Raw genomic sequence first — 71,125 nt, 5'->3', positions numbered from 1 at the left:
AAAGATGGGACAGTCCCCGGCCATGGTTACAGGCCTGAGGAGAAAGCCAGTTTGAGAGAATGGAATGATGTAAAGAGAGAAGCAAAGATGGGAGAGAAAGACAGACACAAGCGCACGCCTCACAGCACGTGGGGTTTTGTCCAGGTCGTCCCTGAAGCGGAGCCTTACCCTGTCCACCTGCCCCGAGGTTTGATTCCAGGTTCCATGAATGGCTTCATTTCTCCTCTACCTAAGCTGGCAGGAGCTGGATTTCAGTCACTTGCAATTAAAAGAGGCCAGGGATGCAGCTGAGCTCGTGGAGCACACAGGCCGCCCAGCGTTCCTGGGCTGAAGGAGACATGCTCTGAAGACGGCCTAGCGACAGGATTAGGCTGCTGCCTTCCCTTCGTGAAAGAACAAGCAGCGGGAAATGCCGTCTTGAACAGTGGACGAAGAGCAAAGGAGAGCCGTCTGGTTTCTGCTCCCACCATTAATGTGCCATGTCATCTCGGATGAGCTACTTTCTAGTCCTCTTAAAATGAGGTGCTAGATAATACCATCCGAAGGGCACTTTCAGCCCTGATGTTATTTCAGATACGTAAGTGTCAATCTGATTCATGCTGCTGAGTCTTCTCTTGATTCTGATGCCAACTCTGCCTTCAGTACTTTGCTCAAGTCTTGCTCACTTCTTTAACGGGGTTTAACTTTGGTCTTCCTGAGTTGGCCAGAGGAGCCAAGACAGGGAAACAGCGGGTCCTCTATCTCCTCCGTTAAATTGAGCACTCAGATATCTAAAAAAGAAAAGATAGGAGCTGGCGTGGTGGTGCAGTGGTTAAGTTCAGACGTTCTGCTTCTGCGGCCTAGGGTTCACCAGTTTGGATCCCGGGTGCAGACCTATGCACTGCTTGGCAAGCCATGCTGTGGCGGGCGTCTCACATATAAAGTAGAGGAGGATGGGCACAGATGTTAGCTCAGGGCCAGTCTTCCTCAGCAAAAAGAAGAGGATTGGTAGCAGATGTTAGCTCAGGGCTAATCTTCCTCGAAAAAAAAGAAAAGAAAAGATACCTATTTATTGGCAGTATAGGGCATAAAGAAGGTAAAAGAAAGAAGAATCTCAAACTATCCTCAGCATCTTCTGGTCCCAGGTTGGATGCTGCTACTGGCTGATGTTTTACCGCAGGATGGAAGTGGCCAAAGATGGAAGGGACGTGTAGCCAGGAGTTGAGTCCTGCTTTTGGAAGAGTGGTTAGAGTTGATATTGTGGAAGACTCCTGGAAAAATTGTCTGTGTAGGTCTGAGTTCCTCCAATATAATCAGTAAGAGCCTTTTAACAGACTGGGAACTTCCAACAGAACTGGGACCACTGTTCTTAAGCAAAACACACTAAAGTGTATGCGTTCCTTTCAGGAACTATCTCGTCTATTGTGAGGAAGGAGAGGAATATTGTGGTGCCTCTTGAAAGGGCTAAGTCCCTCTGAAGAATTTGCTTGCTTTTTCCTTTGAAATATGTATGTGTGTATGTGTCCCCAAAAGAAGTTAAAGAAGACTGTGACGGGTTGACACCACGAACTTTTAGTTTTTGTGTTGGGAGCAATAACACAATGGGTCAGAGGATTTCCTGGAAAGGCTATGCTTTCAGAGGCTGGACTGAACTCAGCAAAACCCTTGGCTGGCTGCCTGCTAAGAAGGGAGCTTCACCAGCTCTGGACCCTGGGCCTGTCTGGACTGTTGAAAAGTCTCGCTCAGACAGATGGTGAGTTTTGTACTTGTGTTGACATTCTATTGATGGAGGATAAAGAAGAAGGCACCCATTCTTTAGTTTCTGTCTCTTGGTATGATGTGATGTCTGTTTCCTGGTGAGAAAAAGAATCAAATGGTAGAATCGCTCAAAGAAAAGAGGCATCCCCAGTTTGAGTTGGCCCTAAACGAGCTGGATCCCACCGTGTCTTCTGAACAAGCAAGACATGAATCTGAGCACTTCTGGCTTTTTGATGGGCTCACAAGCTATCAAACAGGATCTTCTCATCCAAAACTGTTACATCAGAAATGTACCATCAGGGACCAGCCCGGTGGCAGAGCGGTTAAGTTCACGCGTTCTGCTTCGGCGGCCTGGGGTTTGCCAGTTCGGATCCTGGGTGCAGACATGGCACCACTCAGCAAGCCATGCTGTGGTAGGCTTCCCACATATAAAGTAGAGGAAGATGGGCACGGATGTTAGCTCAGGGCCAGTCTTCCTCAGCAAAAAGAGGAGAATTGGCGGCAGAGGTTAGCTCAGGGCTGATCTTCCTCAAAAAAAAAGAAAAGAAATGTAACATCAGACCTACTCGTTAGTTTATTTCTGCTTAAGGCCTATGCAGAAGAATAGGCTGAACAATTATTGGCTCAACTAATTTATCCTGCTTCGTTATAACAGAAAAAGAAAAGTGTGAGTGTGTGCACATGCATGCGTGTGTGCATGCACATAAGTGAGTATGGCTTTTTATTTCTTTCCAGTCTAAATCAAAATTTGCTTACTATCTGTTACGTAGAATAAGTAAGTAAGCTGCCAAGCAGTGCACATAGTATGCTAGCTTTCGGGTAAAAGGGGAGGAGGGAATAAGTGTATATTTGCATTTGCTTATATTTGCTAAACAAACTCTGAAAAGATACAAAAGCAACTGAGAAAAGTGGCTACTAGCGGAGATGGGGTGGGACCTGGATGGGAGCAGGGCAGGGCAATTTTCACTGTGCATCTTTCTATGGCTGATTTTGAACCATGGAATCTATCACCAATTCAAAAAATACACTCAGGACCTAAACTAAAATCGTCCTAGACAGCTGGACATTCCCTATCTACATTCTGAATTTCTGTAATGTTTGAACATTTTGAAATGATCATGTGTTACATTTGCCTCAGGAAAACTTAAAAAAAGAGAAAACAACAAATACTATCAATGTTTTTCTATGTAAGCAGATCTGGGAAAACAAAGGCCAAGTATCCGATGGTTCTCCAGAGACCAAAATAGGGTACCAACACGCCAAGTCCAACAAGTAGGGCAGAAGAGAGGCTCTCCCAAACAATTGCTTTTCTATATACATGTCTCAAAATGTATATTGCAAATGGTTAGAAAGCTTCTCCTCTGAGCCACTCTCCCAAGGATGGATACAATGTTCCTATGGCCCTGAGCAATTGCAGGAAGACTGAAGACCAAGATAACAGGAACAGCTAAATTGGTGATGGATGAAGAGGTGAGAAGTGGCTTAGAACAAAAAGAGGCCATAGATCTACAGAGAAAAATGGAACATCTTAACCAAGGCTCCTGCTTAAGATTCCATGGATCAACTCTGGGGCTGCAGGACAGGGGAGCCTCACCAGTAAGGTCACAGGAACACTATATGAAGCCCTTGCTTGCTCTTTAGGGAGCACGCAGTGGTTTTTTGTTTTTTTTTTTTTTAGGAAGATTAGCCCTGAGCTAACATCCACTGCCAATCCTCCTCTTTTTGCTGAGGAAGACTGGCCCTGAGCTAACATCCGTGCCCATCTTCTTCTACTTTATATGTGGGACGCCTACCACAGCATGGCTTGCTGAGCGGTGCCATGTCCGGGCCTGGACTCAAACCAGCAGACCCCGGGCCGTCAAAGCAGAACGTGTGAACTTAACCGCTGTGCCACCTGGCCGGCCCCAACACGCAGTGTTCTGTTGAGGGAGTGGCAGCACGGCGAGGAGGGAAGGCAAGGCAGGGCACGCCCCATGCTTGTGCAACAGCTTCCCCTGCTCATGCCCTTCACCTCTGGATCTTGTCTACTGCTCTGGTTCAGCTTGTATTTCTCTGGCTTGCTCTCTTTTAGAAGAATTTAAATGACTTTACTCACGCCTTGAAATCATTTTAAAAAGCAGGGAGTGTGTATTCTACGAAGGGTTAATTCTCTGGAACAGGAGTGCAGTGGTTTGCTCCTTGCTTTGATTGATCAGATTCTTGGTAACCCAAGACGAATCCCTGACCTGGGTCTCAGCTTTCCCTTCTATGAAATGGGAAAAGAAGTTCCAAGCAGGGAACAGGAGATAACACCTGTGGGGCCGCACAGGGCAGGACTGGCCCAGCCGGGCAATGTCACTTACCTCCTTGGGCCACTTTCCTTGTCAGAAAGTGAAGGAGTTGCACTAAATTCCTGAGATCTGCATTCAATTCAATAACTAACACCCAGGGCCGGCCCAGTGGTGCAGCTTCTAAGTGTGCACGTTCTGCTTCGGTGGCCTGGGGTTGACCCATTTGGATCCCGGGTGTGGACATGGCACCGCTTGGCAAGCCATGCTGTGGCAGGCATCCCACATATAAAGTAGAGGAAGATGGGCACGGATGTTAGCTCAGGGCCAGTCTTCCTCAGCAAAAAGAGGAGGATTGACAGCAGTTAGCTCAAGGGCTAATCTTCCTAAAAAAATAAATAAATAACACCCAAAAATGTGTGTAAGTCACACTGAAGACTTCATGTTTTGATACTTGAGGATGATCCTGTGTGGTTTGAAAGACAGTGGGTGCTTTTGACGCTATTCTTCCCAAGCACACTTGGTCATGTTCCTCCATCGGTAACCTCAGAGTTTAAAATGCATACAGAGTTTCTTTTGACCCCCGAGTTCCGTGTAGTCAGTATACCTGGTTAGGGTTCATTAATCATCTTTAGTTGCCGAGGAAGTTTACTCACATTTAGAGATTTGAGACTCATGGGGCCAGCCTGGGCGCCAAGTTATTCTATGTTACCTGGGAGTTCCTTTCTTTTTCTTTTTTCTTTTTTTAAAGATTTTATTTTTTCCTTTTTCTCCCAAATCCCCCCAGTACATAGTTGTATACTTTAGTTGTGGGTCCTTCTAGTTGTGGCATGTGGGATGCCGCCTCAGCATGGCTTGATGAGTGATGCCATGTCCGCGCCCAGGATCCGAACTGGCGAAACCCTGGGCCGCCGAAGCTGAGCGTATGAACTTAACCACTCGGCCACGGGGTCGGCCCCTGGGAGTTGCTGTCTGATGATGCAAGTTAAGGGATGCTGGGATAGACTGTGTCAATATAAAGATGATGATGATTTTTCATCCTAGTACCCGGGCAGGCATCTAGGAACAGCCTCGTGCTGATTTTTAGAGGAAAGTAATTTCCTCACTGCCCCAGGACAATCCTGGGAGAAGCTGATTCTCAGAATGTGTGGGTAGATGATTCTAGATGACATTCCCGCGTTCCTTCCAGCTCTGTGAGGTTGAGAAACAAATGCACACTACCCCTTGGCCCTGCTCCTCTAACCACTTCTTTCCCTACGAAACACATCCCTTCAACAACTTGCCACTCCCCAAGGCCTGCCATGAAATTTGGGTAGTTGTGCAAAGTCAGAGAAGTACGACTGGATCCAGCGCCAGTTGGACAGAAGTGAGCGATTTGGTAATCTCCCACTTGCAGCCTCACTCATCAGTGAAAACACTGACCTAGAATTCTAAATGCACGGTGACATGTTAGTACTCGATGCAGCGACGAGCCATTCTGCCTTAGCAGAAACACCTTGAGGGAAGATGGGCCTCAGCAGTCACAGTCAAAAGCTGCGAAGTGGTGTCCCAGGATCACCAGGGCTTCTTGGTGATCCTACATGTATCCTAACCCCAGTCTTTAAAATAACCAACTTTATTTTTTTGGTGAGGAAGATTTGCTCTGAGCTAACATCTGTGCCAATCTTCCTCTGTTTTGTATGTGAGTAGCTGCCACAGTGTAGCTGATGAGTGGTATAGGTCCACGCCTGGGATCCGAACCCACGAACTCAGGCCGCTGAAGTGGAGCACACTGGACTTAACCACTATGCCACGGGGCTGTCCCCTAAAATAACCAAATTTTAAATAGATGATTATTAAGTTTTGAAAGTTCATTATAGAAAATTCTGGAGAAATAATAGATACCCACAATTTCTTTCTCCCAGCAACAAAGACTCTCAGCATTGTCTTTTATTTCCTTCTTCCTGCCCTGTTAATTCATTCAGGAAATATCTATCAAGCACATACCATGCCTGATGCTGGGGTACAGCTGTGAACAAGGCGGGCACAGTCTCAGCTCTCAGAGAACATACATTCGAGGGCAGACAATGTGTAAATACAGGAGTATTTCAGAGACTGGCCAGTTATGAGAAATAGCTGAGAAATGATGATGAGGAACTGGAGGGTGCTTTTGATAAGGTGGTAGGCAAGACATGAGGAGGTGGTGTCTGAACTGCTGACTGAGGACTGGGGAGAGCCAGCCTTGGGGAGGCCACAGGGAGAGAATGCCGGGGAGGGAAGGAGTTTGAGAGGGTCCTGGGGCTGATGGGTAGTTTGGAGGTTGGAAAGTCAGGGGCTGTGCCAAGACGTGACCAAGGACCAGGTCACATAGGGTGTTGTGGGCCCGTTAGGAGTTTGGTTGTTGTTCTAAATGTAATGGAAAGCCATAAGAGGGCTTTAAGCAGGTCAATTACACCATCTACTTCATGGATGTTTTTAAAAGATGGCTGTTGCTGCTGTTTGGAGAATGGATTCTAACGGGGCAGAGTGAATGCCCAGGTCCAGGAGTCTAGAAGAGACCCTGAGAGCTTGGACCAGGCAGGTGGAGACAGAGAGAAGTAGATGGACTGGAGAAAAGTGTGGAGGTAGAACAGACTTTCGAAGAGACTGAATATGACATTGAGGAAAGATAAAACCGCCTTTGAAAGCTTGCTGAACGGAGTGGGGGTAATTCATTGATAACGGCAAATGGTTTCCTGTCGCTAGAGGGGAAGACTCCAACTTTGGGACAGACCTCTCTGTGTTTGAGGAGAATGATCGCAGTAGGTCCAGTCTTTCTAAATTCACTCTTTCACTCAACACATCTTTATTGTGAACTTAGCCTGGGCTAAGCATTGTTCCAGCATATTAGCAAACCAAGTGGGAAAAAAGTCCTGTCCTCATAGAGCTCGCATTCCACCACACAGACAATACACATCATAAATGAATGAATGATAGAACATGCTAGAAGGTGATCCTTGCTTTGGACAAAAGAGAAATGTTCGCAGGGTAAGAGGAATCAGGAGCACCACATGTGGAGGGAAGGATTTGATATTAAACAGGGTAATCAGGGCCTGCCTCATTGAACAGATGACATTTGTGAAAAATAAAAGGATTCTATAGGGGCTGGCCTGTGGCATAGTGGTTAAGTTCCACAGGTTCAGCTTCGGCAGCTCGGGTTTGCAGGTTCGGATCCCAGGCATGGACATATACCTCTCATCAGCCATGCTGTAGTAGCAACCCACATACAAAATAGAGGAAGACTGACACAGATGTTAGCTCAGGGCTAATCTTCCTCATCAAAAAAAGAGGAAGAATGGCAACAAATGTTGGCTCAGGGTGAATCTTCCACAGCAAAAAAAATAAAAAAATAAAGGAGATTCTATATACACATACTAAACACCAGAAGGTGTGCTCCAGGAGGGCAGGGAGCATGCCCGCCTTCTTCACCGTATGTGGTAGGAATGAAGTATTTGTTGAATGAATGAATGAGTCTGAATGCATTTGTTAGTGTTCTGGTTTGGGACTATAAATTGTTGTCTAAGTTTGGGTAGGAATTGTGACCCTAAGGAGGTGTGCTTTTTTTTTTTTTTAGTCGGGGACTCATTGTTTGGCTGTGTGTGAATGGAGACAGTTAATTGTTGTGGTGATGGAGAGCGGCTTTTATTTTGACTTGGTTGTTCATACTGCGCATACTCCTGTGCCATTAAGACGGCTTCGTGTGCACCACTTTTCAGGACGGTACAGCACTTCACCACGTGCATAAACCATCGCATGTTGAACCAGTCTTCCCGTGATTCCCAGTCGCTCCCCTCCAGCTACATCCCCCACCTTGCTCATCCTCCATTTCACTCCCATAACTGCAGAAATAGCTTTCACCCATGGCAGCTTTGAATTTGAATTGTTGTTATTTTTTACTAGTCTTTGCTGCCTTTCTGTACCAAACATAAGGCAAAAAATAAATTAAATCACAATCACTGTTTATTTCGGAGGCAGTGTGTGTGGTCCTCTGGGGTTGGGACTTAGTTTGGGGTATGAGACAAGGAAGGGGCAGAGGCAGGAATTTCCACGTCCTGCACCGGCCCCACCTCAGGATCCCTGGCTTTGCTCTATCTCCTTCCTTTGTCTGAGTATTTGCTCTGGCTCCCATATGGCAAAGTAAAGAACAAAACCACCACTAGATTATTCACACTATGAAAGTCATTCTAGATCTGAGGCTTGATGGTCTCTATAGCAGGAACACGGAGACTCCAGACAGGTGACTAACTTTTCATGCTTCCACGTGGAACCCTGGAGCAAGGGAGCTGAGCCAAAAATGCATATGTACGTGACGGGGCCAGCCCCACTGGGCGTGGGGAATAGTGTGTCTACACACTAGAGAGATAGTGCCAGGAATTTTGTTCCTTTTCTCAAAAAAAAAAAAAAGTAGTAAAATAAGTACATTTTCAGGTTTAAAAAAGCCTGATGCTTCTTCCATATCAGAATCATTTTAGGATGTCAAGAGACAGAAGCAGTGTGCAGTGCCCTGGGTAATGTTGTCCACTGGTCCAGAGAGAGCGCTTCTCTTGAAACGACCCCTTTAGAGACTTTACTTGTGCAAAGCTTGCACTGAAATGCTCTTCGTACAATCATTTATTTTTTATTTTTATTATTTCTTTATTTTTAAGATTGGAACCTGAACTAACAACTGTTGCCAATCTTTTTTTTTTTATTTCTTTCTGCTTTTTCTCCCCAAATCCCCCCAAAACATAGTTGGACATTTTAGTTGTGGGTCCCTCTAGTTGTGGCATGTGGGATGCCACCTCAGCATGGCCTGATGAGTGGTGCCATGTCCGCGCCCAGGATCCGAACCAGCGAAACCCTGGGCTGCTGAAGCAGAGCGAGTGAACTTAATCACTTGGCCACGGGGCCGGCCCCTGTACAATCATTTAAAAATGAAGCAAAAGAAGGGAGGGAGGAGTGAATAGGTCACAGAAGAATTTTAGGGCCGTGAAACTATTCTGTATGATACTGTGATGATGGATACACGTCATTCCATATTTGTTCCAACCCATAGAATGTACAACACCAACAGTGAACCCTGATGTAAACTACAGTCTTTGGGTGACAATGACATGTCCATGTGGGTTCATTGACTGTAACAAATGCACCACTCAGGTGGGGGATGTTGATAATGGGGGAGGCTATGCGAGTATGTGGTGCAGGGGAGGTAGATGGGAAATCTCTGTAACCTCCTCTCAATTTTGCTATGAGCCTAAAACTGCTCTAAAATAAAGTCTCTTAAAAAAATGTTAGAAAAAAATAAAGCAAAATTGATGAACCTTGGAGACACTGTGCTAAGTAAAATAAGCCAGTCATAAAAGGACAAACTCTGTATGAGTCGTCAGAGGAGGTACTCAGAGGACCAGAGGCAGTTGCTGGGGGCTGGGAGGAGGGATTCGGACCAGTTGCTTACTGGGCACAGACAGAGTTTCAGTCTGGGAAGATGAAAAGGTTCCGGGGATGGATGGTGGCGGCAGTTGCACAACAATGCGAATGTACTAATGCCACTGAATTGCACACTTACAAATGGTTAAAATGGGGCCGGCCTGGTGGCACAGTGGTTAAGTTTGCATATTCCGCTTTGGTGGTCCAGGGTTCGCCGGTTCAGATCCTGGGTGTGGACATGGCACTGCTTGGCAAGCCATGCTGTGGTAGGTGTCCCACATAGAAAGTAGAGGAAGATGGTCATGGATGTTAGCTCAGGGCCAGTCTTCCTCAGCAAGAAGAAGAGGATTGGCAGCAGATGTTAGCTCAGGGCTGGTCTTCCTCAAAAAAAAAAAAAAGGAGCCAAGTAGGGTGAGGAAATACACTGAGGGAGTAAAGTGACTAGGATGGATATCTTTTCCTGCCTGTTGGGGTCAGAATGAAGACTGTAACAGGATTATGCCTTTTTTTTTTCTTTTTGGTGAGGAAGATTGGCCCTGACCTAACATCTGTTGCCAATCCTATTTTGTATGTGGGTCGCCACCACAGCATGGCTTGATGAGCGGTGTGTAGGTCTGTGCCTGGGATCCAAATTCATGAACCCCAGGCCACTGATGCAGAGCATGCAAACTTAACCACTACACTACTGGATCAGCCCCAGATTGTGACTTTTTGTTTCTTTTTTTTTTTTTTGAGGAAGATTAGTCCTGAGCTAACTGCTGCCAATCTTCCTCTTTTTGCTGAGGAACACTGGCCCTGAGGTAACATCCATGCCCATCTTCCTCTACTTTATATGTGGGACACCTACCACAGCATGGCGTGCCGAGCGGTGCCACGTCTGCACCCGGGATCTGAACCGGTGAACCCCAGGCTGCCGAAGCGGAACGTGCACACTTAACTGCTGCGCCACTGGGCTGGCCCCTGTTTCTTTTTGATATATACACTGTGATGACTCCTTCGCCTCGTTCCTCATTTTCTCTGGGAATAATGAATGATAAGGGAAAAGGATCTTCAGCTCCAACTACAAAAAGGGCAGCAGAAACAATCTTGCCTCATTCCAAACAGGTCTCTTCCCTGCTTAGTTGCCTTCTCTCACCCACCTCTAAACAGGACAGCCCATCTGTCTGGAGATGGCCGCAGGGCCCAGCGCGTGTCATACTTAGTAAGGGCTCCAGAAACAATACCTGTGAAAACGGACATTTACAAAATAGGCACTTCGTAAAGAAGCTTCTTTTGATCTGCTAAATGAGAATTTACTAAGATGGGAAGACCTTCCTGAAATGCAGGGCTTTCCTGGGCTGTCTTTATACGTCTGCACTGCAAAATAGGCAAGGGTGACAATAGCATTTTGAGATTAAATTCCATTTTCCGCAGTGTTTTCCCTTTTCCTGTTCCCTTATTCAAGCAGGTGGCGGAGTGTGTTCCCTATTGAATGAGGGGAAACATGTACAGAACACTAAGAAACAGTCCTTAGGAGAGCTGGTGCCCGGCAGGCTGAATCAGATCACAATATTGATCCGTATAGTGTTTTCTGAAATTAAATTGTGTAGACCTATAATAAATGGGGAAACTTCACACAAAAATCTGGGTGTCTGTTTTTTCTTTAAAAAGGAGACTAGAGCTTGAGCAACCTCACTTGCCCACATGGCAACCCGCTGGATCTGAGCAGCAGCTGTTGCATTTAGAACGGTGTATTAAATAGGATAATACAAGCCACTGGAACAGAGAGCACCTCAGACTTAGTGACGTAACACAAAAGAAGGCGGTTTCTCCCTTATGTCTAACAAGCCCAGAGCAGCGGATTCAGAGACCACAGCTCCTTCCTTCCTGTGTCTCCACCATCCCTGGGGGCCTTGGAGTCTTTGATTTCAGCCTGTGGAATGGGAAAAAGGAAGCTGAGAAGCACATCCTTTCTCAGCCACTTTGACCTGACAGTGACGTCCTCTGCTCTATTCCACGGGTGGGACCCCGTCACCTGACCTGCCTAGGTGCAAGGGCACCTGGGAAATGTGGAGCCTGGCTGGGGAGCCACTTCCTGGCCACGACTATTCCATGGCAGGGGAAGCAGGAACGTGTGGTTGGCTTATGCAGCTCCGCCACAAATGGGCGTGTGCACGCCAGTTCACCACGGTGCCCAACACGTGGCCTTTCTATCCCGGAGAGGCCCCTGAAAGCACGCGAGTTTGCAGCCCCGGCTTATGGTGTTTATGCACAGAGCGTGAGGAAAAAACATGGGAAGAGATGGATTCTTCCTAGAATGAAAAAGGGATTCCCTTGGGCTGGGAGGAAGAGAGGTCAGCGGGTCCCTGGGCAGAGGGTCTGTGTGTCTTATTTCCCTGTAATATCATCTAGGAAACTGGTGGACCCTAGGAGGGATGGCTGCATAGTGTAGGGGAGGAAGACATTTCCTTTTCCCAAATGTGGGTTTGTCTGGCCGGAGAACGAATTAAATTCACATGAGACAGAATAGTAAGAGAAAATTAAACAAAGCTTTATGAGGAACCATAGCCCGGGCGGGGCCTTTCTTCCCAAAGGAAGAAAGGGCACCGAAGAAGTGGGGTGCACATAGTGGTTATATACCCCCAAACAGGGTGTTTCACATATGATTGAAATGTCCCTCCCACAATAGTCACAAGATTGCCCTGTCGGCACAGTGCTTGATGGACACACCAGGTAGTGGGTCTGCTATCTTGGTGGGCGCAGCAGGAGGCAAGTCAATTGTCTGGAGCTGGGCGGTCACAGGTGAGCGTGGCAATCAGTTCCTAGCCTAAGGAAAGATGCTTAATCCTTAAGAAATGCCAGCGTCGGGAGGGGGAGGGAAGTTAGTTACAGGAGGTTACCAGACTAGCACAATAAAATGCAGATTTTAAGTCCTTGCCTTTGGTATTGATTAAGAGTTTTTAGAGAGAAGGTCATCTCCTTTCTTCTTCCTGGTACAGAGAGGGAGGCACCTTTTACAGATGGAGACTTACCTTACAAATGTAAACGCGTCCTAACAAAGGGCAAGTTCCATTCCTCAGAGCCTCCTTCCCTGTCCCAGTTTATCAAAAGCAATCAGCCTCAAATAATCCTGATGCCAAAGAGACATATCTTGGGGTGGCCAATTCCAGGTTCCCACAATAGCATGTCTTCACAGATGGGATGAAAGCCACCCCCAATTTGCCCAAACTTGCTGTGTGCGTTGTGGGACACAGAAGTGGTAGAGAACTAATCAACTGAACCAGCATATAAAGCTGGTCAGTGGAGACAACCCAGCCAGATTTTATGGGGATGGAGGACCAAATGGACGTGTGCTTCCCTCTCCATCCCACCCTGCAGGACTGTGTACCTCTCTGGGGTTAGGAAACGCAGGAAGGAAGAAGGCTGACGCCTCATCCCCCTTCCCCAGTAGCTGCTAGGGGGCTACAACTGTCATTACATAAAATAAAGGATACGTTCTCACACACCTGAGTTTATGGACTGCGATCCGTACCCTCAGTTTTGCAATTTTCTAAATGAACGTGCTGAGGAAGGCAGTGACCTTGCTCACTTCAGCTTTTTCTGGGAACTTTGCCCTCCAACTCCCAAACCCAAAGCAGTACTCTGCTCCCAGCTCCGTCCCGCCCACACACTCACCAGAAAAAGCAAACAAAAGCCCAAACCCCGCCAGTTTACAAGCCTTTTCAAGCCGGGGTAGTTGACACTGTGGCTAGTGTTCCAGAAAGCCCAGGATAGGCATTGTGTGTATTCCTGGTGCATCAATTTTGCTCAAAGATTTGAGAAAATATTTTTATATTAAAAGAAACTAGGTTAGGGGCTGGCCCCGTGGCCGAGTGGTTAAGTTCGCGCGCTCCGCTGCAGGCGGCCCAGTGTTTCGTTGGTTCGAATCCTGGGCGCGGACATGGCACTGCTCATCCACGCTGAGGCAGCGTCCCACATACCACAACTAGAAGAACCCACAACGAAGAATATACAACTATGTACCGGGGGCTTTGGGGAGAAAAAGGAAAAATAAAATCTTTAAAAAAAAAAAAAAAGAAACTAGGTTAAATTATGGAGTAGAAACGCAAAATTCACATTTAAAAAAAATGATGAAATTCCAGACTTCAAAGAAACTTCTTTCTCGCGGGGAAGGGGGCCTCCCTGTTCCAGAACCCCATGTGGGTCTCCAACGGAATTCTTTTGAGACGGGCACTTGGGCGGAAAAGTTTGAGGGGCGCTGGCCCTGCGCCCGGCCTGGCTCTGGGCCTACCCCCGGGCTGGGGCTGCGGCTTCCCAGGGTATCGCGTCCCTGTTAATATCTCCGCATTGCTAAACTCACAGCTTGTCAGCGCACGCGCAACCTGAGAGCTGGGACCAAGTTCCAGCTGGCTCTTTTCACAAGAGGAAATTGAGAATCAGTAACTTTAAAGGACTCGCCTGGGGGGCATCCCGGCTCCCTCGGCCAAGTGCTCCTCCCAGCGTCATTTGGCCGCCTACATCCTTTAATCCCGCAGGATCTCTTGGCTCCGGTGCACGTGCAAAAAACCTCATCCCCCACCTACCCACCCGGGGTCCATTCTCCACTCTGCAGCTCCATCCTTGGGAGCCTGGCCTCTCCAGTGGAGTATCTGGCGGCGGCGCTTAGAAAAGCTTGATAAATTAACGACTGTTGGTTCAGAGCCCAGCCCAGCGGCGGGTGGAGTAGAGGTGGCTGGCTGGGGGGGCGGGGGGTGTTTGCTCCGACTCTCTCGGGGCAGCCTAGAGAGAGGGGCTGGGGTCACGGCTGGAGGTCTGGAACCGGCCTCATCCAGGGCGCCGAAGCACGAACGCAGGGGCAGCCCCTTCCCGCCGCCCACGATGCCCGGACGAGCGCGCAGGCGAGCCCGCTGGCTGGTGCAATCTCCCGCGTGCCTTGCGCTGATCGAAGAGGGGGTTGAAACAGTAAACGCGAGGAGGAGCAACTGATCCCGGGCCCCGGCTGGTAAACACGACCAATGGGGATGCGAGCCCTGTCGCGCGAACCAATCAGCGCCAGGCCGGCGACAGCTCGGGCCAATGGGGACTCCGGCTAGGTGCTGGCAGAAGGCAGAGGGTCGGCGGCGGCCGCAGACTCGCACTGATCTTGCGATCAGTCCTCTCCCGCTGTGTTGTATCCCGCGCCGCTGCACCATGGACGCCCCGACACAGGTGGTCAACTTCGGGCCGGGGCCCGCCAAGCTGCCTCGCTCGGTGAGTGCCCGCGAGCGCGCGCCGGGAGTGCGGTCCGGGCAGGAGCATGCGCGCGGGTGGCCGTGCATCCCGGAGCTGGGCGCTCGGATCCCCCCCCTCCCCGCCCGGAGTCCCCCGCCCGCTTTGCACCAGCGTGCATGGCCGGTTCAGGAGCGCTCGCAGGTGGGCTTCTGGAAGAATGCGCTTCGGGAAGGAAGTGCGGCGAGGCAGGCTTGTGCAGCTGCGCCTGGCGCGGACTGCCCGTGCGAGGCATGCACGACTCGGCCCTCCGGGGCGGCGCACCTGCAGATTCCTCTGCCCGGCCGCGGCGGGGGCGCGGCGGGAAGGAACCGGCTCCTCTCTGCGTTGGCTTCGCCCGGCAGTGCTGCGTGGATGCATGAATGGACATTGTGAATAAATGGTGAATGAAGATTGCGTTCCTGGAGGGGACTGCAAACTGGAGGCCAGCGTATGGCCCCCGGTAAACAGTGTTTGGCGTAGCCAGTACTCGGGAACATTGGTTTTAAGTAATGTAAATTTGAAAACCTCAGTCCAGCCTTTCCCTCCTAGGCCCAAACAGAACCCACCCTACCCTAAAGCCTTTTTCTCCGCTCCGTTTCACGCGTAGATTTGTTTTAAACCCGCTTGTCCTCTAAAGGCATTCGAATATTCAAATTCTGGTAGGCTTTGGGCTGCTAGCCCAGTTCGCTTCTCTTTGTTCTAGAGCAAATCGAATGATTGAATTCTCCCCCGGGCCTCAACCAGACCTTTTCAAGTGCAAGAGGAACTCTCTCCCAGCCTTTGCAGCCCCTAGCCACGTTCCAGCTCCTCCTCCTCCACCCATCCCCCCCCCCCCCCCCCCCCGCGCCCATTCCCCAAGCCCCAGCTGTGAAGCAGGCAAAGTCTCTGATGAGGTGCCTTGAATGCGCTGACGTTAGCTGCAGCCGCTGCTGTTGTATTTTTATGTTTCTAACCAGGGTGACTCTGATGTATGTTGTAGTAACATGGGGCATAGCCAAGTCCTTTATAATTCTCTATTGTTTCACAGAGTAGAAATCTCCCCGGGACAGAGCCTTCTCTGTGCTGTGGTAAGAACAGAGAATCTTACAATTTTAAAAGGGAAAGCACATCTTGCTTATAGGGGCGGCGCTCACAAGAGCTGAAAGAACAGGGCAGACTTTTTTCTTAGTTTAGGCCAGATTTCCTGCTAGAGTCGTGCAAACCGCCTCACGATTTCTCCCCTCCGTGCTTTGGATTCTTGTGTAATTAGTTATGCATTTATTGTAAAGCCGATTGTCGTGAGTAACACAATTATTTATCAGTTATTTTCCTGAGCGGGTTTATCGCCTCACAGGCGCTCTCTAACCTGGGGGGCTGATGTTGCTTTTTATGTCTTCGTGATGCAGGTGCATTCTCAGGATTAGAGAAGCTTTTCAAACTTTTTTTGACTGTAACCACCATGAAAAATATATTTTACAAAATGCCCAAGTACATGCATATGATTATAATTAAAACAAAAGCCTTAGGAAATATTTAGGCTAATTTCCTACCACATACTTTTATATTCTGTTCCACTCTAGTCTTTTCTATTTCCTTGAAAAAATTGGTTGTGACCTACGAAAGCAATTGCATTCTGCAGTTTGAAAGAAATAAAACTCCACTGGATTAGAGGGGTGTGCTTTTTGAGTAGAAGTCTTTAAAACTCTTTGTGATGATTTTGGTTATAAACTTTTATAGATGTCTATTTAGGCGGTACTGTCTATAAGGGGAATACAGTCTTAAACAGAAGTTCAAAGATGATTCTTTCACGGTCTGATGTTTCTGTTTACTAAAGGAAAGGGTTCACTAAAGTCTCTGTGATCAGCCAGTGGTAATAAGCGTCCGACAGTTTGCAAAACAATGGCAAATTCTTGAACCCCCTTATCAGGGGATTTTTTTGGTCTGATTCTTTATTGTTCAAAAGTTGTCTTTTCAGCCAAGGCTCCATCCAGTTAAGATTATGTTTTAAGATGTCCTTTTTAGCCTGTTTGTTTTAAGGAAACCATCTCTAGTGGCAGGATGCTTCTAGACAGGGCTTATCTCACCTGTTTTGTGTACATTTTTAGAGCTTTTCTTTCACTTTGCTTGGTGGCAGTTCTCACATATACAAAGGTCAAGAGGGGATAATGCAAGGAAATCCAAGGACCCGTTTCTGAGATGTCACAGCTATGGACATTTTGCCAGTTTTGTTTCAGGACCCCCTCCCCGACACTGTCTTTCTCCCTCCTGCTTCTGGGTCATTTTAAAGCCAATCCCAGATATCAGGTCATTTCACACAAACACTTCAGAGTGTGTCTCTGATAGGGCTTTCTATCTTTTCTCCTTAACAAAAATAAAGGATAGATGTGTTTCTTTTTAGTTTGTAGTTATTTGCATTTTGCTTGCCTTTGGGGAAAAAACAGTGGGGCTTCTCCTAAGCCAGCAGCGCTTTGCAAGGGGAGGATGAGCCTTGCCTCCCCTCCCCGTTCCCTCCCCTCCCCTCTCTTTCCCTCCCCTCCCCTTCTCCTCCCTCTCCCGCCCCCACCTCTCCCCGCCCCCTCCCCCTCCCTCTCCCTCTCCCTCCCCCTCCCCTTCCTTTCCCTCCCCCTCCTTCCTTCCCCTCCCCTCCCTTCTTCTCCCCTCCCCTCTCTTTCCCTCCCCTCCCCTTCTCTTCCCCTCTCCTCCCCCACCCTTCCCCTCTCCTTCTCCTCCCCATTATCTGGCACTGTGGGATTGACCCTAAACTGGGTCCCGCTTTCGCAGTTGCCCCTGTAAGACAGAGCGTGATTTGGGACTGCAGTGATTTTCCAGGACGGGTCAAGGGGCTGGCCAAGGACATACATACAGTTAAGTCGCTGACTCTCAGAGCCTCAGCTGGGACTCCTCATCTGCAAACTGGGGATCAGAATACCATTCTAATGGCTCAGTGGGTGGGACCAAAGATCAATACATCAGTACCCCTGACCAATCTTTTTTTTTTTTTTTTTTAAGCATTGGCACCTGGGCTAACAACTGTTGCCAATCTTTTTTTTTTTTCTGCTTTATTTCCCAGCTCCCCGCCCCCCTACACAGTTGTATATCTTAGTTGCAGGTCCTTCTAGTTGTGGGATGTGGGACAGCGCCTCAACGAGGCCTGACGGGTGGTGCCATGTCCGCGCGGATCCTGGGCCGCTCAGCGGAGCGCGCCAACGCGAACTTAACCACTCTTAACCACTGGCCACGGAGCCGGCCCCCTGCGGACCAATCTTTATTCACAGCGGGCGCTTCCTTCCTGCCCCACCAGCCTGTCCCAGTAGAGCAATTTAGGCCAAAAGGATGGGAAATTGAGTTATCTGTTTAATTGGCGCCTAATTTTATTTTTCGTTGTTCCCTGAACCCAGAACTTGATGAATTTTGTACTTTTGCTTTAAGAGAGTGGCAAATGAGATTGTGGAGGGGACGTTTTCTAGGGAATCTGGTTTTTTCCAGAGCTTTTATCCTGACAGTTGAGTTGTCATCAGAAGAATTGTATAGTTGGTCATTTTAAAAAAAATCGAAGTGAATTTTTTTTAAAGGTTGACACCTGAGCTAACATCGGTTGGCAATCTTTTTGTCTTTTTGTTTTTTTCCTTCTCCCCAAAGCACCCCAGTCCGTAGTTGTATACTCTAGTAGTAGGGCCTTCTGGTTGTGCTAAGTGAACTTTTATGTCAAGTAAATTCATGCCTTTGGAAAAACCGTATCCTGGCATCAACCTCTTACGTAATTTCACACGCAACTTGTGTGTAAGTTGCATCAGCAGCCCTGTGGGAACGGTGGGAGGAAGGGACTTGGCCGGGACAGAAGCTTCTGGACCTCACAGGCCTTGTGGGTGCACTGTGGACCCCCTTCCCGGCCCTTCCACCTCCCCAGCTTTGTACATCCAGAGGAAGAGCTGTGTCCAGCATATTCAAATCATCTTTTCTCTTTTTTTTTCTAGGTATTGTTAGAGATACAAAAAGAATTGTTAGACTACAAAGGAGTTGGGATTAGTGTTCTTGGTAAGATTTGCTTTTGGATTCTGTGAATGTCCAGGTTTCAAAGGGAACTAATTGAAATGCAGCGAGCCTAGAATTTCTGCTGGGTCTTTCTAGAGGCCTTTGTTGATGTGTTTTCAAATTTTGATAACTTTGGTTGCCTGTTTGATAGAAGTAATTTTGAAAGCAACATAAATCCTGGTAAGAGGTTCATACATCTCAGCTCATTGTTTCGTAATTGGTGTTTGTTCCTCATATGATCTGAGACTAGATGCTGCACATTTGCATAATTGTGCCCCACACAGTTATAATATTGTTTCATGTTCATGTTATGATTTTTACTATACTTAAAAAGATGAATTTGTTAAAAATTTTAAAGTACACCAACCCTTTATGAAGACCTTGCACATTAATAATTTCATTAAGTTTCTTTCCCCTGTGCTATTGGGGAAGAGGACCATTGAGTTCTAAAATTTACGGGTTTTTTGGTGAGGAAGATTGGCCTTGAGCTAACATCTATTACCAATCTTCCTCTTTTTGCTTGAGGAAGATTGTTGCTGAGCCAACATCTGTGCCAAGCCTCCTCTGTTTTGTATGTGGGATGCCAACATGGCATGGCCTGATGAGCAGTGTGTAGGTCCGTGCCTGGGATCTGAACCTGCAAACCCCGGGCTGCTAAAGCAGAGTGCGTGAACTCAACCAGTGCACCACCAGGCTGGCCCTGAAAATTTACTTTTTTATATTTAATTTTCTTTTTCATTTGTGGTCATTCCAAAGGCTGCATAGTATTAAGAGACTGCAAAGTTAACTGTGTGCTCATTGCTATTAAATATTGTTCCTTTGGGTTTGGCACACGTACTTAGGTTTCTGTGAAATGAAGGCACAGTATGGAATTTTGTGCTGTTGTCCTAATGGACAGCCTTTGCACGCAGGCTCATTTGTGAGAAAGAAGTGAGAAATCATAGAAGCCTAAGGATGAATTAGCAAACGGCTCGTTGGATGCATGCACCACTTGAAAAGTCATTCTGCTGTGAATATAAGGCTATGGTGTTTGTAGTTTAAAAATCAATTTGAATATTCCCCTAAACTCAGTGAGCCTCGGCGCACAATTTGAATGCAAAATAACTGAAATTTTTCTTTATTATTTTACTCACAGATTTTGTGGTAACTTCTGTTTGTTTGGTTTTGAACTGGAACTCTTGTTATCTTTCCTTCCACAGAAATGAGCCACAGATCGTCAGATTTCGCTAAGATTGTTAACAACACAGAGAATCTTGTGCGGGAATTGTTGTAAGTTTAAAATTTTAAAGACCTAATTGCGTTCCTCTTGTTTGATAATCTATGCACCTGGGCGTCTGTTACATTATTTACTATACTCTGCTGTATGTTCAGAATATTCCATAATAAAAATAATCTTAGTAAGATTCTCCCAAATTCGCTAATTTAGTCCGTAATGCTTTTTACTTGTTCCCCATCCTGTGTTTGTCTGTTTTATTTTTGTTTTTATTTTATGTGGTGTTTCCTAAGATTTTTCAGCACTGTGGGAGTTGAACTGGCTTAAAACAGATTTAAATGACAAAGAAGTGGTCCTCTTTGTCAGCACAATTAACTGTCATCTAGGGCCACTGGTTCTTAAAGCATGGGCCTCATACCACCTGTCAGGATCAACTGGTTTTGGGGAAGTATTAAAAATTCAAGGGCTGGGCCCCCCCAGATCTGCTGAATTAGAACCTATTTAGAAACTTCATTTTTCACAGGCTCTTTGGGAAGTTCTAAGAGTTCCGAACTCCAGGAACTGCTGCTCACATGAACTTGAACTCTCCTGGGTTATCTCCACTGCTTTTCTTACCCAGAGGAAACCTATTTTTAACTAGATTGCCGTTAAAGGAGAGAGTGTATATATTATATAAATATGTTCACATAAACATGAATATGGTGACCTGGCAAACAAAACACTTTTTTTTCTGCTCACAAAACTATTGCACGTTTATGGTAGAAAGTTTAGAAAAAAACTGAAACTCACAAATTAAACTGGAATTATCTGTAACCCCATCAGTCGGGTAATTGGTGGCAACGTTTTAGTGTCCATTGTTGCATCATTAACAAAATTGGAATCATACGGATTGTTTCATAACTTTCCTTTTAAATTGCCTTGATAAAGTGCTTCCAAGGGGTCAGACTTGGTGACGTTTCGGTGAGGAGCACAAGAAGCTCATTGCAATGTGAGTGTGCAGAACTGGTCATCATCTGCTTGGCCTCATAGGCCGGGTCTGCCTGCTGGGTCCCATGTCACGTTCATAGAACAATCCTGTCCTTGAGGGGGATATTTAGAACATTGGCCTAGGAGATGTGGCGTTTGACCGACCTGGCTGTGAGCCTCTTTGGACCGGACTACCAGTCCAATTTATGGGCAGCTCCCTTGGTTGCCTAATGAAGTTCCTACCTTGTACCCCTGTACCCAGCCTCTCTTTGGCATCCTTCCATCCAGTTCTTGGCCTTATGAACTGCCCTGCATCTGAATAACATAAACCAGGAACCCTACCTCAGGCTTCCAGCTGCTGTGAACCTCATGGTTCCAGCCTCCTAAGGCCTGTATGGGTGCTTTGCTGTCCTCCTGAGCACGGGTGTAGGCAGGCACGGGTCAGAACCAGACATTGCATACCACCCATTCCCCAAGACGCTCTCACGATGCTCCACCGTCTGGTACTTTACTCATGCCTCTGCTGTAGCTTTGTCCGCCCGCCGTATACCCTCTGTATGCCTCTTCCCAAAGTCTGACCTTACTCAAAGGCAGGGTCCAGTCTCCATGGCCTGCCCGCTCTGGTGCTGACCTTATCCTACTGCCTGGAGCCATCCATCATCTTTGTGAGTTTTTTTTTTTTTTTTTTAAGGAAGAGTAGCCCTGAGCTAACATCAGCTGCCAATCCTCCTCTTTTTGCTTGAGGGAGACTGGCCCTGAGCTCACATCCGTGCCCATCTTCCTCTATTTTGTATGTGGGACGCCTACCACAGCATGGCTTGCCAAGCGGTGCCATGTCCGCACCTGGGATCTGAACTGGCGAACCCTGGGCCGCTGCGCAAGTGGAACGTGCGCACTTAACCACTGTGCCACTGGGCCGGCTCCCCTCCATCATCTTAATTTTCCATGCTGGTGTCAAAAAGTTTTGCTCTTAATCCCGATGTATGTAGGGTATGTGATTATGTGCTTAGGCCTAAACCTTTATCAGAGATCCTTTTCCAATGTGTAATTGGTTCATGGCATGGACCAGCACATACATCCTTTTAGGACTTTTGATTGCAAGTGATAGAAGCCCAACTCCTGGCTTAGCCATAAAAAGAGGGTGTATTACCTCACATAACAGAAGAGTGCAGAAGTGGTTTAGGAGCTCCGATGATGTCGAGAAAGCCCTTTTCTCCATCTTCTGGCTCTGCTTTTTCATATGTTAACTTCACCAGGTGGCCATCAGCGGTTGCAGGATTAGCTCCTACAAATTCATACTTTGCCTCAATAGAAACAGCTCCTGTTTCCCAAAAGTTGGATCAAAGATCTCAGAACCCAGCCCCGTTGGCCAGCTTGGGCCATGTGCTCATCCCCTGGAGCTGGGCTTGCCACTGGTGAAACCTGTGACCTGAGAGTGGCAGAGGGATGATTCCCCAAAGGAACAGCAGGGTGTTCCTAGCTTCAGCACAAACAGTAACCATCAGCTTCCACCAGGGGCCAAGAAATAGTTGTCCAAGGAGGGCATGGATAATTGGCTGGATTGGGAAGACAAGGTGGTGGTGGGACTTTACCATATTTCTTGCAGTATATCCACTCAAGGTAAAGCACTGATAGAGCATCACTCATTCTCGGGCTTGGGCCACGTGAATCTGCATTTACTGTCACCTGTGCTTCTGCCCAGAGCCGTTCCAGACAACTACAAGGTGATTTTTGTGCAAGGAGGTGGGTCCGGCCAGTTCAGTGCTGTCCCCTTAAACCTGATTGGCCTGAAAGCAGGAAGGTGTGCCGACTATGTGGTGACAGGAGCTTGGTCAGCTAAGGCTGCAGAAGAAGCCAAGAAGTTTGGGACTGTGACTATCGTCCACCCTAAACTTGGGAGTTATACGAGTAAGTGCGGGGAGCTGAGCTGGACAGGGAAATCCTGACTGGGCTGGAGGGAGGGGGAGTGGTCCCTCAGGTAACAGGTTTCCCTGCCCAGGGTAACCTGCACTTGTTAATTCTTTCCTTGTCAGTAGTTAGTTTGATACCGTTTAGACTGGATGGCTGTATCAGTTAAGAGTACTAGCTGGTTGCTGCAGAAAGAGTATTCATAAGCTTACTTAGCTGAAAAGCCCAGGGGTCTGTTTGGCTTTAGGTATGGCTTGATCAAGGGCCCCAACAATGTCTGCAGGTCCTGGTGTCTCCCTGTCTCCTCCGTGGTGGCTCCACAGTCAGGACAGCTGTCCCCTCTTTTTTGGAAGGTGGCTGCAGCCGCTCCTGACCTTATAGTCACCCAAGTTTCAATGCCTTTGCTCAAGCGTTCCCAGTGACAGTCTCATGTCTCATGTGTCCCATTCCAAATCAGTCGTGTGTGGCTGTGCCTGAGTCGCATTCTACCTTTGGGGCTGTGGGTAGAATTGGCTCCATTGTACTATACAGGCTGAGAGTGGCGGGGGGTGGGCTGGAGCCCCAAGAAGAGACTATGGGACCATCAATGGACATAGGATGACGAGGAAAAGCTCCAAATATCCACCACGCCATTCTTAAAAGATTATTTGCACCCGATAACAGTTAAGAGGGTAGGCTTGACCATCCTTTTAGGATGCTGGTGGCGATTACAATGCAAGGTGGATAGGATGCTTTCGTTTGTGGATGCTGTGGCAACAGTCTTTCACTGCTGGGGGAGGGGTCCTTGCTGGTCAACTCCCATCTCCATAAGGAGAGAGGGGGAGAAAAGTGCGGAGTCTCCAACTTGTCTTCTGTGATAGAAATTCCGGATCCCAGCACCTGGAACCTCAGCCCGGACGCCTCCTATGTGTATTACTGCGCCAATGAGACCGTGCACGGAGTGGAGTTTGACTTTATACCTGACGTCAAGGGGGCGGTGCTGGTTTGCGACATGTCCTCGAACTTCCTATCCAAGCCAGTGGATGTTTCCAAGGTGGAGTGTAAAAGAGGCTGGGGTGGGGGGGGGGGTGGCAATTCTTCAAGGGCATTTTCATATATACTAGAACTGGGAAGGGCATGGGAGTCTTGGGCCAGCAGAGACCCCGAAGCCAGGGCAGCTCTCAGTGAGCAGGCCGAGTGTTGCTTGTTTATTATGGGTTGTTAGAATGGTTAAGTCTTGCTTTCCCAGCCCTGTCTCAATGATGGCCTCACAGAGTCACACTGGGGTCCTTGGGGAATTTATCTGCCTTTGAGAGTGGCACTTAGAAAACTTTTTTGGTCACTACATTGGGAGTAGCTTGCTGTCTTCAAAGGAAGATGCAGAATATCCAGGCTCAGGGCGCCTATGAAGGATCCCCACCTTGCCTGGTACCCACCTAACTCCAAGAGCATTGACAGGACAGTAGGCTTTACGAGTAGCACCAAGGTGGGCATGGGAGCAGTGCACCCAGGTGCATGCAGCGATAGGGTGTTGTAAGGGCTGTAAAGAATTTAAAACAAACTGACTGTGTGGTACTCTGCCTCTTGAAAAAGATTGTGCTAAAATATACTTAACATAGAATTTACCATTTTAATGTTTGTTTTTTTTTTGAGGAAGATTAGCTCTGAGCTACCGTCTGCTGCCAATCTTCCTCTTTTTGCTGAGGAAGACTGGCCCTGAGCTAACATCCATGCCCATCTTCCTCTACTTTATATGTGGGATGTCTGCCACTGCATGGCTTGATAAGTGGTGTGTAGGTCCACACCCAGGATCCGAACTGGCGACCCCAGGCCACCGAAGCAGAATGTGTGAACTTAACCACTGTGCCACCAGGCCGGCCCCACCATTTTAACTGTTTTTAAGCATACAGTTCAGTGGCATTAAGTACATTTACATTGTTGTGCAATCATTGCCACCATCCCTCCCCAGAACTTTTTATCTTTCTGAACGGAAACTGCCTAATAAGTAATAACTCCCTCCAGGCCCTGGCAACCACCAATCTTTTCTGTCTCTGAATTCTCCCACTCTTGGTACCTCCTATAGGTGGAATCATGCAATATTTGCCCTTTCGTGTCTAGCATATTTCACTTAGCAGAATGTCCTCAAGGTTCATCAATGTGGTAGCATGTGTCAGAATTTCCTTCCTTTTTAAGGCTGAGTGATATTCCATTTTGTGGATATACCACATTTTGTTGATAGACTGCTTTTTATTATCAGTCATCATGCACTGGCAATTCTAAACAATGTCACCTATAAAATGCTCCTCCCTGCTGGGCCAGGCTATCCCTGCTCCTTCCACTTGGGATATCACTTGATTTCCCGAAGGGTTTCATGGGGAGACATTGGAGAGATTCTGTGCCTTACATGACAAAATTTCCTGAAGTACCTTTAAACATGTTTTCTAAAATTTCTTCTCTCTCAGGCAGCTCGCCTCATTATTTCTGAGCATCTTCCAATTGTCCCTTTATACATATATAAATGGATTAAAACTTCTGTTTCTTTTGGTTACCAAGGACAGTTTGTAGGCTGGTTTTTTTTTCCTAATGTAACAAAATGTATACTTCCTCTTGATAGCCATTTTTTTTCATTGCACAGAATAGCATAGGGAACCTAAATATTGGCAGAAATTTGGTTATAACTGCTATGTCCCTTTACTCTAGGAAAGGGGGAAGGGAAACCTTGAACTGTAGATGAAAGTTATTCTGCATGTTAAAGAGGAAAATAGAATTTGAGTTGTGCAGTTTTTCAAAAAATTTTTATTGGGGTGGTAATAGTTTATAACATTGTGAAATTTCAGTTGTACATTATTTGTCAATCATCATATAAATGCACCCCTTCACCCCTTGTGCCCACCCCCCAACTCCTTTCCTGCCCAGCAACCACTGAACTGTTCTCTTTGTGTGTTTGTTTATCTTCCACATGTGAGTGAAATCATGCAGTGTTTGTCTTTCTCTGTTTGGCTTATTTCACTTAACATAATGCCCTCAAGAGCCATCCATGTTGTTGCAAATGGGATGATTTTGTCCTTTTTTATGGCTGAGTAGTATTCCACTGTGTGTGTGTGTGTGTGTGTGTGTGTGTGTGTGTGTGTGTATATACACACACACACACATGATCTTTATCCAATCATCTGTAGAAGGGCACTTGGGTTGCTTCCACGTCTGGGCTATCGTGAATAGTGAGCAGCCCATTTTAGGGACTTGCTTGCTTATACAGAGGTGTGCTGAGTGCGTGTGATTATGTGTAAGATCTTCACAGCCTTGGGCTTGGCTCAACCCTCGCTGGGAGAAGGACCAGCGACGTGTCATCTGCAGGCCATGTGTTTGCTGTCGGGCTGGAGATGCCTTTAGAGAACCGTGTGCACTCTCAGCAGGAATAGAAGAGTCACTTTCTCGTAAAAGTTGCGCTTTGGAAAGAAGTTGGGAGGTTGGAATACGTTTATGAGACATGCCCCTGTGCTTCTAAACCCGCCCGTCTCCTCTTCCAGTTCGGAGTGATTTTCGCGGGCGCGCAGAAGAACGTGGGCTCCGCGGGGGTCACGGTGGTGATCGTGCGCGAGGACCTGCTGGGCTTCGCCCTCAGAGAGTGCCCCTCGATCCTCGACTACAAAGTGCAGGCCGGGAACAACTCGCTCTACAACACGCCTTCGTGCTTCAGGTACCTGCGGGCTGCGGCCTCTGGGCCCGTTGAGGGGGTCCCACTGTTCCATCGAGGTCGGGGGGACCTTTTAAAGGAGAGCCGATGGCCGTGCACCGGGGCCCTCATAGCCCAGGTGCCTGTGAGGACTCTTGGCCCGCTTGCCTCTCCCTCGTCCCCCTCTGAGCACTGATGAGTTTTTCTTGTCCTTCATTTTTGGGGCATTTTTATGCGATCTCGGTAGCCTCGGTCGTTCCCTGTTAACCCGGAAGCCCTCCGCAGAGGAGTCCAGCCTGCGTGTCGCACCCCCAGAGCAGCTGGCAGAAGGCCTTTCAGTGGCTGGGCCTCCCCGGCTGTCTTTTCCTTCCCTGCTGGGCCTGCATGAAGCTGGTCGCCTGGCAGCGAGCAGATGGGCTTGGGCCAAACACCTGCTAGTTTTCTGATTTCTCACCTGGTCTGCGGGGCTCCTGTTAGCTTGGCTCCTCGTTGGCTGAATGAGAAAAGGGCATTGCAGCACTTTAGGGGAGAGAAGGCTGCCTCCCCATGATCCTCTCACTCCCACACTCAGGTATTTTGTGAACATCTTTGTGACTCAGGATTTAGTGGTTGCCTGGGAGAGTTTACTACTTACCAGCTGTGTGACTTTGGGCAAGTCGCTTAACCTATCTGTGCAGCCAGGTATACTAATAACACCCTCCTCATTGGGTTGCTGGGAGGATTAAATGAGTTGAGAGGTGTATATAAAATGCACGTAGTGAGCGCCTGGCACTTGGTGATCTATAAATGTAAACTGCTGTATTATGATTGTGGTTTCTGTTGTTGTTAGCTTCCAGAGGCTTATCAGGGGAGGGAAGAGCCAGAGTTTATGGCTTTGTCTTTCGAGGGTGCTGTGATTTAAATAGTGACGTGTTATGTGTGTGACTCTTGGTCTCCCGAGCCCCCTCGGAGGTGGATACTTTTATTCTTCCCACTTTGCAAGTGAAGACGCTGAGGCCATGCTGCTAGAAGAGGCACAGCTGGGATTCGAACCCAGGTAGCCTGGCTCCAGAGCCTGCGGACGTGCCCCCTGCCCCTTGGTGCTCCTCACAAGCAGACTTACAGCGTGGATTTGTTTGTGTTTGAAGGATTCCATCTGAGGAGAAGAGGTGGTGTTGGAGTCCAGCTCTTCCCCTCGACTGGATTCTTCTGTGATGGGTGGAAGTTCTCTTAGAAGAGCATGAAAAAGAGGCGGCTCGGGCTGGGGCAGGCAGCGGGTCCATCGGAGGTCCCCCCGCCAGGTGCTGCCTGTAGGAAATTTCTTCCTCGTGACTTACCGTAGGAAAGAAAGGAGTTTATTCCAAAGTTAGAATTCTGATGGAAATTTCTGCTGGTTTTCTGCACGCTCACATGAGGCAGCTCCGCATTTTGTGTCTCCAGCTTTCCTCCAGGAATGGGGTGTTCTGGTGCTTCCTCTCTTGGTCACCTGGGAACCCCACTCCCTTTCTCCCAGAATGCCTGTTAAGGCTGGGCGGGGTTGAGTCTCTCTCACCCTTCTTACCTCTTGGTTGGGGGGGGGGGTGGGTAGTGGGAAAACAGTGATTGCTGGCCAAGTGGGGAGTGAGAACTGGGCGTGCTGAGGGCTGAAGACACTGTTGGGAGCCCTCAAGGACAGGGCTCCCGGAGAAGGGGCTTTGGTCCCAGGCTGCACAGAGGCGGGGGATGGGCTCCTTATGTTAGTAGCTGGGCCCGGGGCCTGGCTCATGGTCAGGTGAGCCTTTCAGGGCGAGGCAAAGGCGGCCACTGGCTTTGGGAAGGTGGCAGGAGGCAGGCAGAGCACTTGCCCTGAAATGGCGCCTGAAGGCTGATCAGAGCACGGCCTGGAGGAGCAGGGAGCTGACACACTCTCTGGCACCTTCTCCAAGAGGTAACGTGATGCAAATTTTAAGAAAATGTAATGAATACATTAATATGCTATTTGTTAATGTTAGGGTGAAAAATAGTGGAAACCGTGAGAAAGCTGGTCAGTCTGTCTGGTGGGAGATGAAAGTGTCTGGACACGCAGAGAGAAAGTCCTCCTGGGATAGCGGCTTTCTTAGAGGACGGCTTCTCTACCTGCCCCTGTGCGGGCCTTGACCTGGCCTTGACTAGTCGGGTCAGCTGGTCACCTGGCCGGCTGGGGGAGGCTACAGGGTGGGAGAAGGGCAGGAACTCCCTCCCCAGAGCTTTCCTGCCCTAGGAGGGGACTGAGCTAGAGACAAGGGCAGAAAAGGGGCGAAGTGTCTTCCCCAGACACATCAGAATAGTGACCATGAGACCCTCTCAGGGCAGGACTGTTAATATTTGATTAGAGTCGTGTAAATGTAGAAGGCGAGAGACTGGGTTAAATGTATTCTGAGCCAAGACACCCCCTGGAAGTTGCTTGGCTTTCTTTTATCCCAAAAGAAGAGAAGAGGAAAAAAGTCTAATTCTGTTTAATTGTGCAGTTACCCTAAATCTAAGACTTGAAAAACTTAGAGGTCATTTGCCGTACTTAAACATTCAAGATTAGAAAATTGTAGCTCGCCCAGTGAGAGCCAGCTCCAAATGGAGTTGGGAAGATTTGTCCCTCCCATCCTTGTACGAGGCTGATAAAGCCCCCAGAACACGTTGGAACTTTGTATCACATAGGAACCTTGGAAAGGACCCAAGTTTGAACACAAGCCTTTTTTTCTGTTTTAAAATCAGAGCCAAATGACCATCGGCCCTGGGCACTTGGTTTGAACTGTGCTGGATACTGGCCTTCAGAGTTGCCTGTAGCCCTGAGCGGTGAATTGGGGTGGAATAAAGGGCCTCGTGGTCAGGCTGTTTAACCCTTTAGGAGAAGACAGTAAGCCCAGCAAGTGGGTAAGCAAAAAGCCGCCCAAACTTTCCTTCTAGCCCCATGACACAGTTCTTACTTACCATGACTAACTGAACCCTAAGTAATAATTTGTTTTATCTGTAGTATGAGGTAAAGTAACTAATAAGAAAGAAAATAACCCCACTACCCTAGCCACCTTTCTTACCAGAAAACCCCCGGGGGGCTTAGCCTTACCCATCATCAACTCTAGAAACTTCTGCTGAGGTAGAGTCTTCAGCCAGGGCGAGTTTTCTGGGCACTTTATGGTGTGTTGTCTAGGCCCTAGTGCACAGAGTACTCTATGGCTTTAAAAGATTTATAAAAGGATCCTGTGTTTTTAGCCAGCCCAGGGGTCTCGTGGTTAAGATTCGGCTCTCTCACCGCCGTGGCCTGGGTTCGTTTCCTGGTCAGGCAACCACACCACCCGTCTGTCGGTTGTCACACTGTGGCAGCTGCGTGTTGCTGTGATGCTGAAAGCTGTGCCGCTGGGATTTCAAATCCCAGCAGAGTCACCCATGGTGGACAGGGATCGGCGGAGCTTCCAGACCAAGACAGACTAGGAAGAAGGACCTGGCCACCCACTTAGGAAGAAATTGTCCGTGAAAAGCCTATGAAGAGGGGAGCATTGTCTGATAGAGTAACGGAGGGTGAAAGGATGGTGCAGAAGGACCGGGCAGGGTTCTGCTCTGCTGTGCACAGGGGCGCTAGGGGTCGGAGTTGACTAACAACAAAACAGGTGCTCTTAGTAAAGATTTCTGAAGCGAGCAGAGCCTGCCAGGTAACCACTGTTAATTGCTTACTGTGTATCCTAACAGACCCTTAAGCGGGCATATGCAGATCTACAGAACCATGTATTTTAATTGTGTGCATGGAACTTTACCATACAGACTATTCTGTGAATTCCTTTTTTTCCATCCAACAATATACTGTGAATGCCGTTATCTTAGCTCAAATGCTTGCCTTTTTTTCCTTCGAATTGCTGTATGATATTCATAGAATGGCTGTGCTGTGGTTTATTGAGTCATTTAACAGGCAGGCTCAGATGGTAAACCTGTGCTGTGTGTTTGGAGGTGGCATTTCAGAAGTAAAGGCATAAATCGGTTACAAGTATTATACTGGTAGAGGGGAGAATTGAGACCCAGTTGCAAAGCTGCTTAACCATTTTAGGGCCCTTAGATTTTGAAAATTTTGCATTGTATGGGGGTAGAAGCCTGATTTAATAATGAATGGAAAGCCACAGGAGAATCACAGAGGCTAGACATCCTTCCACTCCAGGGATGTCTTCTGGTCTCCAGGACAGCCATCTGCCTCTTGCTGAGGCTTCATACACCTAGCCTGAGGGGGCTGGCTCTGGGCAACGTGTAAATGGGTGGGCTTTCTGCTGACTGCCTGCTCAGATTGCATTAAAATTTCTCAGAGGGCATGGGCAGTGGGTCTGAGCATGACAGTGTTGGTGCTGAGGTCTGTCTAGGACTGTGGACCTGGCCTGGGCCCTTGCTACAACTTGGGAACCCTGAGATAACAGAGTTGCAGGTAAAAGCAAAGCTTGGCCTCCGAAAAGTACTGTCAGTAGACGGGCTCGAGGGTGGCGCTGCTCGGATCGTGTGGCAGGGTGTGTTTCTGTGGTTCGTCGGGGAGTGAGCAGTTCTGGGTTAGATGGGAATTCTAGAGCATCTTATGGAACAGAGGGGCGGATGGACAGCATCTTATCTGGAACACACACATGTCCACATGCACATGTGTGCTGTGATGCCCCTGTAGCAGCTGGACTTGGCGGCTGTGTCTGTGACGCTTGGTGCCAGCCTGGCTGCCCCACTAGCAGGTGAGATAGTGGTTGAGGGTCCTGGATCCCCTAGTAAACCAGAGGCCTTTGTTACTAGTGAAAAGAACTTGGGCTTTGGAGTCAAACTGACTGGGGTTGGAATCCTGGCTTTATCAACCACCCGCTGGGTGACTTTCGCCAAGTTAAGCACTCTGAGTGTGTTTCCTCATCTGTAAAATAGGATAATGGTGGCTCTGACCTCAGGATTATTGTGATAAATAAAAGAGAGAGCAACTAGCAGGCAGGATGCCTGGCCCGCCATAGACCTCAGCAGTATTCATTCCCTTCTCATTTCTTTCTCCTTGTCCCTTTGATTTCTCAGTCTTTATCCAGAGAGCTACAGCTAAGGCTGTAAATCACCCAGGGGCCGTTTTCTGCTCTGCCCTCCCTTCTCTTTCTATTTGCTGCTTTTTCTCTGCTCCCAGGGCTGTCGGGGAGCTGGGCTGGGGAAGCTTCCAGAGAAGGTTTCGCATGCTTCTGGGTGCTGGCTGTTGTCTGCCCAGTGCCCGCTGGGCGGGCAGCCTGGCCTTGGTTTGTGCTGCCTTCTGGGGGTGAAAGCGCCTGGGTCCTCCACCCACCCGGCTGAGACAGTGAGTGAGCCAGGCAGTGTCTTGGGCTTCCCAGGGGCAAGCCTCTTGCTATTAGAGCCTTTTACCCAGAGTAGCTTTCAGCAGATCCCCGGGGAAACCATCCGACGGGCTTCGACATCCTGTGGTTTTGGCTTAGTTTTGAGCACTTAATAGTAAAGGGTTTGTTTGGCCACACAGAGACAGTGGGACAGAGGAGAGCCCGACAAGTAGGCTTTTCTACATTCTTCCCTGTCTACCACCGAGCTCATGCTAAGGTGACAGCTCCCTTCCTGAGACAGGTTTCCTATCTGAATTCTTTTAGGTAGTCAAGGGGGAGGAAACAAGAAAAACTTGGTCTTTTGTTTCTTAAAAATAGTCAGCTTAAAAAAAATAACCAGGGGGCCCGCCCGGTGGCGCAGCGGTTAAGTGTGCATGTTTCGCTTCTCGGCGGCTCGGGGTTTGCCGGCTCGGATCCTGGGTGTGGACATGGCACTGCTTGGCAAAAGCCATGCTGTTGTAAGCATCCCACATATAAAGTAGAGGAAGATGGGCACGGTTGTTAGCTCAGGGCCAGTCTTCTCTTCCTCAGCAAAAAAGAGGAAGATTGGCAGCAGTTAGCTCAGGGCTAATCTTCCCCCCCAAAAAAATCAGCTTATTAAGTGCTAATGAAACGCTTAATGGTGAAGTGCTTTATTAGTAAAGCACTAAATAGTGAGTAGTGGCACTAACTGCCTGCTTGTGTGGCCCACCTGCCACATGCCAGGCCCGGGGCCAAGCACTTCCCCCAGCCCATCTCCTGTCGTCACCACAGGAGCCCTGAGGTCTCACAGGTGACAGATTGAAATATGGGCTAGAAAAGGACGGTCCCAAGCTGCAGGAAGGACCGAGGAGCAGCAGGGCCTCTTAGAACCTGGGACACACCTTGGTTCTCTCTGTTGGAGTGCTGGCTTCGGTTTTTCAGATGTTCCTTAGGGCCCTTAGCTCATAGCCCACAGTTTCACCAACACACCATTCTGCCCCTTTCTCCTAACTCCCGATTCAGAAAATCCCCTGGAGGGCTCTGATGCTCCAGTTAGCTCCCGTGCCCCACTCTGAGACCAGGGAGCAGGGGACCCTACTGCATCTGCCTGTTGGGTGGGAGGGTGGGGTTGGAGGCCTCCCTGGTTCCGGATGGGAAGGCCAAGGTTTGGATTCCTGAGGTGACTAATCCTGGGTGATCTGTTAGTAAGAGGCAGCAGTGGGACTAGAGTCCGGACTACTATGTCATACTGCCTCCTGCCAGGGGGAGAGCCCTGTGTCAGGGCTGTGGGCTGGAAAAGGTGAACACTGTGTGCTTCCAGCTTTCCTAGACTGTGGAAGCCAAAACACGGGCACATAGAAATAGAAAATAGAGGTGTGAATGGAAAAAACTGTATGGGAAGCATGAGCAGAGGGCTCTGGGAGTTCAGCAAGTAAAGGGTTAACTGGGTGGGGTGGGAGTGGGGAGCCGGGGTCTGAAGATGCTCGTAGGGGGATAAAATGTCAGCAGCCTGAGATAGGCAAGTATGGTCCACGTGCTGCGAGGAGTTCGCATTAGGACTTGGGCTGGACAGATTGGACCGATGTGATGTCCAATGAGGAGTCTAATGAAACTTTGCTTCTGAATGGCCCTCAGGGGCCTAGAATTGAGTTGATGCTAGTTCTTGATTCATGACACGCTCCCTCCTTGGTCTATACTTGTCTGCTTTCATCTTGTCTTAGTGATGTCTTTAAGTCTGTTTTAGTACAACTTAAACAGGTTTGGTTGAATGTCTTTCCACTGGTGCAAAGCTGAACTGAAGGGTTTCTTTTTCAATCTTTGTTTTAGCATCTACGTCATGGGCCTGGTCCTGGAGTGGATTAAGAACAACGGTGGTGCAGCAGCCATGGAGAAGCTTAGCTCCATCAAATCTCAGATGATTTACGATATTATTGATAATTCTCAAGGCTTCTATGTGTAAGTCGGTGGATTTTATCTCACATTTTACCTCTTGTGGATTTAAAAATGTGCATGCCATGTAGCTTTGACCAGTAGATGCCTTCGCCTTTCTCTGAGACACTGAAGTGCTGGTGAGCTGGGTGGGCATGAGCTGGGCCCAGGAACGGGGGCAGGTGAGCTCTTCCCTCTGCATCCCTGTCCAGGAACCCCAGGCTTTGGCACCTGCCTCCCAGTGGGTGTCTTTCTCACACCCAAGACAAAGATATCGCCTGGGGGAAGAGTCTCATTTCACCCCCTGAGTGGACCCCTTCTCCCACTGCCTGTGTCCTCTGTATGTCCCTGGGAACAAAGCATGCAGACTTGCTGGAAGCTCTCCACTTTACCTAGAGACTCTGCTGGAGCCCCTTGGTGTAACCACTCACTCCTGGCCCCACCTCCGGGTTATTTACCCTTTTAGGAACATTCACTGCTTCCCTTATTACAAGAGGAATGCTCCCATCCCAGGCCTGCAGTCTGTGAATGGAATTGCCTGTGCTTATGAGTTGACTGCTAGTTAAACATTTTTGTGACCACTTGATTCATGAATGTGTGTTGACCACTGGACCGGCACCATGGGCCTTGTATTAGTCTCCTAGGGCTTCTGGAACAAACTATAGTCATGTGCTGCATAATAATGTTTTGGTTAACAACGGACCACATAGTGGTCCCATAAGATTAGTACCATATAGCCTGGGTGTGTCGTGGGGCTGTGCCATCTAGGTTTGTGTAAGCACTATAGGGGAGGAAGAAATTTTCTTCTACTTTTCTAGGTTCTTCTGGCTGATCTAAGAATTAATTTGACATGAGACAGATTAACAGGAGAAAAACAAAAGTTTAATAACATGTATACATGGGAGAAACCCAGGAAAACTGAGTAACTCGCCAAAAGCCCTCACCTTAAGTACCATCCTCGGCTAAAGACAAAAGAAGATGTTGGAAGTGTAGTGAGTCAGGGACTTCAAAGGGAAGGAAGACAATTCACAGGCAGGTGACAAGGAGCAACAGTTTGGAAAACAGGTGTTTGGCCACACAGAAACGGAAGAACACAGAGGGGAGCCCAACAAACAGGCTTTTCTAGGTTCCTCCCTGTCTGCCACCTTGTTCATGTGATGCTAAGGTGACAGCTCGCTTCCTGAGACAGGTTATCTGAATTCTTTTAGGCAGTGAAGGGGGGACATAACAGGAAAAACTTTAAGTCTTTTGTTTCTTAAAAATAATCAGCCTGAAATAATCCTCATGTTAAGGAGACACAGTTTGGGGTGGCAAGTTTTGTTCCCCATCAGTACACTCTGAGGTTCACACAATGATGAAGTCGCCTAACGATGCATTTGTCAGACCGTATCCCCGTCTTTAAGCAATGCATGACTGTACTAGAAACTGGGTGGCTTTCAAGGTGTCAGCAAGGCTCTGCTCCCTCCAGAGACTCTGGGGAAGAATCCATTTGCGTCTCTTCAGCTTCTGGTGGCTCCCAGTGTCCTTGGCTTGTGGCTGCGTCACCCCTTTCTCTGCCTCTGCCTTCACGTGGGCTTCTCCTTTCTTGTGTGTCTACTTTTCTGCCTCTTAGAAGGAGGGGTCATTGGATTTAGGGCCTGCCCACGTAACCCAGGATGAACTCTCTCATCCAGAGAGCCTTAACATAACTGCACCAGCAAAGACCCTTTTCCCAAATAGGTCACATTCACAGATTCTGGGGTTAGGACATGGAGATACCTTTCTGGGGGCCACCATTCAACACTCTATGACAGACCTCAGCAAAATGCCAGATGTGAAGCACCTAGTACACTGCCCGGCATACGAGGAGCTTAACAGTTGACTTCTTCGTGTGCTTTTGCCCTTTGAGGTGGAGACAGGCGTATAAGGACCAGACTTTATGCTTTGTGTGTGCATGTTTGTACACGTATTTATATGCACATAATAAATACTTATACTGATTTATCAGGCCTGGATCCCCTTCTTTTTTTTAACATTGGCACTTGAGCTAACTGTTGCCAATCTTGTTTTTTTTTCTGCTTTTTCTCCCCAAATCCCCCCAGTCCATAGTTGTATATTCTAGTTGTAGGTCCTTCTAGTTGTGCTGTGTGGGACACCACCTCAGCATGGCCTGATGAGTGATGCCATGTCCGCGCCCAGGATCCAAACTGGTGAAACCCTGGGCCACCAAAGCAGAGTGTGTGAACTTAATCACTCGGCCACGGGGCTGGCCCCTGGATCCCCTTCTTAATGGCCATTACTCTTTGGGGTTCAGTCTGTTATAACAAAAATATCTGGCTGACAGTAACACGGGGATTTGCACTCTCAGAATTTAGTGGGCCACACAGGACAGACAAAACGATGCCTCAATCCTAACTTGTAACACATCTCCATTACCATTATGAGTGGGGGTGGGGATGTACTTTTTGGACAGCGAGGATAAAGCAGCGTGCTGCCGCCACCTCTGCCCTTAAATTGCTGGTTGCCTGCACAATCCTGTGAATTATTGGTGTGCAGTGACCCTCCAGCTACAAGCCCTGGGGAAGTCTGGCTTGGCTGGATGCCTTGGCCTTTGCGCTCCTCTGCCCCGTGCCCTCTGGGGGAAGGGGTGCACACTCTGCATTTCTGCTCGCTCTCTGGTTCTGGGCAACAGAGGCAAGTGCCAGCTGGGGGCTTGGTCCTGGGGAATCTTCTACCTAGACCTTGATGCGTGAGTGGGCAGGCCAGGGTGCCCCACCAGCACTTACTGGAGCCATTTTAACATGCATGATTAGTAGATGGTCCAAGGAGTTCAGAGGCAAGGACTAAATAATGAGGCATGGCCTCAGAGCGGGAAGTTACTGTTTTGGCTGGAGGGGAAAGGAGGGGTTTTGGATGAGCTAGAGCCTTGGGCGTGAGTAGAATTAGGCAGAAAAGAGTACAGAAGTATTTTTAGGAATTTGTAGGAACGCAGGGAATGACCCCTGCAAAGGCATTGAGGGAGGAAAGTACAGTGTCTTTAGGGGATGCCTTGTGCTGGGATTGGAAAGAAAGTGTGGAAAGGTCCGAGGGCATGTTTAATACGCTTGTTCATCTATCCATTCATCTATCTATCTACCCACTCATCCATTCATGTATCCATCCTGCCTTCCATCCCTCCATCCACCCACTCATTTATCCATCTATCCACCCATCTGTCCATCCATCCATCTATCTCCCCATCCAGTCACTCATCTCTCCATCTATCCACCCACCCATCTACCTACCTACCCACCCATCCATCTGTCTCCCCATCCAGTCACCCATCCCTCCCTCCATCCATCCACCCATTCATCTACCCATCTACTCATCTACCCACCCATCCATCCATTCCCCCATCCAGTCACCCCACCCCTTCCATCCACCCACCCATCCACCCACTCACCCATCCATCCATCCATTCATTCATCTATTCGTTCATCTATCCATCCATACTCCCATTCCCCAACCACTCACCTATCTATCCACTCACCCAACCACCCAACTACCTACCCATCCACCCACCCACCCGTCTGTCCATCCAGCAAATGACTCCTGGGCTAGCCTTGTTCTAGGCTCTGGGGATACCCAGAAGAATGTCATCTTTCCTGACTCCCAAAGAGTGCTCAGAACCTGCCTGTGAGTGAAAGCACTTGGCTGCTATTATGGAGGAGAGACCAATTTTTCTATTAGCTTTTGGCTCATATGTTTCTCAGGAGATGTATAGGTACAAAATGGGAGGACAGAAAAATTGGTGATGCCTCTGGAAAAAATCCAGAGAATTAGAAACAAAATAAAGCATAGAAGGAACACTGGGAATCCCCTGAATTTTTTTTCCCCTGAGGTCCTTTAATTCCAAGCACCCAACCTGGCGTTTCCCAGAAGGCAGCCTCCTGAAGCCAGGGTGGCAGGTGGGTTGTCTCCTGGGGAATCTGATTTCCTTCCACCCCGAGCTCCTCACTTAGGAACAGTCTTGACCCAGAACCTGCATCCTCTTCAGAATAAACCTCTTTCTGAGAACTTCCATCCACCCCCTGGGCCGCCTGCCCAGAAAATGCCATCCTGGCTCGTGACATTCCTGTGGGACCTTGTTACTGGAGTCAAGAGCAGAATTTTGTCCCTCTCTCCTTGGTGTTTGCATTTGGACGCTCATGAGCTGTTTCTGTACTCACTTGGGTTTTCAGGAAATTTTTTACTTTTCTTTCAAACTATGGAAATACGTCCCCAAAAGACGAGGTGAGCAATTTTAAAAAGGAATTCTGAGTAACCTACAATTAGAATTTGCCACTTTCCCCCACCTTTGCTCCTCATTGTTGACCCCCCTTGGTGCCCCCTTGACATGTGATGCAGCACATTTACTGAACATGGTGCTGGACAGTTTTCTGGGCCTTGCGCCAGCCCTGCCATTGAGCCTGGCGGGGAACTCAGCCGTTGAAGTCCCCACAATCTTCTGTAGCCTGACCACCCAGACGGTGCTGGTGACTTCGAGTTAAGCCCACGTGGAAAGTGTAGCATCTTGGCCTCAGGAGTCCTGCTTTGCCACTTACTAGCAGTGGCCTTGGGCAAATGGCCTAACTGCTCTAGACTCGGTTTCCTCATCTGTACAATGGACAGAATGATAGTGCATACTTCTTACGACTGTCATGAGAATTAGAGGAAAGTGCACTGAATAAAGTATGTGATATAGGGGTTAAGAACATGGGCTCTTGCACTGGTTAATTTCTATAAAGCACTAGAAACAGTCCTTGGCACATAGGGAGCATTCCTTAAGAGTTAGTTCTTAATATTATTATTTGTGGTTATCGTGGAAAGCATTTAGGATGTTCCTGACATACAGTGCTTAATATATATTGGATGTTAATTTTAATATTTTAAAGATGTCCAAGTGATCAGTCCGTGTCCAGGTCTGAGGTCACCATCCTCACCACCTGCATGTGGGGACCAGGCCTTAGAAAAGAGGGAAGCGTGCGATGGGTTTAGTGACAAGCCGAAAACAAATGAAGCAGACAGAGCCCTCGGTGTTTGATGGACATTAATACATTTTGAGGTCATCACCACCCTGTGAAGCGACATTGATTGAGCCTATTTACAGCAGCACCGACAGGTTAAGGCAGCAGCTGGGGAGTGGGATCAGACAGGATATGAACGTGGCGGGGTCATGGGGGCTGGTTCCGGGGCTTTGACTACTACACTAGGGAAGTGACAAAAATAACAAAATGCAGGTGATGTGACTTTCTATTCAGAATGCAGGAATCAACGGAAAACCTTAGAAATGATCAAGTTCAGAATTGTAATGAGTTATGTCTAAACATATACAAGTCAATTACTTTCCCATACTCCAGAAATAACGTAACAAGGAAAAATATCCTATTTGCATTAGTTACGAAAATTATAAAATATCTAGGGGTAAATACAAATGTTCATTTTCGGAAGTTAATACAAAAGGATAGCTGAAAATTAAAAAAAATATGTATTTAAGAAAATATAGTGTTAACATACAACCTGCTCGGACACTGTAAAGCCACGAGCATAGCCATGGCAGTAGATCAGTGGAATGACAGAAAAGTCCTGAAACTGGTCCGTGTGCACTTGAGAACTGCATTTAAATTAGATGAAAAAGCGTGTTTGTAACTGATGTTTGAAGCATTGATAATCCTTCTAAACAAAAGTTAGAGTGAGATATTTGCATCACACCATGTCAAATTCTAATCAGTTGAAAAGATGCAAATGCATATAAATGCAAAAAACAAATATAAACATAGTCTAAGAAAATGGAGGAATTTCTGTATGAGTGTAAGGAGTGCAGAAGGCCTTCCTAAATAGGCCATAAAACTCAGAAACCACAAAGGAAAAGGCATATTTAATTATATGAAAATTTAAAAATTTTATATAGCTTAAGACTATAAACAATTAAAAGAAACAACAGACATGAGAAAAACTTTGTAGCATATATCTTATAAAGGTTACTATTCTCAGTACAGGCAAGAACCCGGAAATCAATGGAAAAAGAACCAAATAGAGAAGGGGTGGGCGGTGATTTCTGCTGGTTGTGAGCAAACAACTCAGAAGAAACACGGCTAAGAGATAAAGGACAAGGTGCCAGCATCTTTAGGAAATGCAGATTAAAACTGTGAGGTTTTTTTTGCTTCTGATCTGCAAAAATTAAAAAGATTGAGAACATCTGGTGTTGGCAAGGGAACACACTTTGGATATGTTGAGTATGAATTTGGACAATTTTAGAGTGAAGTTTGCAGCACCCATCCAAATTCAAAAGTCACTTGCTCTTTGACCAAGGATTTTGACTTCTAGGCATCTAGCCTCCACCAGTACTCTGCCCGGGCCCAGAAGTGTGTGCAGAATTAGGCACCTGCAAATCCGGTGCGGGGTACTTATGTAACGGTGAAAATGTGGAGACAGCCCAGGTGCCCATCAGGGACCCATCCGCACGCAGTGTGGAATAATGTGTGCATGGAGCGGGGCAAGGAGGTCTATGTGAGCAGGCACGGAAAGATGACTGTGGTATGTCATCAGGCCAATAGAAAAAACGAGCAAGTGCTGAAAGGGACATACATATCTGTTATTCCACTTATAAAACACAATATTTATAAATACTGTGTATATGTGTATATCCATGTATATACACATGTGAACACACGTACACATATGGATACGTCTACACACACATTTGTATGTCTAAAAATGCACACCTGAAGAATGCACACCAGACTTACTGGCAGCCGCCTCTATGGGAAGGGATGGTAGATCTTCATATTTTTAATCTAGATTTTGATAATCGTGTACAAATTTAAAATTAATTTTTTATTTAACAAATCTGGGGGGCTGGCCCCATGGCGTAGTGGTTGGGTTTGGCGTGCTCTGCTTTAGCGGCCAGGGTTCAGGTCCTCGGTGCACACCTACACCACTTGTTAGCCACGCTGAGGTGGCATCCCACATACAAAATAGAGGAAGGTTGGCACAGGTGTTAGCTCAGGGCTAATCTTCCTCAAACAATCAAAAAAAAGAGAGAAAGATGGGCAATGGATGTTAGCTCAGGGTGAATCTTCCTCACCAAAAAAAAAAGATACCCAAAAAACAAACAGGTAGTTGGGAGAGGCCTAGTGACTATATTTTGTGGCTTCTCTGTCAGGATGCTCTTCACTCTTCATTCCCTTTGTTTCTGAGATATCCTCTTAGAGTGGACGGCACTGAAATGAACGGCTCTTAATCTGCCTGCAATGTTCTTGCTGTCCCCTGACCCTCACTACCTTGGTGAGATGGTCTCTCTGAAGTGGTACCTTCCCCCTCAGACATTCCCCTCCTCTGGTACCTTGGAAAGTCCTGGTGTTTCTCAGTGAGCATTCTAGAACACTAATCTGAGAGATGCAAAGCGTTTTTTAGTCACACACGTTTGGGGAAAGCTGTACGCCTATATGAATTAGCCTCCTGGGGGCTCATAATTCACATGAGCACAGGAGAGGCTCCAGGAAGTTGAGGAGTAAGGAAACTTGTTTAGCGGCGTTAATGCAGGATTTCCTAAATTTATATGGCCATGGAACCACTTTTCCGGTAATGCCATTAACACCTTCCACGTCAGCTTCCACCATGGGCATACTGGGAAACACTGCTCAGATGTTCTTCTTAAATCTTTGTAGTCCTTGGATTACCTGGCTGGTTACACACCCACCCAGCCCCACACTAGCCCTCTCAAGTCAGCCTGGGCACCTTCTCCTTCCTGCCCCCCAGTGTGTCCAGGCAGCAGACCCTGCCTGCCTCTGGAATTCAGTGATGACTCCTGAGATTGCAAACTCAAGCAGTGGCCAAGGGCAGCCCACAGCAGTGCCTGGTGTTCGAACACGGAGTTTGAGCTAATATTGGACTGTGGGAAGATGTCTAAAAATCCAGGTCTTTTATTCCATAATCCCTGTGTCTCTAAAAGTGGGAAAAAAGAAACTTCCATTGGGAGGGCCGTGTGTTTCAAGAAAAGAGGGAGAGCATATTTCTCTGGAAGTCAGGAATAGGTACTCACATTTAATATGTAACAGTGGGAGTTTGTGCTGAGTCTGTCACAGCTGGCCTGTTCTACTCATTGATGTGAGAACTGGGCCCCCGTTGCCAACAATAGGCCCTAATTCTTTTGACCTAGAAAGTTATTTGTAAGAGCTTTCTAACAGGTCTTCTAACCTCCCAATTTCTCCATCCTCCAGTCTCCTCTGTGTGCTGTAGTTTTTTCTCTGAAGTGAGGTTCTCATATTGTGCAAACCTGATTGCTGCCCATTTCTCCAGGCCCCATCCAGTTCCCAGCAGAGTGGATCTGCAGATCCCTTCCCACTCCAGGCTCTTCCGTTGGCCGGGAACCCACCCATCCTGCTGCATCAGAGAACTTGCCAGGGTCCCCCCTCCCTTGGCAAATGCTGGTCTTGGCCAGATCGCCCTTGCTTCATCTTTCCTGGCCTAACTGCTCCCATGTCCCCTCTGAAACCTTTCAGCCTTCTCTTGCAGGGCTCTCTGCTTCCACAATGCTTTGCTGTTACAGCACTTCGTGCGTGGAAGTTTAATTCCCTCCACAACCATCTCACTAGATTGGGAACAGTTAATTCCTCTTAATCTTTTCTTCCCTCACTCAGTCCCATCCCAGTGACACTCTTGGGCAGTGCGTCAATATTTCTTGTGTGGAGATTAATCTTCACTTTCTGACTTTTATGATGTCATGGCTTTTGTGATGTCATCTACTTTCATGGTAGCATGGGCAAATTTATGGGGTGGAGTGAACTGTAAATCCAGATTTTTAATTTTTCTCCCTTTTAAGTTTCTTTTCTTAAATTAGATATATGTTTTCTTTCTTTCTTTACTTTTCTGAGGAAGATTCACCCTGAGCTAACATCTGCTGCCAGTCTTCCTCTATTTTGTATGCGGGTTGCCGCCACAGCATGGCTCCTGAAAAGTAGTGTAGGTCTGTGCCTGGGAATTGAATACAGGCTGCCAAAGTGGAGTGCGCTGAACTTAACCAGCAGCCCACTGGGCTGGCCCCCAAATTAGATAGACTTTTTGCTGCTCCATCTCTTTAATTGGACCCTCACATTGGGAACCTGAGGCCTTAGAATCTCAAAAGAGGGTACCCACTGAATTTTTAATTTTTTTGGTGAGGAAGATTCGCCCTGAGCTAACATCTGTGCCAATCCTCCTCTACTTTGTATGTGGGATGTCTCCTCAGCATGGCTGTTGAATATAGTAGCTCTGCACCCAGGATCGGAACATGCGAATCTGGACCACCGAAGCAGAGTGTGTGGAACTAACCACTTGGCCATGGGGCTGCTCCCAAGATTTTTAATTTAAATGTCAACCATGAAACCTACCACCTGGTGAGAAAGGGGGCCCAGAATTCAGGCTCTGCCTGTGGGTGTGCGTCTGACTCCCATTTACACTGACAGGAATTATGTAGGTGCCCTCAGGGGAGAGCATAACTCTTAATGGGGGCTTCCTCACTGCTTTATTTGCTGTTTAATTTTAATGAATCCCACCGTGTGGAAGTGTAAGAATGACACAAGATGTGTATGAGAAAATAGAGAGAGGGTTATTACATATTTTCTTCTATTGCAGAGTAGCGTGTCAGCTCTTCCATTTGTAGGTGATTGTCAGTGGAAAATAATTTTAGCTGCTCGTTTTCCACATCAGAAACTGAAAGTCAAGTACTAACCTTTCCTGGATAAAAACTCACACATCATTCATCTTTGAGAGTCTGCATGAGCCCTGTGTAAGGTGCTGGAAATTAAAATAAAAAAAAAAGAATTTATGAAATTTAATGGACACATAGTATTTAATATGTTCCAGACATTGTTCTAAATTGTATCAGTTATCTTTGTTTGCATCACAGAATACCCCAACATGGTGACTTCAAACAGCTGCCATTTTCTTTGTTCATGATTCTTTTGGTCCACAGCTTGGGCTGGGCTCAGCTGGGTGGTTCTGCTGCTGCTCCACCTGGGATCATGTATTCAGCCAAAGTCACCTGGAAATTCACTCAGAGCCAGTGGTCTGAAATGGCCTCACTCACATGTCTGGGAGTTGGTGCTGGCTGTTGGCAGGCCTCTTGTTTTTCGCAGGCTAGCTTGGCTTACATGGCACAGTGTGGGAGACGGCAGGTGTAGAAACTGGGTGCCCGTGAGGCCTGCGCTTGGATGTTGCACAGCATCACTTGTGTTGCCGTCTCTTGGTCAAAGCAATTTATAAGGCCGGCCCAGTTTCAAAAGGTGGAGAACTGGATTCCACCTCTTCCTGGGAGGGCTGTAGAGATTTTGTGACCTTTTTTAAATGTACCACAAAAATTCTCTATAAATACTGGCTCACTTAATCCTCACATCAACTTTGTGAGGTAGGTTCCATTATTCTTCCCCCTATTCAATAATGAGGAAAGTGAGGCACAACAGAATAGCTTAGTAAATTGCTCGAGGTCACACAGCTTGGGACAATACAATGTGGTAAGTGCTTTGAAAGCTACTGCTCCTTTTTAAGTCTTTCAGCCACTATTAGGACGAACGTATTTTTTTCTCTGTAGCCTCATAGAGAAAGAGTCACTCTCATTGCTGTGTGGCTCCCATGTGTTAGAAGCTTCATGTGTGTTGTACCACTGAACTGTCAACATCTAGTCTGAAATGGAGCTATTATAGTATTCCGAATATTCAGATGAGGAAACTGAGGCTCATGGAAATTAAGTACTAGTCACACAAGAGAATGCTAACTCAACTGTTCCCCATGCAAGAAAGATCTCCCTAAGTAAATTATAAATGTCCTGGAGCACATCTTTTTAAAAAAAATCTCCTGTTTGCATCTATAGAATGTTCTTAAAATATTTTCTGTTGATTCGTTAATGACAGGCTACACATTTCAGAAAAGTGGCTGGAGTGATGAACGTGTTTTTCAGGTGTCCAGTGGAGCCCAGGAACAGAAGCAGGATGAATATCCCATTCCGCATTGGCAGCCCCAAGGGAGATGATGCTTTAGAGAAGAGATTTCTCGATAAAGCTCTTGAACTCAACATGATCTCTTTGAAAGGGCATCGGTGAGTGCACATCCAGGAGGTCAGCGGAGAATTGGTTTACTTTTTCAAATGCAGAATGAAACGTCTGGGAGCCTGCCCAGCTTGGAGTAGCAGTTGTTATAACTTGTTGGCAAAGGCCAGTTGTTACAGGGGTAACCCTTCCTCCTGTTGCTTCTAGAACCCTTAGCATGATTCCCCAGCCCAGACCATGGAGCCACATCTTTCGGGGGCCTTTGTCAAAATCACCTTTGAATATCTCTTAAATTGCTCTTACAGCAGTTTCTAGAGTTTTCCGTCCCATCTCTGATGAGGCTGGTACAATCTTGTTTCAGTGTTGCTCCAGCTGAACATCAGCTAGAGTAGTTAGTGCTGAGCGCTCTATGAAAATTATGTGTCCCCACATGTGAGAATGGCAGCGGTGGGGCTCCCACCCTGCAGGGGTTGCCGGCGCCTGCTCCCTGTATGGCAGCCTCATCAAGTAGCATGCTGAGCAAAATCACCCACTTTATCTTTTCTTCTCCCCACCTTGTTTTTATCTTTGCCAAGAGCGAGTAGTTGAATTAATCTAGGCTACATGTGAGCATGATGGACCTTCCCTGAATTTGGGAGAATTTTCTCATCACTGAGATGTCTGAAGCTCTTGGCCACCCCTAGGGGCCCTCGGGTGGGAGGTTGGACACAATGTTCTCAGGTACTGCAACTCCCTCATGAGAGTTAGATGCTTTTGTTCTTAATGGCTGCATCCTTGCTGCGTTGTTCTAGGTCTGTGGGAGGCATCCGGGCCTCTCTGTATAATGCTGTTACAATCGAAGATGTTCAGAAGCTGGCAGCTTTCATGAAGAATTTTTTGGAGATGCATCAGCTGTGAACACATCCTAACCAATATATACTCTGCCCTTGAACAATGTACAAAATGTAAAGTAACTTGGGAAGGGCTACAAAAACTTAGACACGGTATTTTTCTCGAACCAATATGTTTATTATAGATTCTTTTTTAAAGAACAGCAAAACATCCACAGCTGTGCAAAGCTGGTGGGACTCAATGGAAATCTTAATATAACTTGAACTGGAAGCATTTAAAAAATCTTCCTCTTGTTTTTCTAACAAATTCGGGCTTATTTTGTCTTTGCTGCTACTTTTTCTAGCTAGATCTCAGTATTCAAACTTGCCTGTGGGCTTAATTATGCAAATTGATGTTAATTATTTCTGGAGACACACAAACACACAGCCTGGAGCGTGGGTGGGGCCCACTGGGTGCTGAATCTTGATCCTTTCAAAGTGACAGCAGTGGAATCTCAGAAGCTGTTAATTCAGGTCAACATTGACCATGTGATTTTAGGAGTTCTGTGCTACAGGGCAAACTGGAATCTTTCTTGATACTGTTATTCTAAGAGATAGAAGTGACATACTATATGTTTATCTAGCAAGGTCTGTTTTTAATACTGAATAGTTTATATCTCTATGCAATGTATTTCCACTAATACGGTTCTCGGTGGTTTATGTAGAGACTTTGAGAGTGTGTTAGCATCCTTGCACTGTGCCTTATAGCACTACATTCTCAACAGTGATGGCCCTCCGCTCCGCCTTCCTTTTTAAGCTGCTTCCCAAGATTAAGCTCCCTGATTCACTTGTACTTTCCTTTCCGTGGGTAGCGGAGGAGGTTGGTTGGTTGGTTGGTTGGTTCTTTATTTTTCAGTCATTCCATTAAGCTGAAATCCCCTGGTAAACCCCCTCATCGTTTGTTCACTTGACTGTTCTCTTCGTAGTGTTTGACCAGTGATGCTGTGACTTCCAGAAGATCTTTGCTGAAGACTCTTTTCCCCTGTTGTGTATCCATTGTCAGTATTTTATGTTGAATATGTGAAAGACATTAAAGTCCTAAAATACCCAAACCTTTGTCAGTGCATTTCTTTACCTGCTTTTTAGACTGATTGTTCTTTTAAGAACTTTATGATGGCAAAACTTGAATCTAAATGTAGCCTCTGATCTGATAAGAGTAATTTAGTCCAGCCAAAGGTGTGGGACTCAGTCCTGTGCATCCATTGTCTATAATGGTTCAGCGCACTGCGGTAGCTTTCCATTGGCTCTTGGAATGGGCATTCTCAACAAACCACCTGACAGCACAGCTCACGGTGTAAAGTTCTGTGACCTCTGTCCCACATAGGCCAGAAACCTGCCAAGAGGACAGTTTCGAGCTCTCTTCGTATTTTGTTGGACCGTGGAATGAGGACTGTGCTGATCTCATGCCAACTCTATGCCAATTAGTTGGGTTGTTACTTGGGTTCCCCTGGTCAAGGCTAAGACTCCTCAGTCTTGGTTCTCTCATCTGTAAGAAGGAGGATTGAAATAATTCCCTCACTTATCTCAGGGATGTTTAAGAGCTGAAAACAAGGGCTCGATGCAGGATGTGAATAATAACCGCAATAAATGTTTAAATAGGAGCCAGCCAGTCCCCGGAATCCAGCTAAGTGTTCACATAGGATAGCACTGAGTCTACCTTACCTCCTTCCTCATCCTTTCGTATGATGGTTGCAAGTCCCTGTGGTTTGTACCAGCCCCTAGTCTCTAATCTCCACTTATTTCCGTTCCCTCTGCCATGGCCAGCTCTGCTGTGATCCCTCAGCGGGTTATTTCGGCCGCCTCATCTGTGCCTCCCAGCACAGACAGTGGGACTGTTACTTCCTCTCGTGCTCCTCCTTGATAGATAAAAAGCCCAGGCTTCAGCAGTCACGGCTTTCTAGAGTCTGATCTGGCTGCCTCTTTCCTATGTTTGTGGTTCTTGGAATGCGGCTTGCATTTGCCCGTGCCATCACACGGAAGCCTGGAGTTCCTGCCCCTGCTTGGCAAGACCAACTTTCTTCAAGACACCTGCCAGCCTTGTTGGTGTCTCCATTGGAACAATTCTCTTTTCCTTTGTTCTTACAAGGGTGACCCTTTTGTCCCCTCACAGCGCCTCTGTTCTGTTCTTTACAGAGGTGTCAGCTTATCTGCTTCCTGCTACAGGGGTGTGGAAGGACCTGTGTTTCTCCAGTTCAGTCACCTGGCGCCCTGCCTCACCCTTGAGATTGTCTGTTGAATGAATGAAAAGTCTTAATACGGGTCCTCTTGGTCTTCTGAGTTTTGCAAACTGAGCCTGGAGTAAAGGCAGAGGTACAATCTCATACGTGGATTTTTTTAATTTTCAAAAGCTTAGTATACGATCCAATTTCATTTTCCACTAAGATGATCAAATATGACTGGTTGAATGGGGAAACAAAATCTTGGAGGCCTTCCAGTCTCATCCTTATAAATCTGTGAAAGCTTTTGGAAAATGGTCAGCAAGAGCATTTGTACAAGTACAAAGGGTAGTCACTGTTGTCTGGACACAGTTTGCTGGAAAATACTCATTGAGTGAAAAACTTGACCTTTGTTTCCAGTGAGTGAAGTGATGCCAATCTGCTGACCACGTGCAGAGAGGTGAAAGGCGAGATAAGGATGCAGGCTCCTGGGTCAGCAGGCTGCAGGAGCCAGAACCTGCTGGCCTTCGCATGAAGATTAAATGTCTTTCAGACCTTGAGGAATCTGTGTAAGGCATGGCGACCTCATGTTCCTTCGGATGCTCCAAATAGTACTTCTTCCCTCAAACTGAATTTGGAGTTTTATTTTTCTCTTTCAAAATTTGTGACAACACATAATTGTGCTAAGGCAACTGAAATGGGAAAAAATTGTTCCCATTCCTTAGTTTACCTCCACGCACTGCTTCGTCTCCAACACTGCGGTTCTGTTCTTTGCACAAGAAACAAAATTGTGTTCTGTCTTAAAGTCTTCATTTCCCTGCTAGTCTATTTATCTAAATATCTAATGCTGTCTCATCACAACTTAGCTGATGCTGAAAGGTTTGGCCAGCCCTTAGGTGAACCATGTGATGTAACAAATAATTCCCTTCTCCCCTCTTTAGAGCGGAAGGAGCCAAGACCCATAAAATAGACAAGACCCATTGATAGATTAGATGTCCAATTCTGCCAAAGGCATTAGCAGGTCCGGCCTGGTACCGCTCCGTGATTAATGTTTGTTGTATGGTGTTCTTCGGAAGGAAAATAAAATGAGGAAGAATTTTCTCACATTTGATTGGAATGAACATAATTAAAAAGTGAAATGCTACTGGGTCTGCAAAGAAATCAATCACTTTAATTGGAAAGAAGATTCCTTGCCTCTGTTGGTAATTGGGCTCTTGGTAATTTAAAATCAGAATCTATGACAGTTTGTGATAAATTGGCTCCTTTTGGGCTAAAGAAGGTAAGTTCTAATTACCCCTGGATTATTCCAGAGTGGGTGGAAAAGCTTGATCAAAGAGAGATTGGGAGAGAGACAGAAAAGCTAGCAGTGAGCAAAGATTTATTGAATTTCTTTTTAAGAAGCTAAAGAATAAAATAGTTCGTTTGATGTGACAAAAACAAGAGCTCATGGTATTTGAAATCCCAAGATGTAAATTGAATTTTCTAAGAAAATGGGGAACTGGGCATGTTAGAAAAAGCTTATGTCCACTAAAGTTCTACAGTCAGGTGATAGAAATTAGCCTTGCTGGCTTGTTAGTACATGAGCATATTGACAACCTTGGGCCTCGCTTGGGGAAAGATGGAATTTGTACTTTCAGTGTTTAAACGCGTCAGTAATCAGCACTAAGTTTAAGGAAGTCCAATACATTTTATTCAAATGAAAGGTAATTTCCTTTGGAAATGTAGACAGGACCCTAATTAATGCGTCTGCTGACTTCGTCACTGTTGGTATTCTAGCCTTTATTTCTATATAGATTGCCTAAGAATACTGGAGGAACGGGCTGGATTTTAGGCTGATGCAGTGGGTTATAAATTTATTTCGAATTGTGTGTATTTATTTTATACAGCTATAAAGAGGTAGATATATAAATATAGATACAATTTCAAACTTACAGAAAAGTTGCAAGATTAGTACAAGGAACTCTTGTCTGCGCTTTATCTAGATTCACCAATTATTAACATATAGCTTCTCTTGCTTTGGCATTCACTCTCCATATAGACATTTTTTGTCAGAACTGCTTCAGGGTAAGTTGGAGACATTGAGCTCCTTTTCCTCTGACTAGTCATCTACTAAGAACAATATTCTCTTCCACAACCACAGCACAATGATCGAAGTCAGAAACTTAACATTGGTACTGTTGACTAATCTACAGTCTGTATTCAAATTTTGCCAATTATCCCAATAACGTCATTTATAGCTAATTTTTTCAGTCCAGGAATGAGTCTACAATCATGCACTGCACTTGGTTCTCGTGTCTCTTTAGTCTAAATATGAAACACTGCTTCAGTTTCTTTGTTCTTCAGGTTATGGACAGTTTGCGAAGAGTATAGGCTGGTTGTTACGTAGGATGACTAAATTTCGATTTGTCCTCTGATTGTTTCAGGGTAGGTATTTTCAGCAAAGGTACCACAGAAACGATACTGTGTCCCTCTCAGTGCATCCTGACGAGAGGCACCTGATGTCCATCTGTCATTGGTGTCTTGGTTAAGGTGGTGTCCACGACGTTTCTCCGCTGTCATGTTACTCCGTGTCTCTTCATAATTAATGTCATTTATAGAGAGAGATTTTGAGATTCTGTAACTATCCTGTTCTTCGTCAAACTTTTGAATTGCAAATCTGTTCCATAAAAAGGATAATACAGGTGGATTGATTTGATGGAGAAGGTGAAGTGATTTATTGCTTATTTTCCATCAGTACTTTTTATAACTTACTCCCCTCTCCCTCAAAGGAAGAAAATCCTAAAATATAAGCAAAAGTGTGCAAAAAAGTACATCAGGAAGTGAAAAGCCAACGATTGGAGGATATATATTCCAGGATCCCCAAGAATAAGAAACATATTTTGAGAATGCAAATAGTATGGGCAAGTGTGCTTTTTGGTGAATCAGGAAAGGAGGAAGAGATCCCCTGATCAAGATATAGGGACCAACTTGTGGAATTTTCCTTCCCTGTCCAGTCAAATTTGTTTCTTTCTCAATATTTTTAGAAGTACAGTGCTTTGGCGACACGGGCGTTTGATCTAATAGCCAGCTCATGAACCACACAGCCTGATTATACTTTGGAAGTTGTCAGGTAACAGGCTAAAGTTAAAGTTGCTTCGGATGATTCCAGCCTAGCAGAATAGCCCCCAAGAGAAAAATAAAATCTTGGCTTCTATCTAGCCAGGTAAAAAGCCAAAGGCATCTTAAATGCCCGAGAAATGAAACTTGAGGTTGCAATGTAAGAAGTTACAGGTCATTTTAGGGGGAAAATGACAGCAGAGCAGAGTAAAAGGCTGCTAGCAGCAGAATTGTTCTTTCCTGATCCCTTCCCCCTCTTTAAACCCTTCCTTTCTTCAGGTTGAAAGTCCAGGGGTTGAAGCAGAAATCTTCAGGAGTTCTTGGGAAAGGACAGGTGAGCAGGTTAATAGTCTCAGGTAATAAGCATTCTGCTATAAAATATACTGGGGAAAATATTTCTGAGTTTCTGATGCATTTAAGTCTAGGGCAATAGCACACGTTGTCTAAAGAAATGTGTTCAAATTAAGGCTTCAGCTGACGGTCACCCAATTACTTCCTCCATTAAGCCACGCCCCATTCTCCCAGCAGCACATTATTCAACATACCTATTCAGTGTTTGCCATGAGCAGGGTTCTTGTGGATACAGGAGCAAGCAAAACAATCATGGTATTATAGCAATTAGGATTTTGTTGGTGACAATGGATAGAAAACTTGACTCAAACTGGCTCAAGCCAAAAAAAAAAAAGGGGGGGAATTTATTGGTTGAAAAGTCCAAAGGCAGGGCCAGCCCAGGTCTGGTTTGCTCCAGAGGCCCAGGATATGTAGCTTTGGGTCCATCTTTCTAGGACTCTGCACCTTTGCCTTCCTTCACATCGTGCTTTGTGATAACCACCGTGGTGACACTGCCTCTTCAGAATAGGTCTGTGTCACTGCTTTCCCAGAGAGTGTGTCCAGCCTTGCTCTGCTTGGGCTGCCTGGGTCAGGTTCTCATTCCTGAAGCCATTACTAGGTCCTGGAAGAAGGGACATGCTAACCAGCTGGAAGACATCGGGGCCCATTCTTGGAGCTAGTGGGTGGCCAATTCCAGCCAAACCATATGGAAGCCCGCAGAGTTTGCCAAATAAATTCTGCTTTCTGTTGCCCTCATGGAGCCTACAACAGCCTAGCTGGGGAGGCAGACAATAAACAAACAAGGTATGGAGTAAAGGAACACAGAACCGTGAGACTGTGTCAGGGGGACACATTCCAGACCAGGAAGTGACATTTGAGTTGAGATTTGAACTGTAGAGCAGGAGTTAATCAAGAACAGAGAACAGGGAGAGATGAGGGCAATTTGGACATTTTGGAGGACATGTATTTTCCTTTCTCTTAGGAAAGCTGCTGTGTGATACTCAAAATATTGGACCACCAGTATGGCACCCTGTAGAGACCGCACTTACTAAACGTGGCCACAGGAGGTGCTGCAGGAAAGTACCAGGCTCCCGCAGTTGGCCACAACCTCAGGGCGTCACATGAGCCAACACTGGCCTCCTGCACTGCCTGGGGCACTTTCTTTCCTGCTGGGGTCTGAGGCCAGCGTGGCTGGGCTTGGGCAGTGATCATTAATTGACAAGGATGGAAGTAGATCAATATGTGAACAAGCGGCAGAGGTGTGTACCTGCTGGATTTCAGCCCTAAGTGTACCTCGTTCTTCTCAGCCTCTTCCCACTGTCTGCTCACCTTCCACGTGTGATGTTCAACAAATGTTGACTAGGCATATAGATGACTATAGTGATAGCATGGGAAAGTAATCTACATTCATGCCTCATTGATATTGACAAGATTTCGTCCCAGAGCGAATTAACAAATGCTTCCCAAGATTCTGCAGAGCATCCTAGGCATTGATTCTCTACTAGAGGCTTCTGGAAGTTGAATGAACATCTGCCTGAGGTTTGTTGGGCAAGGGGATCTCAGCCCAGAGAGACATGTTGATTCCATTGTAGAGTATTTGGAAGCCCACACAGAGTAATAAACTCACTGTTGTGTTTTGTTTGAACCTTCTAATACTTGTTATTATTATTAAATTCATGGCCACATTAAAAAATCATGAAGCATTAATGTCTTCTCTTGAAGGGGTAGGAAATTTGGGCCTGCATTCCAACATGGCGACAATTGTCTGGAACCTCTTTAGAGAATGTGCTCTAATTCATCTTTCTTCCACCCTGCCCACTTCTTTCATATTTGTTCCCGACCTGGCCCTTGGTTATTCAGTCTGCAAATAGCAAGATTTAAGCTTTCTATCAGAAAACTGTCTCAAGGTAAAAAGAGAAAGATGTTTATTTTTCCCTGGCACTGCCTTCTGACCTTTTCCACCGTTTTAACCTCTGTAGCTGGAGCACAAACAAACCACAGCTGTGCGAAGGACCCTCAAAACTGAGCCAGAGCAATTACAAAGCCAACTGACGTCGGTCTGTTAGCTTTGTACAGGCTGAAAGCATTAAACAATTGTTTCCAGTTACGCCCTCTTGGCGTTTCCCTTTAGCCTACAGTTTCCTCTGCTAAGTTCTTATAGCCTGAGAGCCTGGACCAGAACCAACCCCTCGAGCTTGGGTGAATCATTGCCATCGGTCTCCTTGTAGTCTCTGAAGCATCTCTCCTGTTTAGGCCTGAAGTCCAGTCCTATAGGCTCTTGAGTGAAAACTCCCATCCACAAGTCACTCATCCATCCATCTAAGTCACTCACACTTGCTTATTCACTTAGCAAAATGGGGAACGGTATTGACAAGATCATTATCCTCAAGGGAGTTGGTGTCCAGTGGGGAAACTAAACTGTGAACATGCAATTGTCATAGCCTGGGACAAGTGCCCGCCAGGCAGGGTTGCCAGATAAAATACAGGAAGCCCAGTTAAACTTGCGTGGCTTATTTGTTAAGTGTGGTAACCTTACCACTGGGGGCAGTGCAGGTGCAAGGAACACATATGAGGAAGACTGGGGAAGGCTTCCTGGAAGAATTGCCATGAGGCCAACACGAGGGGGCTAAGTCAGAGAGGGTAGAGGATTGGGGAGTGTTCTGTGAAGAGAGAGGAGAGCACATGTGAAGACTGTCACCCAAGATGTGCCACAGGGTGTTCAAGGGCGGGAAGTTCAGGACGGTCAGAGCTTGCAGGGTAAAGGAGTGTGTGACAAGAGGAGAGAGAGGCTCAAGAAGTAACAAAGTCCTGCCATGGACTTGATCCTAAGCACAATGAGAGAGCCGTCATAGGACTCTAAGCAGCAGAGTGATGTAAGATATGCATTTGAGGAAAACCCCGGCTGGAGTGTAGTGGCTGATTACAGGGGAGCGTCTGGAGGGGGGAGAGGGGAGAAGGGAGAGTAGTGCCTATTGCCGTAATAATAGTGAGTGATGGTGGTGGCTGTGAGGAGGAGAGAAATGGATGAGCTACTTAGAGGGTGGATGATTAGCTGTGGGAGGTGAGGGAAAGGGAAAGGTCAAGGATGACTTATAGAATGAGTGGAAGATGTTTCTGCTCAATGGGACAGGAGACGCAGGGATAACTGGGTACGGCTGTCATTTGCCCGTTTGCTTCAGATGCACTCTCTGCCTTTCTGCTGCTCCACTCTGTGTCAGAGGGGGCTGACCCTGCAAACCCCATCTCTCAGATTTCCTTGCCAACTCTTTTCCAGGTAAGGTCAGTCGGCCAATGGAAAGCATTGGCAGGAGGTTGGAGGGCAGGAGGAGGGGAGAAACCAGAGTACTTCTTCCTCCCTCTCTGTTCTCTATCTAGGCACCTGCTGCAGGGCTGGTGGCTCCTTTGCCTCTGAATCCCTGCCCCACCAGGCAGCTGTTCCCTCTGTGCTTCCTGCTCCTGCCTAGCAGTCCCAGCTCTGGCTGAGGCAACACTCCCTCCTTCTTTGCCCCTCCAGCCATGGAGTGGCTGTGGCTTCCGCTGTGGTGTCTTTCTGGGTTGTTTCATTATCTTCTTTGGCCTTTTAGCTTTTCCATCACCTAATGAAATTTGCTGTATTGAACTGCCTGTCCTGGGCTGTTTTTCTGAGTGGAGATTAAGTAATACGATTGTGTTGAGTTTGAGGTGCCTGGACGACACATTAATAGAGATATTTAACAGGAAGTCACATATGTAGGTTGAAAGCTGCAGACAGTGGGCTTGCATGGAGACAGATATAGATGGTAATTAAGCTAGGGGAGTGCTGAGGAAGATTGGCCCTGAGCTAACATCCATGCCTATTTTCCTCTATTTTATACGTGGGCTGCCTGCCACAGCATGGCTGGATAAGTGGTGTGTAGGCCCGCACCTGGGATCTGAACTGGTTAACCCTGGGCCGTCGAAGCGGAACGTGCGAAGTTACCTCTCTGCCACCGGGCAGGCCCCCTGGACTTCTTAACAAAGAAATCCATCAGGGGCTTCAAAGAGAGTAGTTTTATGAGAGTGATGGGACAGAAACCAGATGGCTGTGGGCCAAGAGTAGATACGAGGGGAGCAACTGGGGGCAAGTCAAGAAATCCATTGGTGAAGGGATATGAGAGAGGGGTGGATGGAAGGACATGAGACTAGAAACAGAGGACGGCTTCCCCAGGGGAGAGCCTTGTGGCTATTTAACGGTGGGTTGGAGGGGTCAACAGAGAAGGAGAGTATGAAGATGTAGGAAGAGAGGAGGCACCCCCAGCCCAAGGAGGACTGGCTTATGTCTTCACTCAGCTCCCACTGACTGGACGTTCTCTTTCTCTAGCTTTCCACATGGACTGCGGAAGCTGACCCTCGACTCTCCGATTGGCCATCCTTGATTCATTTGCTGCCCCCCTCTCTTAGCTCTTGGTACATCTGGGTCGTATGTTATAACCTCAAATAACCTTATTCAAGAACCTAATTTAGGACAAAAAAATCAGTAAAGATGGTTAATTTTCTTGAAAAATCCCCTAGGCATGTACTACTTTGGAGCCCCACACACTGTTTCTCAAAAACCCAAAGTAGCCATTTTCCCAGTAGTACTGGGCGAGATTGCTGTTCCTTTGAGAACCCAATGAAGGGGTCGACTTGCACTTAGAAATAACGTAGCTAGAAAAATGCAAAAGGCACAATACTTGGGCTATGAGAGGCGCCGAGGCCTGAGCCTTCCTGAGAGACTGGCGGACTCACGCCTCCTGTTTCCCTCTGACTCTGCACTGCGAGCCCATCGAGCGGGATGGCAGTAAAATCACTGATGCGGTTTAAATGATCATGTTTTCTCTTTTTTATTCAGAGAAGATTTAATGGAATTTATATAAAATAAATTAAATATCCATAGGATGGGGCTGGACTGTATCTTCATGAACCCCCTTCCCTTTTCCTTTTTCTACACCTGTCCCCTTTAGCCCTCTATCTACCCAGTCCATCCACTGAGCGTTTCTTCCTCTTCACCTGGTCATGCTGACATCTTGCTCTCTTCCCTCACTCCGGGTGGTCTCACACCTCCCCAGTAGCCGTTGAGTGCAGGGAGGTTGTTTCCCTCTGAGCAAGTAACTGTCAGCTCCGTGGATAGGTGGAAGTGAAGGAGCCAACCCTGAGGTGTTTATACCCATGCAGGTCAGGGGGAATGGGAGAGAGAGCAGGTCTGCAGTGCCCGAGAAGCTCTGAGACACACGTGCTTGGACCACATCTTGCTACGCACCAAGCTCGCCTTTCTTTGTTTTCTCTTTTGGTTCTACCTGGGTTTCTGCTTCTCTTGTCCCTTTGGGAAAGTCAGTGTCTGCCCAGGGGTAGTCCCCAAAGGCTTCCTACTTCCAAGCCCTAATTAGGCTCGTGTATCCAACTGCTTGGGTTACCCTGGCATTCATTATAACATGGAGAGTGGCTTCTGCCCAAGCTTATCTTTTCTGGCATCTTTCCTTGTTGACAATGTTGGAGGAGGTCATGGAGAGGACGTGGATGCCAGTTGACCCTTGACCTGGACCCGGGCATCAGAGGCTCTTCACCTCTCCCCTGTCCTTGAAATGTACATTCTGCCCACCGTTCCCACAGTGGGAGCCATTTTCAAGGACAGAGCCTTGAGAGAGCAGTGTGTTGTTGAAAGCTTCTGGATGTTACACATGACTGAACCCAGTTAAGGCCTCTGTAGAAACTTGTGAGATTCTGATGGGCAGGTGCAGAGGTCTGCTCGTCTCGCAGCCAAGACAAGCCCCTTATATAAGTTCCCTTGCTTATTAGACCTGCCACCTACAAGTCTGGAGTGGCTGCCTCCTTCAGTCTCTCCTTGCCCTCCGTGTACAGGGGCCAGTGTGCAAACCAACACATAATCTTCACGCTTTGTTTTCTTCCAGGTATGTGCCAATCAAATAAAGCTTTTGTGATCAAAATTATACAAAGAACCAAACATATACTTTCCATCACATCCTTGAAGGTGGCGGTCAAATTGACTGTTTCTTCACTGTTTTGCTCTTTGGGCTGTTTTTTTACCCAAGCCTGTTTTTCGTCAGATAATTTATAAAAATGAGTGTGAATTTTAATATAAAATATATTTTACCCTCAATTTCAGTTGTATCCTTTGCTCTCCAATATTCATTGGAGTGCTGTTTTCAATATGCCCACAAATCTATATATATAATGTAATGTCTAACAAAAATGCTTTTGAAAAATAATATCTTATGCTTGCAGAGCAGTTTATACAGCATATGCATATGCTCTTAATTCTTCCTCAAAACCCAGCTTATATGGCTGGAATTGCTCCTATGTTCTGTGGGGTCGGCTGGGGGCTGTCTGTCTCCGGGGCTGTGGGGCTGACTGAGCCGCCTGTCTGTCATCCCGCAAGCAGGCGGCTGGGGTTTGTGCTGACGGTGGCGGGGCTCCGAGAGGGAGAGAAGATACGAGGCACCTTGAGGCCCAGCTCTGAACTGCACACCATCGTTTCTGCTGCATTCTGTTGGCCAAGGCAAGTCACACAGTGAGCCTAGATTCCAGGGGTGGGGAAACTGAGTCTGCCTCTTGATGGGAAAAGCTGCAAAGTCACGGTGCAGGGGTAAGGATTCAAGGAGACTATCTGGAGCCTTTTTTGCAATTTGGGAAGACAACTGCTGCCTTCATCAAGGAGGTAGCCAAAACCCTTCATTTTTCAAACATGCCGGATTCCTATAAATCTCCAACTCTAGTTTGGTGTTCCCTAAAAATTCCCAATCAATTTTGGTGAGGGGACAATTTGTGACAAGTGTTGTCTTTCTACATGAGTAGTTCTATTATTGACATTACATTGGTCCTCATACATTATTTATAAGGTTTCCTTCTATGCACACGCAATTATATTTATGTGTATATTTTGAGAAATAAATTGTACAGGTCTCTTTTCTTTCAAACCCCTTAGAGATGTTACAGTGGCAGTAAAAGTGTCCAAATTTGTGAGAAATTGGAATAATCAAGAGTTACCTGTATGGAATGCTATTAACGACAGCAATTCATGCTAGAGTACCTTTCATCTGAGACACTCAGGCTCTGTTAACAGATTAAAAGTAGTAAAAGACACTGATCTAGAGAATTTTCATTATCTTGTGCTGTGAAAACTCAGATTTTCATTGGTTTGAATGGGCCTGAAAATACGTTTTTATTACTAGGGGCATAGAAGCCTCTGGCAGTGTTCTTAATAAAGCAAGGTGAGTTGTAAGCAATCATCTGATGAAGGGGTAAATGTACCATACTCCATTTTAAGAAAAATACAATATAAAAGTCTTACCATGGAAGAAAATCTTTATATGATCTTTTAAGAAAACTTCAAGAAAAATAAAGACATGACACTATATTAAATTTAAAGCCAGTGACTTATAAGCAAAGAAAAGCAAAGACCGTCTGATTAAGGCTGTTGCATTGTTCTGGCATGTTTTACGTCTCGCCCATTTCTGTGGTCTTTTTAGATCATAAGCTTTTAGGGCACAGAGAACGACTCCATCTTGATGTGGTACTGAGCAAAGGCCCCAGGAAGTTCTCAATAAATAGGCATTAAATTCTAAGTCCTGAAGGGGCCTTGAGATGCTCTCTCTTTCCTCCCTGATAGTACTATTTTAACCAGCCCTGAAAAACAGACTTTTTTTTCTTTATGGCAAAATTCAGAGACTCTGCACTAAGAATTCGCTTCTCCCCTTTGCCTTGTGGTCTGCTGTGGGCATTGGGGTCGAGTGATGTGAACTCTGCTTGGGGTCCCCGGCCCGCCCTCCTGCCCTGCAGTTGGGCTGCTATGGTGTGATGTTGTGCTAAGGGGACTTCCCCGTAGGGCTCTGGGCTCCAATATGCCTTGGTTGTATGTTTTTATGGACCCTTGGGTGCTTGACTGCTCTGACCCTCAGTATCATTTGCAGGCTCTGGCGAGGGTTAAATGAGCTCTTGTGATATTCAGGTAACTGGGGCAGAGTAGGTACAGAATGGAATGGATCTTCGCTTCCTTTTCATTAGTTGCAGAGAAGAACATGACCCCAGGGATGGGACAGTTGGACTCCAGCTTTGTGCTTCTCAAACGTTAATATGCATATGCATCTCCTGCGGATCTTGTCACAATGCGGCTTCTGATTCACAAGTTCTGGGCTGGGGCCTGGATTCTGTATTTCTAGCTAGCTCCCAGGTGATGGTGAGGCTGCTGGATCATGGACCACACCTGGAACAGCAAGGCTCTGGCTCCTGCCTTTCTCCCTGCTTCCTGGCAGCGTCAGACACCTGCCCCTCCACTGGGAGGAGAAAATGGCTGCACTGCGAACACCATAACCTACTTTTCCGCTGGGGCAAGGGGCCTGTACCACCAGGTCAAGGTGGGCAGAAGAGACCTGTAGGCTGTGAGTCTGGTTCCAGGCTCCTGGAATGGGAGGCAGACCGTCTGGTTTTAAAAACGGGCTCTTCCACTCCAGCTGTGTGATCTTGGATCATTGTTTAATCTCTCTGTGCCTGTTTCTCCATCAGCAGCACGGGGTAGACCTAGTCCCTCCCTCAGGGGCTGTTGTGGGGATTAAATGAGGAAACTGACTCAGGCCCGCAGCAGCCCCGGTGCCCATCAGAACTCAGGGTGTGTTTCCTTAGCCCTTATTTTTCTTGGGAGACAGCTATTGGTAGAAGATAAGGCGTCAACACGACTGAATATTCTCGAAAACAAAAGCTCCTGCAAAAATGTCAGCCTCCTTTCCTCCTGCGGCTTGGACACACAGGAAAGAGATGAGTGGAGTAAATGACCTCAAACAAGGGGCCTCTTGCCTCCAGCCAACAGGCCAAAGGGCTGTGCTGAGAGCCAGCGTGTGGGTCCCTGTCACTCCAGTCCTTCCTGTGCCTTCTCCCGCCATCCTCTGTGGGCCAATTCACCTTTCCTTGCACGTAGAGAGAAGGAACGTGCGTTAAAACAAACCTCTGCTCACTCGGAAACTTCCTGACTTTTTAAATTGAAAAAACTCCCAACCAGGAGAAAGGAGCCGATTCAGGATGGATTTTAATTGGCTATTAGTGCGCTTACCAGGCGGTGGAAATCGGTTGGCCTTTGGCTTCAGACCGTGCGGGGCACCCACGGCAAGCATTAATAGTCCATTAATGCACACGCTGTCACTGCTTTATTTCCTAATTAATACTGCCTGCTTTCAGGATAGGGGAACACAGCTACAACATTGTTTTATCTACTGCTTCAGCAATGAGGGAGAAAAGGTGTTATTAGCACCCCATGCCTGTCACATTAATGGCTGGACTAGAAAATCAGAAGGATCAGCACGGGTTTTATTTTCTTAATCTTTACCTCAGGGTGGAGAAAGGTCAATCCCAAACCCTTCCCCAAGCTGAGGTCAGAAAGCTTGAATTTTGATGGTGTAGTCAGCCACAGGTTCCTTCTAGTATCTCAGAAGTATGGGAAGTAGAAAGGAATGATCAAGCATAAAGCGGATTAGCCTCATTCTCCTGTGACTCTCAAGGAGAGGGAGAGAAGAGGAAGAGGAGACTGCCATGGGCAGTGGGGTAGGTTGTGCACTATACAATATCATAGACATAGAACATTTCATATATTATTATGACAACTTTCTGACAGATGGAAATAATTGTCTCAACAAACTACCTTTTCCTTTTTCTCCTAGAGGACAGAGAAGTACTTCTCAACAGGGGTGATTTTGTCTCCTAGGGGATATTTGGCAATGTCTGGAGACATTTTTGGTTGTTACATGAGGGTGGTGGTGCTACTGGCATCTGGAGGGTTGAGGCCAGGCTTGCTGCTAAACAATTTTACAGTGCACATGGCAACCCCCACAACAAAGAATTACCCAGCTCAAAATGTCGTGGGAGCTAAAGCTGAGACACGCTGGTCCAGAGGGTGAAGATGAGCCTCCTTGACTCCCACTCTGGCATCTTCTCTCTGCTTATTCTGGAGAAACAACTGCTCGAGAGGGAGCGAGCCATTTCTGACTGTACACTCAGGAGGTCCCAGCAGCCCGTAGTGCACCATGTGCGTACAGCAGCCAACAGGCCCAGAGGAACACGAGGCTGCCTGAGCAGGGCCACGTCCTCAGCAGTGCTGTGGACCGTGTGGCGGCCATCATGGGAAAAGCCTTCCTTTCTCCGGGCCATCAGTCCACCAGGCCCAGGCATCTCTTCCCCCCATCCCGTGGGCCTCCGAGGTGAACCAGCTTCCCTCCTCTCTCCATAGCTTTCCAACTTGTGATTCCTTGCCTTGCACCAGGGGGCACAGTATCCTCAGATGTGCCACCCACATTGCCTCCTAGACCTGTTTTGGAAGGTTTTCTGGATGAGCGATCAATTAGGGGAGACAGGCAGTAACAGAACGAACTCCGAGGCACGTGACGGGGTTCACATCCCAGCTTTTCCCCATGTCAGATGTATGGCCTTGGGCAATTCGCCAAACCTCGCTGTGCCTCGGTTTCTTCATCTGTAAAATGGGGATCTAAGATAATTGTGCCCACTTCACAGTGTTACGTGATGATCGAGTTAACACTTGGGACACGTTCAGAGCCGTGTTTGGCATGTGGCAAACACTGTGTCAGGGGCAGCTGTTCCAGGCCTCTTTCCACATTCTTTGTTGGGCGCTGTATTAATTTGCTGGGGCTACCATAACAACAGAAAACTTATTTTCTCACGATTCTGGAGCCTGGAGGTCCAAGATCAAGGCGTCAGCAGCATTGGTTTCCTCTAAGGGCTGTGAGGGAAGGGACTGTTCCGGAATTCCTTCCTTGGCTTGCAGATGGCCACCTTCCTGCTGTGTGGCCTTCACTCTGTGGGCATCCGTGGTGTGTCTCCGTGTGTCCTCATCTCCTCTTCTTATAAGAACACCAGTCATATTGGATTGGGACCCACCCTAATGGCCTCATTTTAACTTAATTACCTCTTTAAAGGCCCCATCTCAACACAGTCACATTCTCAGGTAATGGGGGTTAGAGCTTCATCACATAAACTGTGGGGAGACAACTCAGCCCATAACAGGTGGAAAGGACCTGGTAACAACACCACCACAGTCCTGAGCGTTTACCTGTGATATCAAGTGAAAAGAAAGCTAAAATCTCAGGTGCAGAGCTTCCTTCCTTCTTCCCCTTCGTGTTCCCAGTGTGACCTCAGGCCCAGGTCTTACATCTGCCTTGGTCATGTTCCTGTGTCAATTAATGGTAGGTGTGTCCCTTCCCACACCTTCCCATGCAGGCCACTTCAGGATATGGCAGAGCCACACTATGAGAGTGACCACTTATCTTGGATTTTTCTGGACAATCATGGTTTCAAACATTCTGTCCTCTTGTCCACCTAAGAACACTTGTATTTTTCATACAGCAGGTTCCAAAATTTGGTTTAGAAATCACGACCATGGTGCCTACTATGCCAAGATGGCAACTTGGAGCGGGGAGGAGGGAGTGGAGGTGACAGGTGGGTGAAGCCAGAAGGAAGAGAGAAAACCAAAGACCCAGAAAATCCGTACCTCTAGAACAACCCCCCAAATAACAATAGTTTCCTGTGGCAGCAAGAACTAGCCTCCAGTTTACTGACAAATCTATTCCTCAAACAGCATACCAGTAGGAACATTGAATACAAAATTTCCTAGCTGTAAAATGGAAATATTAATAAATGCTTGTTGCGTTGGAAGGTTATTTCCAGGAGTAATGCTAATATCAATAAGGCCCTTTAAAAATGAACTAAAGCAACTTGGAAAGTATTGCTTTCCCTCTCAACCACTCTTCGTATCTCCCCGGAAGTGGCTCTGTTTGTCCTGAATCCTGGAAGTGTCTCTGAATCCTGCAAGGATTGAAATGATTGTCCTCATACCTGCAAAATATTCCTGCACAACGCGTGCAAACGATTTGACCTAGTTCTTGGGCCTCACCTAGAAGCTCCTGCATGAGAGGATCAAATCCATCTGCATTACGGCATCCTCAAGGGTCTTTGGGAAAGGCCTATAGAATACTTTGCTGAAGACATTTGTTAACTGGCCACAGACCCTGAGTGGCAAAAACAGTGTGCTTGTCAGCTGGGAAAAGCCCCTCCAAAAATCAGCAGAGACAAGCAAGGCAACCTCCATGTGAAGCTTGATTAGGACATGGCTTGTATTTCGGACGATAAACTCTATTTATGATGGCCTCCCGGTCATTAAGTATCTCCGCTGTAAGAGAAAATTGGGGCTATTAACTTCTCCAGATAGAGCCAGGGGGAAGAGCGATCATTTCTTTTATAAGCAGAAGGGAAGGCTCTGCTCAATAAAGATCAATTAAACATCTCTGTTAAAAGGCTGCTTGGGAGCTGGTGCCGATAGAAATTCCACCGTATTAACCCTTGCTCTCTCGTTCCCGCCAGCCCTCCCCACCTCTGTATCTGGAATTGCGGAAAATTTTAAGAGAACGTGGGCGACTGTAAGCTCTCTAAGGTGACAGTGGCTCTCACATCCTTGGCTCAATGATCTCTGATGTTGAGTGACTTTCCATGCATTTAGCGGGAGCATCTCCAGAGGACAGCAGGCAAGTCAACACTCCTCTGGATTCAGCTGAGCATCAATCTTCCTCATGAGGGAGTAAAAAAAAAAAAAACATAGAAACAGGTGCCCCAAAAGATTACTTGGTGGTCAGAGCTCTGAATTCCCAGGATGCAGGAAGAGTTTTGGGGGCCCTTGGTGGTCCACTGCATAAAGAACACAGTCCGAGGTCCCCCGCAATCTCCACCAACACCTTACATTTACGATTTCATTCTAGTCCTTTAAAATACCACGCACTTCTATTCTCTGGCCTACACTGTGTCCTCTGATGGAAATACCATCTTTTCTCGGTGAGAATTAACTGCCCTGCTTTCTGAGCTACCGTACGGTTTTCTTACACTGCAGTTACAATATGTGCCTGACAGTTAATTTTTCAAACTTACGTCCCTCATCCAAGCTGTAAACCCCAGTAACTGGTTTGATGCTTTGCACATGTCAAGTGTGTTGAAATAAGCCTGCAGTTGGTCTTGGACAAACATTATTGCAGTCAACATGTTGATAACCACAGTCCTGAAAGGTGGGCTGTGTGCATGGCCTAAGTCATGGGATAATCCAGCCAGGCTGAATGAAAATGGCTCTAAGGGGACACATCCATCTATACTTAAACCCAGAAATTGTTAAACTTAAAAATCTCCAGCAGTAACTTAGACATTAAAGCCCTGGGCCTCTCTGTAATAGTTTTCTAGTGCTGTGTAACAAATTAGTACAAACTGAGCAGTCTGCCGTACATAACTATTATCTCGCAGTTTCTGTAGGTCGGAAGTCCAGGCACAGCGTGGCTGGATTCTCTGCTCTGCTGGGGTCTCACCCACTTGATGTCAACGTGTCGGCCAGGGCTCGGTGTTCATCTGGGGCTGGGCGTTCTCTTCCAAGCTTACTAGTTGTTGGAAGACTTATTTCCTTATGGTTGTAGGACTGAGGATTCCTTTCCTTCCTGGCCATCAGCCAGCCAGGGTCCTCTCAGCTCCTAGAGATGACCCACTTTTCTTGCTATGTGGCCCCCACCATGTCTAAAGCCAGCAGTGGAGACTCTTGCCCCACCTGGCATCTTCTCATTTTGATTCTCTCTGACTCTTCTGTCTCTGACTTCTAGACTTGGGTTTAAAGGGCTCAGCTGTTTTGATCAGGCCCATTAGGATGATTGCTTCCTCTTAAGGTCAACTGATTCGGGGCCTTAATTACATCTGCAAAATCCCTGCAGAGTAGCCTTAAATTAGTGTGTGACTGGGTAATTGGAAGGAGGTGCCTATTCGCCAGGGGATGGAACACGTGGAGGCCATCTTAGAATTCCACACTCACCAATCAGCTGAGGTGAAAGCTTTGCTTGTCTGCCTCTGCCTGACCTCTTAATGTCCTCCCCTACGTCATGAGTGGTGTAGACAGAGGAGGTCACAAACCTGCATCTGACATTAACAGCGCTGCTCCCTGAAGAGGGAGGGAAGACACAGCCTTGACTTTATCCCTCAATGTAGGTGATGTTTCATGGTGTGGGGAGATTTTCGTTGGATCAATTGCCTGATTCAGACACAGACTTAGTGAGGTGACAAATAGCAAGTGTTAAAGTGTCTTTTTTAATGGTATTACAAATGGTCTAAGATAGGGATCAGCAAACTACAGCCAGCCACCTGTTTTTTGTAAATAAAGTGTTGGACCACAGCCATGCCCATGCACGTACGAATTGCCTCTGGCTCCTTTTGTGTCACCACCGCAGAGCTGAGTAGCTGTGACAGAGACCTTATGGCCCACAAGGCCAAAAATACCCTCTGGCCCTTTACCTTGCCTACTCTGGGTCTAAGACCATTCCCCTAGCTCTCTGATGATAAGAATCACCTGGACCATTTATTAAAAAGAGTTTCTGAGCCCAGCACGGAGTCGCTGAGTCAGAATCTCCTGGGTAGGGAGTCTGGGAAGCAGGGTTGAACAAGCTCCCAGGTGAATCTTATCACAGGGAAATGTTGGTCTCAGGTGTGCCTTCCCACCGGGTAAGGGAAGAACCTTCATAAGAGGCAGTGGGCATTGCCTCCAGAGCACAGAGTTCAAGGTTCCAGTGTCTAAGTCTGCGTCCCAGCTCTGCCCCTCACCAGACCTCGCCATCTCAGGTACGTTACTTTTAATCCTCAGTTTCCCCCCTTGAGAACCAAGGATAATGCTAACTCGTTGTCAGCACCTGTATAGGTGCTCAGTGCCAAATAGTGGTCACCTTCATGAAGAGGAGCACTGTACAAAAACCAGGTGACCCCAATGGGGAAGCAGCTCGTGAATAAGACAGGCCCAGCAGGGCGTCACAACAGTCCACGGTGCATAGGCGTCTTCCTCAAAGAAGAACTCCCTCAAAGGAATCTTCGTTACATTCAGGACAGTGTAAGGCCCTTCAGAAACTTAACATTCCCTGCAGATCACTGAATATTGCGAGAAGTCATATTATTTTAGGATATAACTGAGTTTGCGAAGGAATATTTGTGATGGAGAACTCGGGTATTTAGGAGGAAACTTTTGTTTTTTTCCTATTTCTGAGGTTAATGCTTTAAAAAAAAAAAATCATTGCCTGATGAGCTCATGCAAATTCAGCCATCTGTATGGCTATTGAAAGTTTTTAGACAAACTGCTATGCTTTTGTCATATCAATCCTTGCAAGATACAGGACTGCGATAACACTTCAAGTTACCAGGGAGCTTCGTTGTTTACAAAAAAGAGGAAAAATCAATCTTGAATCTTTTAGTCCAGAGACCAAAGAATCACTCCATTGATTTTTGGTTCAGCTGCTCAGGTGGGTGTGCCATTTATTCTGATTTGATTTTATTTGATTTAAAGTTTACTTTTTCTGGGAAGTATTAATTCGAACGTTATATGGATAATACTGTAATACCCTTTTTACACAGCTTGTGTAAACAGCCCAGGGTAGAGGTCCTCTCAACGTTTTTTCTGATATAGAATTTGTTTGCATGTTATTCTTCTTTTCAACGCAAGAGGGAGGCAAAGACTTGACTAAACAGTGTCCCTGAGCCCCAGGCTGGGGGGAGATGGATGGATCCGTGTTCTTAGAGAGCAGGTCAACAAGAACAGGGTGAGTTCTCCCAGGTGTGGTTTAGGTTTTGCAGAAGAAGAAAGAAAAGCACAATTGGCAGGAAAATGTTCTGCCGATTTAATTTTTTTTTTTTTTAAGATTAGCCCCTGAGCTAACAACTGTTGCCAATCTTATTTTTTTTACCCTGATTTTTCTCCCTAAATCCCCCCAGTACATAGTTGCATATTTTAGTTGTGGGTCCTTTTGGTTGTGGCATGTGGGATGCTGCCTCAGCATGGTCTGATGCGCGGCGCCATGTCCGCGCCCAGAATCTGAACTGGCAAAACCCTGGGCGGCCACAGCGGAGTGTGCGAACTTAACCACTCGGCCACGGGGACTCCCTGATTTCTTAATTTTTTAACTTCAGTTAAAGTTTTAAAAGAAAGCAGCAGTTGGGAACTGAGAGAAACAAATTTTCAGAGGGCAAGGGAGGGAAGTCTCATTTTTATTAAATACAGTGTTGGGATCTTGCAATGTTGTAAAACACAGCTGGATGAATAGGGTAGTTCAGAGTCTGCCTAAACTAATTCCGTGAGGTCACCAGGCCACCTGGCTGAGCTCCAGGCTAGTCTTTTTATTTTAAGATTTTTTTTTTTTTTTCCTTTTTCTCCCCAAAGCCCCCCGGTACATAGTTGTATATTCTTCGTTGTGGGTCCTTCTAGCTGTGGCATGTGGGACGCTGCCTCAGCGTGGTTTGATGAGCGGTGCCATGTCCGCGCCCAGGATTCGAACCAACGAAACACTGGGCCGCCTGCAGCGAAGCGCGGGAACTTAACCACTCGGCCAGCCAGGCTAGTCTTACTCCTTTCTGCTCGTCTCAAGGGGGAAAAGCTGGAAGTGCTGGCCCCCAGCAGACTGTGTTCCTGCTGGGGTTGTCCAACTCTGAGAGGTTCTCTTAGGTTGATGGCTCCTTTGCAGATGCCCCCCACTGCCCAGCCTCCCAAAGGGTTCCTATGGCTCAGACTTCATGCAACTAGCAGCCAGGGACCTGCCTGTAGGTCCTTGTGAGCGGCTAGGGCTAATTGAGAAGTCCGAGGGCTTGCTCCTAGTGGGGCGGCCATCTTGGTTAGAGGCTGCCTTTATCTTCTATGGTTTCCAAAGCTACAAGGGGAGATGCAGGGCCTTATTTGCTGGGAGATATGAATATTTGGGTTAGGTTCACTTCAGAGATTCATTTTTCCCTGATAGATATAAGCACAATATCAATTTCTATTTTTTATGCATGGGGTCATGGAAACACTAGAGGGAAGAGAATCATTGGAGTCAGCTGAACTGGGCTGAGTTTGCTGGCCCTCAGAGAGCAGTGTCACCTTGAATAGGTGTCTTAATCTTTCTGGTCTTTCATCTGTAGAATGGGAATTATAACACCTGTCTGGTCTATCTCCAAGATTGTTGTGAAGAGTCATGAAATACGTATATGAAAGTGTTTTTGAAACAACAACCTACTCTGTATATAGCTGTGTGGTAGATGACATCCCAGCTTGAAATTAAATAAAGATTCAGAACCATGGTAGTTAATAAGAAGAGGGTAAGCGGGGCCGAGGTGGGGTTGAGGCAAGCAAGGTGGCTCAGGTGCTAAATTTAAGGAGGCGCTCCCTCACAGGGGTGCTTATATTCCAATATGAGCAGGGAAGACCCTGAGAGCCAGTGCTTCCTTAAATTTTGCACCTTAGTCACTAGGCTTGCCTTGCCCTGGCTCCCTGTCCTGAGTGTAAGCAAAATATATGCCTGTTAAAATGATGAATGTCATACATGTTCACTGCAACAAAGTACACCGGTACCTAATCTGACTTTGCTGAGGTACCCACTGGGACAAATTCTGGGGTGGCCTTCCTTGCATTTTTCATACATATGTGACCTTAAACTAGGCTTCTTGTTCTCACCTCACAGGTAGCACAGAAACATGCAGAAGATCAGATCACAAATTGGATCCCCAAACCTCACTGGTGTTCTAGATTTTTGTCATGGATTTACTCACAGACTCTGTGGAGGGGTCACATGGCCCATGACGACAGCAAAACACCCTTAAACCCAACTTCACCCAGCTTCCCCTCCCGTGGTCCAAGTCTTTAGCAACTGCTCCGGGATCTTTCCTTCCACCTCTGGCTGGCTGCCTTTCTTCATCCACTACCTCCTCTTTCATCTTGTCTCCGTGAAGACGAGATGAAGACAGTTTGGCCAATCAAGGACTCTGACACATGTCTCTTACTTTCTCCTGGGTCAGTTCCAGAAAGGATCTTAGTGATAAGAAACCACCACGTTTTAGGAATGGGGATGGGGGAGAAAGGTTGTCAATACTTCAATAGGTTTTGTTCCTGACACATAATATCTATGTGTACCTCTCGCCACGTTGTCCATTTTAAAAATGGGGTCTTATACCTAATGTCTTCTGATTGGCTTATTTCACTTGATAACACATCACAGATCTTCAGCAGTATTTATAAGCCAACCTCATTGTTTTTAACAACTGTCTCTATTCTACCATATGAACGTGCCATAACTAATTTAACCCTTTCTATACAAAATGTTTCTTTTCTCTTTTTTTTTCACTCTTGCAAATAATCTGCAGTGAAAATCTTCTGTACTTTTCGTTTCTTTGCACACTTAGAAGTTTATTTGCTGGGTCGAAAAGGGTGTGCGTTTTGGCAGCAGATTATGGGAGGGGCGATTGTGAACATAGCATGGGATCTGTTCTGAATATTTTTCTTCCTGACCAACCTCCCCACTGGATTCACATTGAATACAGCTTTCATTTACAGCTTAGGGGCAGTAAGTAAAAACTGGAAGAGCTATTTCTCTAAAAAAAAAAAAAAAAAAAAATCTTGGTAAAATATTGTGTGCGGCACAAATATGACTGCCTTTGGAATGACAGCTCAAAAGAGGAATGCGGTATTTCCCTGTACTGTTCCATATAAACCATTGACAGCTTTGGTCCACTGGGGGTCAGAGGCGTGGTGGTACTGAGGGAGCTGTGCAGACACAGCGCCACCCAGTGGCTGTCTGGAGAGGACGGATTTGTTTGTTTGCAGGCACTGGTGCAAAATCCCTGGGAACTCCTAGAAACCGGTGAGGGACATTTTACTGGAGGCTGAAGTCCTGCATGAACAGCGGGGAGATTAGAGCAAGTGACATTTGGGTTACTGTTAAGGTGACTCCATGTGTAGCCATAGGCTGGTGCCTGGGGCAACTCAGGTTACTGTTGCTTTTGAGTGAATTTGCATTTTATGTCTCATACTGTGTCTGCATATATTAGAACAAGATAGCGGCAATATACCAGGAGCAAGTCAATCTCTGGGCAGTGCTTATCTGACTTCAGGGACCTCTGCCGTAGCTCTGTGGTCCATAAGTTGGGAACCACTGAGATGGGATATTGAAAAGCCGAGTGCAAATGAAATCATTAACTCAATGTCAAGGGGAGCATGCTCTTTCAAGGAATCCCGGGGTGGATTCTCACCAAAGGAACACTCTGTTACTCCTTCTCAAGGTCCTAAAATGACTCCCTGATGTAACAAATCAACTTTCCTGCAGTTGTTACCCCTCCCTCCATTACAAGTCCCTGCCCTGGGATGCGCCCTGTTTCCCAAGCTCTGAGCAGGCAGGTGCTCTCATGGCTGTCAGCAAGCAGATGCTTATTTCTACTTCTAAATCTTTGCCTCTGTTTTCCCATCTCTCTGAAGTGCCATCTCCACCCCTTTAGTAATTTAAAGACTTCCACTCTTCATGCCCTTCTGAGTCCACTGCTCCAAGTCCTCTCGGCCAACTTGGGCCTGAAGGGACTCTTCCTTTTGTAAGCTACTGAAGCTTGTGTTCTTGGTGTTGTAAATTTGATGTGGTCTCTGTTTTGGGCATGTCACTTGTCTTCTCAGCTAGACGGAATTCTGACATCAGTGAGGCTTAATGTCTTCATACCTCCTTGAAGGAAGATGTTAGACACAAAATAGCATATTTATGTAACTCCCTGCATGATGAAAAAAATTAGAGCCAAATGGTTTTTTTTCGGAAACCTAGATCTTCGTATGTTGGATCTGCTTTAAGTCGACTTAAAAACTTTCATTCACTTATCCATTCATCTAGTTATTTGTATATATAATATACGAAGTGCCGAATACGTGTCAGATGTCAGGCACGTCCTTATTCAGCAGAGAGTGGAGAAAACACCCTGGTTTTCCGGAACTGTGACAAATGGGCAGCCCATGCTCTATGGATGGACCCTCGCGACTTGCCACCTTGGCTCTGAAGATGCCTGTTTCCCCCGTTGTGGTGGTGACCAGCTTATCCTCTATGTTCTCACCTGCACCCTATAGACCTGCGCTGAATGCTCACATGAGGCTGGATGTGGGTCTTGGGTCTAGGAGCATAGTCTACCACTTAGAATGGAGTTGTTCCTGGGAAAAGCATGGTCTCCTATGCGGAAAATCAAGCCGGTTGCTCATAAA

At 46.8% G+C, this 71,125-nt stretch overlaps 1 protein-coding gene across 2 annotated transcripts; it reads left to right on the top strand.

Moving 5' to 3' along the window:
- Positions 1 to 14,111: 14,111 nt before the first annotated feature.
- PSAT1 (phosphoserine aminotransferase 1) lies at positions 14,112 to 46,548 on the top strand. 2 transcript variants are annotated; one of them, XM_001496362.4, is made up of 9 exons: positions 14,112 to 14,657; positions 18,611 to 18,671; positions 19,868 to 19,937; positions 22,550 to 22,755; positions 23,616 to 23,788; positions 26,262 to 26,431; positions 33,505 to 33,633; positions 44,540 to 44,677; positions 45,419 to 46,548. In XM_001496362.4, the coding sequence occupies exons 1-9, from the start codon at positions 14,484 to 14,486 to the stop codon at positions 45,522 to 45,524; spliced, it is 1,227 nt and encodes a 408-aa protein (XP_001496412.3). In that variant the 5' UTR covers positions 14,112 to 14,483; the 3' UTR covers positions 45,525 to 46,548. The 2 variants fall into 2 exon arrangements, with proteins under 2 accessions (XP_001496412.3, XP_023482934.1); XM_023627166.2 differs by lacking the exon at positions 14,112 to 14,657 and adding an exon at positions 15,774 to 15,934.
- Positions 46,549 to 71,125: the final 24,577 nt, after the last annotated feature.

Source organism: Equus caballus, chromosome 23, assembly GCF_041296265.1.
Source record: "Equus caballus isolate H_3958 breed thoroughbred chromosome 23, TB-T2T, whole genome shotgun sequence".
Lineage (NCBI taxonomy): Eukaryota > Metazoa > Chordata > Mammalia > Perissodactyla > Equidae > Equus > Equus caballus.
This window is presented reverse-complemented; position numbering and strand designations above follow the sequence as displayed.

What these genes read in the sequence shown, in the direction of transcription:
- PSAT1 (XM_001496362.4), top strand. Translation starts at nt 14,484, where the DNA reads ATGGGGACTCCGGCTAGGTGCTGGCAGAAGGCAGAGGGTCGGCGGCGG. An exon ending in AGTTGGGATTAGTGTTCTTG is followed by an intron (nt 18,672 to 19,867) that starts GTAAGATTTGCT and finishes TTCCTTCCACAG; the next exon opens with AAATGAGCCACAGATCGTCA. An exon ending in AGCCAGTGGATGTTTCCAAG is followed by an intron (nt 23,789 to 26,261) that starts GTGGAGTGTAAA and finishes CTCCTCTTCCAG; the next exon opens with TTCGGAGTGATTTTCGCGGG.